Source organism: Melanostigma gelatinosum (assembly GCF_949748355.1).
Source record: "Melanostigma gelatinosum genome assembly, chromosome: 17".
NCBI classification, from domain to species: domain Eukaryota; kingdom Metazoa; phylum Chordata; class Actinopteri; order Perciformes; family Zoarcidae; genus Melanostigma; species Melanostigma gelatinosum.
In genome coordinates this window covers 12,965,171-13,036,184 of record NC_136650.1, presented here as the reverse complement: position 1 = coordinate 13,036,184, position 71,014 = coordinate 12,965,171, and the positions used below count along the sequence as shown (strand labels likewise).

General features: G+C 40.9%; 6 protein-coding genes and 1 pseudogene across 12 annotated transcripts in view; 4 read left to right on the top strand and 3 right to left on the bottom strand.

Moving 5' to 3' along the window:
• The window catches only part of LOC306791462 (zinc finger protein 385D-like), an 11,328-nt pseudogene extending 5,733 nt beyond the window's left edge, over positions 1 to 5,595 (top strand). Inside the window, exons 3-8 of the transcript XR_013773196.1 lie at positions 913 to 1,006; positions 1,467 to 1,635; positions 2,790 to 3,041; positions 3,130 to 3,311; positions 4,391 to 4,492; positions 4,852 to 5,595. The product of XR_013773196.1 is annotated as a zinc finger protein 385D-like (transcript). The remainder of the gene's footprint in view (positions 1 to 912; positions 1,007 to 1,466; positions 1,636 to 2,789; positions 3,042 to 3,129; positions 3,312 to 4,390; positions 4,493 to 4,851) is intronic.
• Positions 5,596 to 10,229: 4,634 nt separating this feature from the next.
• On the top strand, positions 10,230 to 14,372 carry sgo1 (shugoshin 1). 2 transcript variants are annotated; one of them, XM_079288178.1, is made up of 10 exons: positions 10,230 to 10,324; positions 10,514 to 10,668; positions 10,859 to 11,067; positions 11,177 to 11,229; positions 11,319 to 11,383; positions 11,700 to 12,551; positions 12,669 to 12,764; positions 13,445 to 13,612; positions 13,912 to 14,032; positions 14,132 to 14,372. In XM_079288178.1, the coding sequence occupies exons 2-10, from the start codon at positions 10,524 to 10,526 to the stop codon at positions 14,289 to 14,291; spliced, it is 1,869 nt and encodes a 622-aa protein (XP_079144304.1). In that variant the 5' UTR covers positions 10,230 to 10,324; positions 10,514 to 10,523; the 3' UTR covers positions 14,292 to 14,372. The 2 variants fall into 2 exon arrangements, with proteins under 2 accessions (XP_079144304.1, XP_079144303.1); XM_079288177.1 differs by having other exon boundaries at positions 13,843 to 14,032.
• Positions 14,373 to 22,140: 7,768 nt separating this feature from the next.
• kat2b (K(lysine) acetyltransferase 2B) lies at positions 22,141 to 30,257 on the bottom strand. The gene is made up of 18 exons (XM_079288175.1): positions 29,961 to 30,257; positions 28,747 to 28,873; positions 28,506 to 28,651; positions 28,320 to 28,406; positions 28,024 to 28,205; positions 27,736 to 27,927; positions 27,426 to 27,529; positions 27,196 to 27,321; positions 26,364 to 26,497; positions 25,727 to 25,935; positions 25,513 to 25,639; positions 25,314 to 25,424; positions 24,751 to 24,894; positions 24,542 to 24,656; positions 24,384 to 24,414; positions 24,205 to 24,268; positions 24,029 to 24,113; positions 22,141 to 23,604 (listed from the first exon to the last, which is right to left on the bottom strand). Exons 1-18 carry the CDS (start codon positions 30,159 to 30,161, stop codon positions 23,411 to 23,413), a joined length of 2,379 nt encoding a protein of 792 aa, XP_079144301.1. The 5' UTR covers positions 30,162 to 30,257; the 3' UTR covers positions 22,141 to 23,410.
• Positions 30,258 to 30,755: 498 nt separating this feature from the next.
• On the bottom strand, positions 30,756 to 39,496 carry LOC306791464 (ras-related protein Rab-5A). Of its 2 annotated transcripts, none has more exons than XM_079288187.1 (6): positions 39,355 to 39,496; positions 35,351 to 35,572; positions 34,795 to 34,946; positions 34,446 to 34,568; positions 34,090 to 34,183; positions 30,756 to 33,250 (listed from the first exon to the last, which is right to left on the bottom strand). In XM_079288187.1, exons 2-6 carry the CDS (start codon positions 35,514 to 35,516, stop codon positions 33,135 to 33,137), a joined length of 651 nt encoding a protein of 216 aa, XP_079144313.1. In that variant the 5' UTR covers positions 35,517 to 35,572; positions 39,355 to 39,496; the 3' UTR covers positions 30,756 to 33,134. The 2 variants fall into 2 exon arrangements, with proteins under 2 accessions (XP_079144313.1, XP_079144314.1); XM_079288188.1 differs by having other exon boundaries at positions 35,351 to 35,569; positions 39,355 to 39,490.
• A 932-nt stretch (positions 39,497 to 40,428) lies between these two features.
• otud6b (OTU deubiquitinase 6B) lies at positions 40,429 to 43,639 on the top strand. Its single transcript, XM_079288186.1, has 8 exons — positions 40,429 to 40,657; positions 40,886 to 41,034; positions 41,371 to 41,469; positions 41,660 to 41,860; positions 42,082 to 42,202; positions 42,325 to 42,386; positions 42,482 to 42,588; positions 42,938 to 43,639. The coding sequence occupies exons 1-8, from the start codon at positions 40,585 to 40,587 to the stop codon at positions 43,020 to 43,022; spliced, it is 897 nt and encodes a 298-aa protein (XP_079144312.1). The 5' UTR covers positions 40,429 to 40,584; the 3' UTR covers positions 43,023 to 43,639.
• A 772-nt stretch (positions 43,640 to 44,411) lies between these two features.
• Positions 44,412 to 46,262, top strand: lrrc69 (leucine rich repeat containing 69; the record flags this gene model as incomplete). The annotated part of the gene is given in 8 exon segments (XM_079287775.1): positions 44,412 to 44,465; positions 44,467 to 44,562; positions 44,693 to 44,819; positions 44,909 to 44,981; positions 45,314 to 45,494; positions 45,563 to 45,634; positions 45,871 to 46,017; positions 46,155 to 46,262. Coding segments are annotated over 8 exon segments (858 nt in total).
• A 23,680-nt stretch (positions 46,263 to 69,942) lies between these two features.
• Positions 69,943 to 71,014, bottom strand: part of runx1t1 (RUNX1 partner transcriptional co-repressor 1) — a 57,157-nt gene continuing 56,085 nt past the window's right edge. For all 4 annotated transcript variants that reach the window (XM_079288179.1, XM_079288181.1, XM_079288180.1 and 1 more), the window contains exon 11: positions 69,943 to 71,014. This exon is cut by the window's right edge and continues 2,921 nt beyond it. The gene's annotated coding sequence lies outside the window, so the exon portion shown is untranslated.

The following is a 71,014-nucleotide window of genomic DNA, read 5'->3' as shown; positions in this document are numbered from 1 at the left end:
CAACAACATCTACCTTCTTACGTCACCTCCAGCCAGATTTCCATAATGCCTCGCTGATTATATGGCTCCCTACATTTCATCACAAGTTTGTTATGCTCCACAAAGGCCTGTTGGGTTTTATTGCACTGAGTATATGGGCTCATTAAACCAGTAGGTAATGTTCAGAGGTGATGTGTGGTCAGTTACTGATATAGTTGTGCGCACACACACACACACACACACACACACACACACACACACACACACACACACACACACACACACACACACACACACACACACACACACACACACACACACAGAGAGGCTTACTGCCTGTTTCTTGTGCACTCTCAAAGAAACCTAGTCTTGGGGTGAAAGGTCAGATTTTCTCAACAGTTCGATTTTTCACAGCACATCATTTTAAAACGGTGACTCAGTCTTCTCTGAATAGTGAAAAGCATTCTTTTAAAAGTGAATGACACCTTTTCAGGAATGTTTCTAAACCCCACCCTCATGTCTAACTGTCTGGTTAAAAGACCATCCGCAGGATCTGAATCTTCCAGGAAAAGGACTGGCTGAGGCTTGGCTTTCAGCACGAAGCACTCACCCCCTGTAGGTTTGAAAGGTGGCTGTAAAATGTAGTTTATAGTTTGCTCCATCAGCCTCAGCTTAGCCTCAGTGCAGGGTATGTCATTCACACACTGTTGTGGCCATGCCAGACATATACTCGCCCATTCAGCTCCTTCTTACAACACCCACCTATTACCTGAGACGTTATGAATCTGTGTTTCTTGAAAGGAGCACATGAGTAGCTTGCAGACAGCGTGCCATTAACACTACAGGTGACCGCTTTCACTACATACTCAGTCTGGCCTTTTACAACCCTGAACCGGTCGTGACCTTAATTTTACGCCTCTCCTTTTTTTGCAGATGGATCACATCCATAAAGCTCTGATTGGCCCAGGCTTCGGGCGAACAACGCCGCTGAGGAGGAAGCTCAGTTCCACTGAGGTTCAACTCTGAGGTGGGCGCTGTGGTGTGGGAAACACACACACTTTGAATTGTTTTTCTTTCAGGTTCATTTCTCACACACGCCCTTACATGACAGTTGAACGGCTTAGGAGGACTGCCCTGAGGTTAGACCTGCTCCAATTCATAGTTGTGTGAAATGTGCACACCTCTTAATATTTGTCCTTTGTAGAGTAGGCACTATTTACTTTTCTTATTACAGAAAAATGCAATGCAAAGTCACCACACCCATGTCTATATTACAGAACACACTTTGATCAACTTGTTGGCTGGTGTTAGTCTATATATTAACACATCTGTCATCAATGTGAAGGGATATCAGCCTTTAATACTTTGCGCTGGAGCTCACATTCAAGTCATGTGTTGTTGCTTTGTATAAAAACATTTCAGGTTCACAAAACTAAATAATTGTGTGCAATTACGTCATGCCTTCTTGTTGTGTGTTGTGTGAACAGGCACATGCTTTTTCCCACTACACTGGTACCAAACACACACAAAGGCTGAAAGCGATGGACACCCCCGATTTAAAGATCAGGACCTCTGAACCGGTTGCCAGGGAAACCACATCGCAAATCCTCCCGTCACCCTGCTCACAGCCCTCCAGCGCTGGCACGACATCAGGAGGTGTGAGTCTCTGCGGGCACACATGCTTCCCCCTGTGTATGTGGGTGTGTGTGCAGACATGAAATGTATGACAGTGTTAGATGTATGAATGTACGGCTTTTCCCTTTAATTCTTTGATGTGATAAACCTCCTGCTGCTTTGGGTTTCACAGTGAAGAGCTTAAAGGTGGAGAATTACCCTCCGCTCCTTCTTCATAATCTAAATTTAGCGACCTCTTGAGTGGTCTCCTGGGATCAGAAGCCCATTATAATGCTTTGAACATGATCAGTGGGGAGCACTGTATAGTGTGTGTGTGGGTGTGTGTGAGTACACGTGTGCCTGGAGATGTGTCAATATAAGTGTGGAGGTATGTTAAAGCATTGACTGCTTTCCAGCATGTCTGTGTGTGTGTCTCTGTGTGTGTGTGTGTGTGTGTGCCAGTCCTGATGTGCTACTTTTGCATGTGTGTGGGTGTCATGAAATGAAAATAATACATTTTGCTGCAAGCTAAAAAAGCAAAGAAATTGAAGAATCGTACTGCATCGCTACTGTGAGAGTGTGTCTGAAGAGTGATCATTTCCAGTTTTAAGGGAAGTGGATGAGACGGCAGGAGAGCTCTCTGAAGATTACTTCAACAAACAGCCTCGTCGGCCTCCATGAGTAGGGAGTGTGGTGTTACCATTACAGGAGTCAATGGCAACAAATAGACAACCAGTCAGCTAAGGCAGAGCTAATCATGATTATTTGCAAAGAGTGATTCCTTAAATCAGCACACGCTCCTCCAGGGAACCTCTACAAGTCAGTCTCACAAAAGATAATACAGCCAAATCATCTCTGACTCTAAACTCTAAATTGAAGTGCTGGGAGGCCGGTCCTTGGGGAAATCATTGATTATTAGTACGATTAGAGATGTTGATAGAGCTCACAGACACCTGTAGCTTGGTGAGTTTTTATCTCTGTCTCTGTGCACATCATGAAATCAGTTCTTCTTATTATAAGCAGTAGGAGTTCAGAAATCTGCAGAAAAATATTTAAATGTGTCTCATCTTCATGGTCTCCATCTCTCTTGCTGGCTTTCTTTTCTCTTTCTGTTCCTTGCTTATCATATTTTTGTTTCTTCCACTGTTTGCACTGTCTTATTAACAGCTTTCTGTTTCTTTCCGCATTCATTTCAGAACCCTCAGCCCCTCACCCAACATCAGAGGCGTCGCCATCGAGCAGTGGCTCCACTGAAACTGTGAACGCTCCCTCTGACCCCTCCCTGTCACCCAGCCTGAGGACACCAGAGACAGAGACACAAAGAGACGGAGAGATGGAGCTGGCACCAGAGGAGGAAACGGAAGAAGAGAAAGCTTTACGTCTGCTCTACTGCTCCCTCTGCAAGGTTGCTGTGAACTCTGCCTCCCAGCTGCAGGCCCACAACAGTGGTGAGGACCTGTATGCGCTGCTGTAGTCCCGCTTAGCCTGCTGGTGCTATGTTTGACGCTCTGTTGACATGGCTTTATATCTGCTCAGGCACTAAGCACAAGACAATGCTGCAGGCTAGGAGTGGTAATGGAGCCATCAAATCCTTCCCGAGACCGGGGGTCAAAGCCAAGTTGGTCGTGCCGTCTGAGTCGCCAACTGGACTCCAGAACAAAACATTCCACTGTGAGATCTGCGATGTGCACGTCAACTCCGAGACTCAGCTCAAACAGGTCAGTTTCTGAAAATGTCTTGTTTTGGCCACAACCGGCTGTACAAATGGAACCATGAAAGAGGATAAGAGGGAGAACTCCAACAACTTCTGGAGAGCAGATCTAAAACAGGAAGAGGGGCACCGAGTATACACTGCTTTTTTGTCAGAGGTCAGAAGCCCAAAAGATTGGTTTAATTTTTAGCAATGTGTATTAAAAGCTTATCATATGACATTCAATGTCAAATCCAAACAGTAGCAGCTGTGTGTAGATCAATGGAGTGAAGTACAAAAAGTACTGAAATGTAGTGGAGTAGAAATATAAAGTAGCATAAGATGGAAGTTATCAAACAAATATTTTTTGTGTGTCTTAAAGTCCATGCAAATGTGCATGACACAACAAACAACCGTGGCTGCTACGTTGCTCAAGCAGAGTGAACACTTGGTGGGTGACATGAGAAACTGGCTCATCACTCTTCTTACTGGCCGGTTCCTCTTCTGAGTAAAAAGGTATGAAAAGGTCAGCTGTCACGCAGCCGAATCGCTCAAAGGCATCAACAGATTCAACGTCACTTCATCCAGTATGTATTACAGACAGGCAATTCAGGACCGTGCATATTTTCTGCCAAATCACAGTGCGAACATCTCACACCTGTCACTGCAGCTGAGATAACGTCACAGATCCCTGAAAAAATAATGAGCACAAAGCGACGAAGCCTTGTCTTTTTCAGCGAGCATCTGAATATGACGTTAGCGTCTCTGTTCGTGATATGAATGCTCAGTGTTGGCCTGACTGTCTAAAAGTTAACTTTGGCCAGGTGCTCATGAATATTTAGCGGTACACTGCTGATTGTGTGGCCGTAGCCATCTGTTTGTGCGTGTCAATCAAACCAAAGAGATTTCCAAACCCGCCCCCTCATGAATATTTTGAATCTCAAAGTCGGCGCCAACAAAATATCGACATGCTGTCTGAATCATCATAAGAACTTTGATGAGGCTTCCTTGAATTATCTCTTCCAAACAAAGGCGACTGATGCCGTCTTTCTCTGTACGCTCTGCATTTGATGCTGCTGCCTGAGTTTGTCTGTTGTTCTCCTCCAGCACATCAGCAGCAGGAGACACAAGGACAGAGCAGCAGGTAAACCGGCCAAGCCTAAGTTCAGCCCTTACACTCCCACCCAGCGCCACCAGAGTTTCCAAGCAGTGAGTACTCTGCTGTTGCTTGATTTACTGTCATCCCTCATTATTGTGTTTGTGTACATGAGTTGACTCTCTTGACCCTCTTCCAGGAAGCTTCACTCCCTTGTCTGCGATATGGGTTGAAAAATCTCATGTTGTAATCCTATGACCTTGTAAGAGGGGAAAAAAGGCAGCAGAGCCGATTCCAGATAAGATTGTTTGGCAGTAACTGGGAGAGTTTGTACTTCTATTGGCCAAGTAGCTGCTCAGACTTTATCTCCTATAGTCCGTCTCTGGTTTCCTGCTTAACTGGTTAATTTGCTCTTGAGAGAAAAAAACAAACCCTTGATTGCAGTTTGTTTGTCTGTGGTTTTCCTCATCAGATACGTCTCGCTCTACGGAAGGAGCAAGACCTGACCAATCCTCTGGCCTCCTGTCTCCTACAGCGTCAGCTCTCTGTTGCCGCTGCTGCTGCCATGGCAATGCTGCCCCCCTTCTCCCTCCGCCCTGCCTCGAACTTGAGCCCCGCCCTGTTTCAGAGTCAGCCCCTCCCCCAGGCGCTGCTCCATTCGGCCCCTGGACCCATCTGTTCGTCACACACATCGGTTGTGTTTTCCCCCTACTGAACCCGTCGACGTCTCAATCAGCTCTGAGCTGCAGCTAAAAGCAGACCTGAGACATGAACAACATGGTATATAAGACAGTGCTCTACTAACAACAGATGCTGTGGGCGTCATGGACCAGGACTGAAGATCATTTCCTGGGCCCAAAACCACAAAGCAGATTGCAATGGAGGAAGTACAATGCAGCGTAAACAGCAGCATTGTCTGATGTGAGCATTTGTGTGAATGTGTTTGAGTGCATGCGCAGATATAGCCATCATAGAAGTCAAACTTTACAACATGTTTTCTGCACTACTGCTTCATTCCTCCAGGAATAAACACTTTTTATAGCTGCTGATCATCTATGTGACAATCAAGAAAATCCATAATAAAATGGAAAGTTTAATTCAGAATAGATATGAAAGATGCATGATGGTGAACTTCCATGATGTCTATAGCTGTGTGTGTTTGTGTGTGCAGATATGCATATAGGTATATATATGCCAGTCCGAGCATGCTTGAGTGAAGAGGTTTATTATTTTCCAATAAACAATAGCTGTGGATACTCATGTTTGACCCCAGAAGATTGTTTATTACCAATTCAATGCTCCATAACATGCATTTTATTCAAAAATAAGTGCAACATCCTTTCAACTTAACTTGGTGTTCTTATGGTGACACGGCTTTGTTCCAACAGATGCATTAAATAAGACAAACATCTACGTTGGTCTTTTCAGCTCCTTGCGTTGGTGTTCAGCCAGACACTGCTAGAAATGTAGAAGCGCATCACCTCCGCCTATACCCATAACTCTCTGCATTCAGGCGCAGACCAAAGCCAATTTCATCTTCCTTTGCTGCTTAGCAGTACGCAAAAACCTCTCTTGGTTTGTACTCAAGTATTTTCCTTAAAAAACTAAATTGAAAACAGTGCATCCATAGCCTTTACCTGGCTACGGAGGAGTTTGAAGACTATTTATTACTGAAGAGTATAGCTTCTGAATCCCTTCTCCCTCGTTCTCTGTGATAAATCAAGGCAAGAATGTTCTGCCTGACTTTATTATCTGTCAGTCTGATGATGTTCACAACACTGCAGCCTCAATCAATGTGTGTATCATTTTTGGCAAGCTAATGTTGAGGCCTAGAGGTGTGTGTGTGTGTGTGTGTGTGTGTGTGTGTGTGTGTGTGTGTGTGTGTGTGTGTGTGTGTGTGTGTGTGTGTGTGTGTGTGTGTGTGTGTGTGTGTGTGTGTGTGTGTGTGTGTGTGTGTGTGTGTGTGTGTGTGTACACTACTGCTTTAGGACAGTGTCTTGTCTTTTTTTTTTTTTTACTTTTGTGAAAAAACTGACAGCTATTTTTACTGACCACATTTGTGTGATCGCTGATGAGACTCTATGCTGAATGATGAATGATGATTATTTTTCCCAGAGGTCGAAGTCTTCAGACTTAACCCACTCCATCAGGTTGTGTGATTGCTGTCTTTTTTCAACTTTCCCCTCAGGCTATCTTCTTGTTTTGGTCGTTCATCAGTCAACTGACACCAAACTGGATTTGTTAGTTCGATATATTTTGCTTCTTTCTCGCTCAGCAGCTCCAAAGTAAATAATTCTACAGGCCAATTCAGAGAATTCTCTTCCAATCAATCACAGCCTCATGACTCTCCAGTTGTCACAGCAGTCATTAGCATTATTATTATTAATCATCTGGGGTGATTGTGAACATCTGTGTGTGGGATTCCCAATTCTCTACAGGCTGTCAGAATCCAGACCTCCTCTGGTCTGGCCTAACCCTGGCTCATTCTCTCGCCAGCCTTCACTGCCTTCTCTTTCCACTTGTTGTCATCTTTCTTTCGTTATATCTCACAATACGTTCAAGGCTACTCTCTTCACAGACTATCTGTCTCTCACTCCTCTGGCAAATTCGTGGCAAGCACGAGCAGGTGCGCACATGCACACATAAACATGTCAGCAACACAAAAGCCCGACTTGGCATTCAGGGAATGTTTCATTCTCTACCTGGAGAGAGTACAACGGTACAAAGCAATTGTTTCCATGACATATGTGGGCAGTTCACATAAAAATAGGACTATAATAAGCTCTCGGTGCGAGGGTGCAGCATTTTGACTTCTGCACACAATAAAACAAAGGTGTTCATGGATACGTGCAACGAGACTACGACCAACAGAAATGTGGTTTGGAATTTCTTTTTTTTTCATGAAACTCAACCAGAATATAACACTCAAAATAAAAATGTAATCTACATTCTTAAACCAGTACTTTTTAAAGTCTGCATTCAAATAAGAAATCACTTGAAATATAGTTAAAATACAATTTTACCATTTTAAGATAGGATAAAAAGTTGAAGGAATAATTAAAAGAATAGTTCAATATTTTGGGAAATACACGCATTCGTTTTCTTGCCTAAGTTAGATGAGAAGATTGATACCACTCAAGCTGGAGCCAACAGACTGGACATGGGGGAAACAGGTTGGCACTCCTACACCAAAACACCTGTAAAGCTTCCATTGAGCGGTGATTCTCTGGCGCTATAGTGGCTCAGACAAAGATGAATGGGCAGAAGCTGTGGCACAAGCACGAGCAAATGGCTCAGCAGGGTATTCAAGAGCAGGCTGTAAAGCATAATGACCAAGCTGCACCACACAAAGAGTTGATTGCGTGTCTGGTGCTCAGTGCCGCTTTCAAAGGGCTGTGGTGGTAAAAAGAGTGGCGCTTCAGTTTAGTTGGTTTGCAATGCAGTCTGACATTGCCCACACCCACAGAGAGACAAATGTTCATATCAGAGTTCCTCTGCAATACTGAAATGCATTGTGGGATGTTCCAGTTATATCTGTATCCAGTGACTAGTTATTCAGATGATTCATTTTGTTTTAGTGTGGGTTTGAGAGGGCACTCTGAAAGACAGACTCTATGATCTAACACTGATCTGATTGCTTAAAATGTAGGTGGCTACCGGATTATCTTTTCTTTAGTTTTCCATCAATCTAAGATTCATAAAACAAGTCATAATCTTCCCTGAGCTTCTTCTGTCTTAAAGGGTGATTTTGGGGTTGATCACACAATCTGTGTTATGATTTCATGATCACAAATTGTGAGTATGGCACTGCAGTCATATTTTACACATTAAAAGGGCTGTGTGTTCTTGGCCCCAGCTGAGGCGGGTGCACAGATTAGAGATAATACTTTTCATGAAGCAGATGATCTTTTCATTGGCGTCTGGACAGTGATGGGTGAGCTAAAGATGTGACCAGACAGAGATGTTTGCTTTCTCTTAATGATGATACCAGTGCATCACGTCAGTCGATAAATAAACTTGCACTGGCTTCTGTTGCACTAAAAGAAAGGCAATGTATTCATCAGTATTGATGCTCATGTTCCTTAATTCCTCTGGCTGCCACAATGCTTTGTCAATTTTAATCTGTTATTCTCTCCTTTTGCAGTACCTGTGATAACACGTTTCTCTCCAGTCATCTTGACACTTGAATAGTCAGGGGTGGCATGAAAATGACTGTGTGATGGATTTGTCCATTAAAGCAAGCTGAGCTAAAACCTGGAGTCTCTCTGGCTGTCTATCCGTCTGTCTTCTCTTTCTCGTGCTCTTTCTTTTTAATACAGACTCTCAAAACACACTCTCACATACAAATTACAACACTCATTATTGCCTTGCTGTAAGGCAACAGCTGTAAAATGTATTGGCTTTCTGTAAGAATAACACACATTTTAGGAAAACAGAAGTGATGTTATAATGAAAACAGTCAGTCATTACTCAGACCCCTAAACCATACTAAAAGTGTTTCTAAAAAAAATGTTAGCTTCAGTTTAGGGATTTTCAACTGTAATACAATTGTATTTATTTAGTTAACTTAACAGCTACATAGCCTTACAAAGGCAATAGGGTAAGTTCCCACTGAGAGCAAACAAAGTGTCAAATATTTGTGAGAAAAGTCAGCTAAAGATGTCTGCTGAAAGTACAGGCCTGTTTCAGAGCTGAAGCGCGCTGTTGAAGTCATTTGCTTTCAGGTGGTGACACTGACAACAGCTAAGCTTTACCAAACTCCTCCTGTAGCCTCAATATGCCATTCAGTTGGCCGTCATGGACACTTTCTTGGATCCTCACTGACAGAAGGTCCAAATGGATGTTACATTAGCTGCACTGCCATGCAGGTGTCAGTTTCTCCTCTTTACTCTGCCAAGTAATACATGCCTGTTTGACGTTGAGTTGGGAAAGTAAATGCGATCATGGTGAGGTATTCAGTGTCATCCAATATTTACAGAACATTTATTGAACAAAACGTGAGAAGGGAAGGAATGTGTAGCCTACTTTCGGCATGGAAGCAGGGTGGCTTTAAGAAAGCTGTGGCAAGTTAAATTCAGGCAAGTGTATACTGTATGCCCTATGTTAAAAAAATGAAGCAACACAGAAGGCTGGACACTGGAGCATAGTGTCATAAGACAAACTGGCTCAACAATTTGCATTTATCTAATAATTTACTTGCTTTCTGAGCCACTGTTTAATCTACTTTTGAAAGAGCCAAATGAGTTTCTGAAAAACCTCAAGGAATATAACATTGCAGTGGGCTTCTCAGATTAACACAATTATCAGCTTTATAGGCTTACAGCAGAGCACTTTAGAGAGCTATCTTCAGCAGTCAATTATAAATACCCAATTCATTAGTGATTTCTTTGGGCCGAATGAGCCTGACCGATGATGAGTACTTATCTGAATTATTATAAATGAAATGTAAAGAAAGAAATGTACTTTAGCTGACCTCCACTTTCCAAGTGGTCAGTGTTCTCCACTTTGCTTTGTTTGCCTCCCACTGACAAACAGAAAGACAGACAGGAAAACAGGTGAAAACATGCTGATTGAACCGGCAATAAGTATAATTAGATACCTGGTGTGCTATGTGGTGGTTTACTGTTTATTCTCAAAGGATCAGAATGTGCAGACGAATAATGAATACCAAGTCAGTTACACCTCTTTAACTGAGCAAGATACTGTACATTCTTTATTGTTGTTTCTATACATTAGCGCCATCTCGCGCACGGTAGTTTCACTCAAAGGAAGTGACGCTGTCTCAAATTCCCACCAATCAACAGCCGCGGCTCAAAATTCGAAAGTCAACCTGCGACGAGCAGAGAGTCGGATGTGATGTGCAGAAATGGATTGTGTTGCTAAATAACTTTAGCCAACAACGCATTTAGCTACACACCAAATAGCCTGGTGGTTTGCACGTGTCGGTAAGTTGACTTTTAGGTTTCTTTCAAACACGACGGCAGCCTACAACTACTGTAGACATGGTTATATCGACATACGTTAACGTTAAATAGCATGCTAACCTAGTTAGCACATTAGCTTAGTCGTTTGTTTTGATGGCTACGCTGTTGATAAATTGGACAACGCCAAGCAAACATTTGAACTAATCACAGATCCTGAGCCATGGCGAGAGAGAGGATCCAGAAGAAGTCCTTCCAGCAGAGTCTGGAGGACATTAAGGAGAGGATGAAGGAAAAGAGGAACAAACGGCTGGCTCGTGCGTCAGCCCCCAGAAGAGTACGGTCCAAAATGATAAACAACAGCGGTGGTAAGGAAGTGGGCCATGCTTATCTATCGCTTTAACAATCACAGCTTAGATGACGTGTAGGACTTTCCCCACAATGATGTAGCATACTATTACTAGTACTTGACATTGCCAGATGCAGGCGAGATGTTGAAACGCAGATGACGTTTTACCCTAAACCAGCAAATACCATCCATTCCGTGTTTTCTCCCAGTGGTTAACTCCATTCACACCATCCTGAAGGGTGTCCAGCTGAACAACAAGGAGCTGGCTGTTGCCCTGCAAGTTGAGAAGGAAAAGGGGAGACAGGCTAATGCAGTGATCCTGCAGCTGAAAAGGGAGCAACAGGCACTGTTTCTTCACCTACTTCTGTTCAAGAAGAAGCTCAAGGAGCAGGAGGCTCTCGCAGTGAGTGCTACAGAGGTACACCGAGGAGACCTGTGGTCTGTTCTTTGTTGATCAACTCACTAATTATTTTCCGAAGTAATGTTACTGTGTGCATTATATTTGATTTATTTCTTTGTTGATTTAGAATAAAGCTCCAAACGTCCTTGTGGAACCCAAACACCATGTGGATTCAGCGAGGTAACTTTTTGAAAACAAAAATGAATTGCATAAACTTTGATGACATCCCTTGTTCTGAGATTCAGGATCTATTACCTCTCAATTTACAGGAGAAAGCGGTCCAGCCAGAACCTCGATAAGCCCATTGTGTGCAAATCCTCACCAATTTGTGCAGGTATATATAGACACCAACACTACTACTGCTACTACTACTCTTAATATTAATGTTACGGATTAGCCAGAATAGTTCAATCTTTGTCAGTACTTTTTTACCATTTTGCTCGTTAAGTAATCAAACTACTTGTGAAGCACTCTGCCAGGAGTCTTATTTGTAGACCGATCAACAGAACACATTTAAATATTGGCTATTCTTCAGATCACAAAATGACATGACAGCTATTGTGTACTGGTCTCACTGTTTTATTAAACTATTGCATGTATCCAAAAAAACTAAACTGTTGTAATGTTTTTGTTCTTTTTTTTTTTCACAGACCTTTCGCCTTCTGAAAAGAATAAACAATCTGACAGGCAGATGCTGCTGCCATCTACGGTGAGTGTGAGACGTCGCCATGCAGATAGAAGAACCGGGAGGAGGTCTGACCGTGTGCAAGAAAGGAAGTCGTTGCGTGAGGGTGACTCCATCACAGGCTTGGGTACTTTGATAGCAAGTCCTATTCGCAGTGACCATGAAAATACAAATCAGTCACAGCGAGGAGCAGAAACAGATTTCGTGGAGCCCGTTGGAACTCAGGATTTTCTCCATTCTACTCCTGAACCCGTCCCGCCCAAAAACAGCAACAACCAGCAACGGCCCAGCAGAAAAAAAGCCCAGCAGCAGCCCCGAACCAAACCAGAACCTGCTGCACAGAAAGCAGAGAGAGGCCGCAAACCAGGCCGGGCCCCATTGAAGAAACCTTGGGAGAATCACAAACCCAGAACTCGCTCCAAGAGTCGAGACCGCTCAGCCACACGGGCCCAAACAGCAGTTCCGTCACAGGGCAATAAGCTCAACAGCTCACTGGGTTTTAACGACACATTTGACTTTGATTGTGAGGAGGCGGTTCACCTCACACCGTTTAGGGCCAAGGCAGAGGACACTCAGTCGTCCACGCCCATCAGCGAAGAGACTCCTCAAACTGAGGCTGCAAATGTGGTTCCCAAACAGATTGAATCCAGCTCGTCATCACCAGCTTCAGAATCCGAGGACAGCCTTTATGTCCCTCAGAAGAGCAGACGGGCACAGAATTCCCCCGAGAAGACCAAAGTCATCACCACTCGTAGAGGCCGGCACTCTAAAGTCGTCAGACAGAAAGAAATCATCCCTCCAAAACAAGGGATCTCTGGTGAGCTTTTGGGTTTTGTTGTTCTTAACATGATCTTTATATTTGATTTGTGGTTTATTTGAGTAGAGATGGTTCTAGTTAATGAAACAACTTCATGAATTATTTTGTGTTTTGTAGTCTTTAGAGATGAGGAGTCAAGTCCTAAGGCTGTAGAGCCTGAAAAGACAGAAGCTCATCCCTCCCCTGACTCTAGCTTCTCTACCTATCACCACGGTGAGTAAATGGTCCGGAACACGTTGAGCATTATAATTATAGCTCTCGGGTTGTAATGCATGACCGTGAGTATACACAAAGCTGTGAAGGCGAACTAGATAGCGTAATGACGTTTTGTAGTCTCATTTGGCCACTTTATTAGTAACCGCCTTATTTAAGACTTCAAAATTCTCGAGAGGGGTATTTACTGGTGTGTTTTATATCGTAGAGCAACAAATTAAAACATCTCAAGCCTGTGCAAACCATAGAACTTTTTTTCAGGGAAGATGAGGGAACCGGAAGTGCAAAAATGCTAACTCGTGCAATATCAATCGAGACTTTATAGACATCCAGGTTGGCCAGTCGGGCAAGGAGGTTTTAGTATTCCTGCTGAATGAATGAATTTTGGTCTGCAACTAATTAACCTCATGAAAGTGACAAAATATATAGCACATTGTACATTTTTTCTTTTCCTGCATGATGTTTTTTAACTTTCCTGAGGCACAGCCTCTTAAGTGTAACCCAACAAATCTTGCTTGGTGTTATCCTCTACTCTCTTGGTGTCCTTACTGTTGGATACTGTATGATCTTTAACAAAGATGTCACGTTAAATTGTTTAGTAAATTGTTTCATGGCTCTTTTTTTCACATGAGCAAATGTTTTTGCTTGTTGTGATTTGTTTGTTCATCCTGGTTTTTCAGAGCCTCCAAGAGGGGTTAAGGAGAAGGATTGTTTGCTGGCTGTCAGCCCTCTGGTTGAAGTGGAGATGATGAGAATAGACAATGTCCTGTCTAATTTTGGCGATTCCTCTGGTGAAGCTCCTCTTTTACCTCACCAAACACCCCAGAGGATCAAGATGTGCAAGAAACGTACGTTTACTTGTCACTTATTAAATGTGCTTGTCGAAACACAATCTCACAGTACGACTGCTTCGTCACATCAGTGGGCACTTGGGGGGCGTGGCCAGATCGCATCTTCATCGCCTTGTCACTTCTCTATGCGTTCCAGTCTTCCTGGCTCACTCCTGTGCGCACATGAATACGCACCCCTGTTTTCTTTTTCTTCCTTTTGGATCACGCCTTTCATCACGTTTCCACAGGTGGGCTTGGTGTAAGGACAGCAGGGCGGGGCTTGAATCTGTGTGATGTGACCAATCTGTCCCCTGCAGCCTATCGCAAATTCTCCCATGGTAGCTCACGGCCCTCTGATGCCCGATGCGCCACCCCTGTTCCTGCTCGCAAGCGGCGCTGCACCATGGTGGTGGACTACAAGGAACCCACGCTAAATGCGTAAGTTTACACATTGATGCTGCTCTTAGTGTAAACGATTTCAGATATGTTCACATTTTACCGCTTGAATGCTCAACAATTACATTGTGGTGTTGACAGGAAACTTCGGCGTGGAGACAAGTTCACAGACGTGCAGTTCCTCCGCTCTCCTATTTACAAGCAAAAGTCTGGCAGGAGGTCTGTGCAGAAATCAAGGAATTCAATTAGCAGCCAGCAGCCATTTGATAAATACAATGAGTCATTTGTTGGATGTCGCTGAAGGCAGCTACCTTGTGGAGTGTATTGTCTGTTTTAATGTGATTTCTTAGGTTTGACAAGTGATCATTTAGTTTTTTTTAACTCTCAAGATTGTGTGTATATATATATATATATATATATATATATATATATATATATATATATATATATATATATCAATATATATATATTTTTTTTTGATGGAAAACTGTGCTTTATTGAGAGCTTTATTTATTTGTTGGCTGCAAAGCTTGAGTTTGGCTTTTCTCATGATCTCTACGTAAATGTATTAATGGTTATTTTGTGAAGATGGCTCGTTCTATTTGTCAGCATTTTAGTTCTATTTTTATTATATCCTGAATTACTTCATGTTCTTGTCATTTAATACATTTTAATGTTTCATTCATTTTAATATTCTACTGTATTATGTGACAATAAATGCTGTTTCCTAATTTTCTCTTTTGCAACAACATACAAGTTTATATTAATGGCTGTAGTAGCGTGGCAATGAAGTCAGGGTGTCCGCTGTGTCTTAAATGTATAAATGTTTATAAATCAAGTTAACTGCATTCAAGGCCCTTAATTGTATCTGTTTTTGAGATACAATACATACTCTATGACTTTTTCGACATGCTATTGCGAGGAATTAAAGTTCAATAGCACCCCCTAGTGGTGGATGTTGTGTGTTACAGTATCTTTACTGTAAAAAGCATAGTCGTTAGATGTATTGAACACTGAAGAAGATTTGCTGAAATGTATTCGGTCAGATAGGGTTTTAAGATGCGCCCATATGAATGAGTGAAGGATGGCCAAGCGAGGATGTTGGTGTGTGCTGCTTTAAGGAAGAAGGAGGCTGGACAAACGGGTCCTAGGCCAAGGAGGAGCCTATCGGACTTCAGCCAATCAATGAGCTGATCGATGGGAGAAAAATGTGAAACATGACTTTACCTGACTTTGCTTGGACAGAAGGGGTATGAATTGGGGGAGAGCTTCAGATCCTCTGCGGGCCATCGACCAGAAGCTAGTCTGCCGTGTTGCCCGGATTGGGCCTCAATTTCATGGAACATTAGATTATTTCGACTTTTTTCGACATGCTATACTATGACCTTTTTGACTTTTTTCGACATGCTATACTATGACCTTTTTGCCTTTTTTCGACATGCTATACTATGACCTTTTTTCGACATGCTATACTATGACCTTTTTGCCTTTTTTCGACATGCTATACTATGACCGTTTCTGACTTTTTTCGACATGCTATACTATGACCTTTTTTTACTTTTTCCGACATGCTATACTATGACCTTTTTTTACTTTTTCCGACATGCTATACGATGACCGTTTTTGACTTTTTTCGACATGCTATACTATGACCTTTTTTTACTTTTTTCGACATGCTATACTATAACCTTTTTTTACTTTTTCCGACATGCTATAAGATGACCGTTTTTGACTTTTTTCGACATGCTATATTATGACCGTTTTTGACTTTTTTCGACATGCTAAACTATGACCTTTTTGACTTTTTTCGACATGCTATACTATGACCTTTTTGACTTTTTTCGACATGCTATACTATGACCGTTTCTGACTTTTTTCGACATGCTATACTATAACCTTTTTTTACTTTTTCCGACATGCTATACTATGACCTTTTTGACTTTTTTCGACATGCTATACTATGACTGTTTCTGACTTTTTTCGACATGCTATACTATAACCTTTTTTTACTTTTTCCGACATGCTATACTATGACCGTTTTTGACTTTTTTCGACATGCTATACTATGACCTTTTTTGACTTTTTCCGACATGCTATACGATGACCGTTTCTGACTTTTTTCGACATGCTATACTATGACCTTTTTTTACTTTTTCCGACATGCTATACGATGACCTTTTTTTAACTTTTTCCGACATGCTATACTATGACCTTTTTTTTTACTTTTTCCGACATGCTATACGATGACCGTTTTTGACTTTTTTCGACATGCTATACTATGACCTTTTTGCCTTTTTTCGACATGCTATACTATGACCTTTTTGCCTTTTTTCGACATGCTATACTATGACCTTTTTGACTTTTTTCGACATGCTATACTATGACCGTTTCTGACTTTTTTCGACATGCTATACTATAACCTTTTTTAACTTTTTCCGACATGCTATACTATGACCGTTTCTGACTTTTTTCGACATGCTATACTATGACCGTTTTTGACTTTTTTCGACATGCTATACTATGACCTTTTTGCCTTTTTTCGACATGCTATACTATGACCGTTTCTGACTTTTTTCGACATGCTATACTATGACCTTTTTTTGCTTTTTCCGACATGCTATACTATGACCGTTTCTGACTTTTTTCGACATGCTATACTATAACCTTTTTTTACTTTTTCCGACATGCTATACTATGACCTTTTTGACTTTTTTCGACATGCTATACTATGACCTTTTTGACTTTTTTCGACATGCTATACTATGACCTTTTTGCCTTTTTTCGACATGCTATACTATGACCTTTTTGACTTTTTTCGACATGCTATACTATGACCGTTTCTGACTTTTTTCGACATGCTATACTATAACCTTTTTTTACTTTTTCCGACATGCTATACTATGACCGTTTCTGACTTTTTTCGACATGCTATACTATGACCTTTTTTTACTTTTTCCGACATGCTATACTATGACCTTTTTTTACTTTTTCCGACATGCTATACGATGACCGTTTTTGACTTTTTTCGACATGCTATACTATGACCTTTTTTTACTTTTTTCGACATGCTATACTATAACCTTTTTTTTACTTTTTCCGACATGCTATACGATGACCGTTTTTGACTTTTTTCGACATGCTATACTATGACCTTTTTTACTTTTTTCGACATGCTATATTATGACCGTTTTTGACTTTTTTCGACATGCTATACTATGACCTTTTTGACTTTTTTCGACATGCTATACTATGACCTTTTTGACTTTTTCCGACATGCTATACTATGACCTTTTTGACTTTTTTCGACATGCTATACTATGACCTTTTTGCCTTTTTTCGACATGCTATACTATGACCTTTTTGACTTTTTTCGACATGCTATACTATGACCGTTTCTGACTTTTTTCGACATGCTATACTATAACCTTTTTTTATTTTTTCCGACATGCTATACGATGACCGTTTTTGACTTTTTTCGACATGCTATACTATGACCTTTTTGACTTTTTTCGACATGCTATACTATGACCTTTTTGACTTTTTTCGACATGCTATACTATGACCTTTTTGACTTTTTTCGACATGCTATACTATGACCTTTTTGACTTTTTTCGACATGCTATACTATAACCTTTTTGACTTTTTCCGACATGCTATACGATGACCGTTTCTGACTTTTTTCGACATGCTATACTATGACCTTTTTTTACTTTTTCCGACATGCTATACGATGACCTTTTTTTACTTTTTCCGACATGCTATACTATGACCTTTTTTTTTACTTTTTCCGACATGCTATACGATGACCGTTTTTGACTTTTTTCGACATGCTATACTATGACCGTTTTTGACTTTTTTCGACATGCTATACTATGACCTTTTTGCCTTTTTTCGACATGCTATACTATGACCGTTTCTGACTTTTTTCGACATGCTATACTATGACCTTTTTTTGCTTTTTCCGACATGCTATACTATGACCGTTTCTGACTTTTTTCGACATGCTATACTATAACCTTTTTTTACTTTTTCCGACATGCTATACTATGACCTTTTTGACTTTTTTCGACATGCTATACTATGACCTTTTTGACTTTTTTCGACATGCTATACTATGACCTTTTTGCCTTTTTTCGACATGCTATACTATGACCTTTTTGACTTTTTTCGACATGCTATACTATGACCGTTTCTGACTTTTTTCGACATGCTATACTATAACCTTTTTTTACTTTTTCCGACATGCTATACTATGACCGTTTCTGACTTTTTTCGACATGCTATACTATGACCTTTTTTTACTTTTTCCGACATGCTATACTATGACCTTTTTTTACTTTTTCCGACATGCTATACGATGACCGTTTTTGACTTTTTTCGACATGCTATACTATGACCTTTTTTTACTTTTTTCGACATGCTATACTATAACCTTTTTTTTACTTTTTCCGACATGCTATACGATGACCGTTTTTGACTTTTTTCGACATGCTATACTATGACCTTTTTTACTTTTTTCGACATGCTATATTATGACCGTTTTTGACTTTTTTCGACATGCTATACTATGACCTTTTTGACTTTTTTCGACATGCTATACTATGACCTTTTTGACTTTTTTCGACATGCTATACTATGACCTTTTTGACTTTTTTCGACATGCTATACTATAACCTTTTTGACTTTTTTCGACATGCTATACTATGACCTTTTTGCCTTTTTTCGACATGCTATACTATGACCTTTTTGACTTTTTTCGACATGCTATACTATGACCGTTTCTGACTTTTTTCGACATGCTATACTATAACCTTTTTTAATTTTTTCCGACATGCTATACGATGACCGTTTTTGACTTTTTTCGACATGCTATACTATGACCTTTTTGACTTTTTTCGACATGCTATACTATGACCTTTTCTGACTTTTTTCGACATGCTATACTATAACCTTTTTTTACTTTTTCCGACATGCTATACTATGACCGTTTCTGACTTTTTTCGACATGCTATACTATGACCTTTTTTTACTTTTTCCGACATGCTATACTATGACCTTTTTTTACTTTTTCCGACATGCTATACGATGACCGTTTTTGACTTTTTTCGACATGCTATACTATGACCTTTTTTTACTTTTTTGGACATGCTATACTATAACCTTTTTTTTACTTTTTCCGACATGCTATACGATGACCGTTTTTGACTTTTTTCGACATGCTATACTATGACCTTTTTGACTTTTTTCGACATGCTATATTATGACCGTTTTTGACTTTTTTCGACATGCTATACTATGACCTTTTTGACTTTTTTCGACATGCTATACTATGACCTTTTTGACTTTTTTCGACATGCTATACTATGACCGTTTCTGACTTTTTTCGACATGCTATACTATAACCTTTTTTAACTTTTTCCGACATGCTATACTATGACCGTTTCTGCCTTTTTTCGACATGCTATACTATGACCTTTTTGCCTTTTTTCGACATGCTATACTATGACCGTTTCTGACTTTTTTCGACATGCTATACTATGACCTTTTTTTTACTTTTTCCGACATGCTATACTATAACCTTTTTTGACTTTTTCCGACATGCTATACGATGACAGTTTTTGACTTTTTTCGACATGCTATACTATGACCTTTTTTTACTTTTTTCGACATGCTATACTATAACCTTTTTTTACTTTTTCCGACATGCTATACGATGACCGTTTTTGACTGTTTTCGACATGCTATACTATGACCTTTTTGACTTTTTTCGACATGCTATATTATGACAGTTTTTTGACTTTTTTCGACATGCTATACTATGACCTTTTTGACTTTTTTCGACATGCTATACTATGACCTTTTTGACTTTTTTCGACATGCTATACTATGACCTTTTTGACTTTTTTCGACATGCTATACTATGACCTTTTTGACTTTTTTCGACATGCTATACTATGACCTTTTTGACTTTTTTCGACATGCTATACTATGACCGTTTCTGACTTTTTTCGACATGCTATACTATAACCTTTTTTTACTTTTTCCGACATGCTATACTATGACCGTTTTGCCTTTTTTCGACATGCTATACTATGACCTTTTTGACTTTTTTCGACATGCTATACTATGACCGTTTCTGACTTTTTTCGACATGCTATACTATAACCGTTTTTGACTTTTTTCGACATGCTATACTATGACCTTTTTGCCTTTTTTCGACATGCTATACTATGACCGTTTCTGACTTTTTTCGACATGCTATACTATGACCTTTTTTTACTTTTTCCGACATGCTATACTATGACCGTTTTTGACTTTTTTCGACATGCTATACTATAACCTTTTTTTACTTTTTCCGACATGCTATACGATGACCGTTTTTGACTTTTTTCGACATGCTATACTATGACCTTTTTGACTTTTTTCGACATGCTATATTATGACCGTTTTTGACTTTTTTCGACATGCTATACTATGACCTTTTTGACTTTTTTCGACATGCTATACTATGACCTTTTTGACTTTTTTCGACATGCTATACTATGACCTTTTTGACTTTTTTCGACATGCTATACTATAACCTTTTTGACTTTTTTCGACATGCTATACTATGACCTTTTTGCCTTTTTTCGACATGCTATACTATAACCTTTTTTTATTTTTTCCGACATGCTATACGATGACCGTTTTTGACTTTTTTCGACATGCTATACTATGACCTTTTTGACTTTTTTCGACATGCTATACTATGACCTTTTTGACTTTTTTCGACATGCTATACTATGACCTTTTTGACTTTTTTCGACATGCTATACTATGACCTTTTTGACTTTTTTCGACATGCTATACTATGACCTTTTTGACTTTTTTCGACATGCTATAGTATGAACATTTTGCCTTTTTTCGACATGCTATACTATGACCTTTTTGACTTTTTTCGACATGCTATACTATGACCGTTTCTGACTTTTTTCGACATGCTATACTATGACCGTTTGACTTTTTTCGACATGCTATACTATGACCGTTTCTGACTTTTTTCGACATGCTATACTATGACCTTTTTTTACTTTTTCCGACATGCTATACTATGACCTTTTTTTACTTTTTCCGACATGCTATACTATGACCGTTTCTGACTTTTTTCCGACATGCTATACTATGACCGTTTCTGACTTTTTTCGACATGCTATACTATGACCTTTTCTGACTTTTTTCGACATGCTATACTATGACCTTTTCTGACTTTTTTCGACATGCTATACTATGACCGTTTCTGACTTTTTTCGACATGCTATACTATGACCGTTTCTGACTTTTTTCGACATGCTATACTATGACCTTTTTTTACTTTTTCCGACATGCTATACTATGACCTTTTCTGACTTTTTTCGACATGCTATACTATGACCGTTTCTGACTTTTTCCGACATGCTATACTATGACCGTTTCTGACTTTTTTCGACATGCTATACTATGACCTTTTCTGATTTTTTTCGACATGCTATACTATGACCTTTTCTGACTTTTTTCGACATGCTATACTATGACCGTTTTTTTACTTTTTCCGACATGCTATACTATGACCTTTTCTGACTTTTTTCGACATGCTATACCATGACCGTTTCTGACTTTTTTCGACATGCTATACTATGACCTTTTTTTACTTTTTCCGACATGCTATACGATGACCGTTTCTGACTTTTTTCGACATGCTATACTATGACCTTTTTTTTTACTTTTTCCGACATGCTATACTATGACCTCTTCTGACTTTTTTCGACATGCTATACTATGACCGTTTCTGACTTTTTTCGACATGCTATACTATGACCTTTTTTTACTTTTTCCGACATGCTATTCTATGACCTTTTTTTTACTTTTTCCGACATGCTATACTATGACCGTTTCTGACTTTTTTTGACATGCTATACTATGACCTTTTTGACTTTTTTCGACATGCTATACTATGACCGTTTTTGACTTTCTTCGACATGCTATACGATGACCGTAAAAGTTTCCCTTACCAGACATGAAAGAATAAAGAGCTGTGTAGTGTCATGTTTGCAAGTAAAAACAATGGTTGAAAAACTACAAGACACTAAAATAGCCTCACTTCTGTTTTATTCAGTCTATAAAATAGGCTAATACTATGTCATTAAAACCAGTTGTACAAAGAGCATGAGATCATTTTCCAGACATATTACAAAAATGTATTTTTTTCCTAAACTTTGAAAAGTACAAACACTTTTTTACAAAACAGCAAAACTACATAGTATTGCACAATCTTTTCATATATCTCCAAAGTATAAAGTTATCAATCTCCATCTGCAGGACAAAAATAAGAAAGAATAAATTAAGACCTTGTCTTAAGCATAATTCTTTTAAATTACAGAACATAAATAAGAATAAACTCTAGGTAATTGAATTTAGTCCTTGGTGAACAGCGGTAATTTAAGCAAAAAACTAATTCTGAAAAGAAAAAAAATATTTGAACAAATACTTAATAAAAGTGCATTTCGATAGTCAAACTGCCCTATGTGGCTTATTGGGGAAAAAAAGATTGTTTTTTGTTCTGAAACAGAAAATATATGTTATGTACACATTTAAAATATACAGTGGGTATAAGTGCTTTAAAATAATTCAAATCTACATATTTAAAGTATGTATTCCTCTTTTGGCAGGATGAACTCATCACAGACAAGCTTTGACCTCATTAACGCCGGGCACGCTTACAGGAAAGAAGTTAAATAGACAGGAAAACCTGAACTCTTCGTCACGTTCCTCACAGGTAACACTTGTGTAATGACTTAATACAATGTAGATGTGGTTACTGCTCTTCACAACTCTACCTGAGTCAACTGAGAGGAAAAGGCAGACACTCAAAAAGGCAGGGCATGAAAATATGAAAGGAGAGAAGAGATGGAGGGAGTGAATCTCCAATCAGCTGTCAATCTTTGTTGCCTTTTAATGTCTACCACAAATATAATAACGGAAGTTTTCTGACCCGGTTAAAATATATCACGATTCCACTGCCCTGTTTTTCCATGGGACTTTGGGATATGTAATGAAATAAAAAGACACAATGCTTCTTTTGCTTAATGTCAGCAACAGTCTCGCAGGCCTTCAATGAGGCCTTCCCATATGGCCTGTCTTTCAGTGTTAATATCAGTCTAAGCTACTGATTCAGGATCTGGGTTGGCATGCGTCAAACATCAAAAGAGTGCTGATCTGAGACCCGTTCGCATCTTTTAAATTAAGATATGTGTTTCTGAAACCTCACCGCTCCAGAGTCAGTAGTCCTGTTCTTCTTCACTTCTCCATGCATATAGCTGTCTTTTGCATTACCCATAACCTAACCTTCTACATTAATAGTCTCATCTTTTGTTAAGGTGAGGAGAAACGTCGTCATCCTCTCTTCTACTTCTCGATGAGGCCTGCTTCTTTGATCTTGGTGTAGAAGAATTTCTCCAGTAAATTGGCACACTTGTAGTACTCGCTTTCTGGAGGGTTGTATTCCCGACAGTTGGTGAAGATACGCTGCATGTCAGCCATGAACAACTTGCGTGTCGTGTAGTACCTGGTCTTCAGACGCTCGCTCATTGTCTTAAGGTCTGTGAGGGGGAAAAAGTATTTTGAATTTTTGACCATTGATTGAATATGTACTCTATCAAACCAAGAGCTCTTCACAACGGACATGCGTAGTATTTATAAGTACTAATTCCAAAAGACCTGCGCTGTGATCTAAAAATTCTAATCGAAAAAAGTGCAAACGATTTTTGAACGGACTATTAATGTGCAGCATGGTACACGAATAGAAATAGAAAGGTTAAGCATTTCCTCCTGTGGAGACTAACGTTCAACCAGAGGACACAGCCTTAATCCCAGCATGCATCTGTCCTGATGTGTCCTGTGAACCTCATCTGCAATGTCTTACGCCTCAGTTTTAATTAATTATTGTAAATAATTAGGTCTGCCTATTGGTAAGTGTGTTCCACTTTAAATACGTCAGACACATCCTGTATACTGTATACATACCCATGGGGAAGCGAATGACTTGGTAATACCCGGGTGCCTCTGTTTTCTTCACTGGCTCCATGAAAGGCCAGGCATTCTGGTGACTCTAAGACATAACGATCAGTCTGGTAAGAATAAAATGTGTGTATGTGTTAAAAGAACACTGCATAATGGCTACGTGTGTGCCTAATCCTCACCTTCACATGCTGGAGGATGGTCTTCAGAGTGCTGTACAACTGATCTGGGTCCTTCAGTTCCTTCCTAAAATACAGCAAGTAACAGAAAACATTATCAAATGAAGAAGCCAAGTCATTGGGTGAAGCAATGGCGAGGCACTCTGCTCAATTCAAATCCTGTACAGTAGAGTCACACTCACCCTTTGCCCACAGGCTTCCAGCCAGTTTCACCTTTTGATATAAAGAAACTAAAATGAACCTCATATATCATACTAAAGACGTCCATAAATGTTAGATACAAACCTAAGGTAGTGTAAGAGAAAGATATACTGTGACGTCAATATTGTGAGTAACTTACGTATGCCAGGAATGCTCTCAATGGGAATCTGCCGAACTCCTTCCTTAAAACAGGAAAGCCCCGGATAGACCTTTCTGATCTGAGCCTGCTTCCTCTCGATCAGCTTCTTGATGATCTGAGGGAGACAAATGAGAATAAAAGGGTAGTGAGTGCAGGAACAAAAAAAGAGAAGGAAGGCATTTAAACAATTCAAATGCAAAAACACACACCTCCTTCTGCTTCTTGATGATGACAGAAAACTCTGTGTAGGGAATGCTGGGGTTGAGTTCACAGCCCATGAGTGTGGCTCCTTCATAGTCCTTGATGTAGCCCACGTATTTGGCCTTGGGAACCTTGATATCCTTTGAGAAACCCTGAGAGGGAAGATATTTCTGTATTGTTGAAGCTGCACATACGCTGAATCATACCATTACAAAAATGAGCCCACTTACAAAGCATCCCCCATCTCATCCTTGATTTATATTCTTTATGATACTTTAAAGACCAAACAATGAAAATAAAAGTAAGTGAAAAGCAGTACAAATTATACTTGTATGTCAGTAGTTTGAAACTAAGCAGATTACAGCAGTATCAGAAATAGCAAAGTTCAAAACAATATCCTAAAACAAGTTTTTTTTACACTGGACACAAGTGAAATTGTCTAAATTTAAACGTTTTTTTTGTTTTTGCAGATCATTTAAAGATTTTTATATCGATAGGATAGAGCATGTGACCAAAGTCACCACAGCATTACATGAATGTTACATGCACTTTAATGGACACAACATGTTACCTGTTTCTTGAAGTAGCCAATGGCGTACTCATCAGCGTAAGTGAGGAAGTTGAGGATTTCATGCTTTATGTGATATTCCTTCAGGTGGTTCATTAAATGGGTCCCATAACCCTGCAACCGCACAGCCAAAAAAAAAGGTCAAAACTGACCAATCAGACAGCATGAATTCACCACGCTAACAAACAGAACGTGCTCTCACCTTGACCTGTTCGTTGGAGGTGACAGCACAAAAGACAATCTCCGTAAAGCCCTGCGATGGAAACATTCGAAAGCAGATCCCGCCGATCACACGGCCATCTTTGATAAGTGACAACGTCTTGTGCTTGCTGTAAAAAAAAAAAAAGAAGAGATTTTAGTCTAAATGTACATCCAACACATCTCTGAATGTGATGATTCAGTGCGGTTGCACTCACGGATCAAAGACCAGCCGCGTGATGTACTCCTTGGGCATGCGAGGCAGCTGGTGAGAGAACACATTCTGGAGGCTGACGAGCCACATCAAGATCCTCCTATTGGGCTTCTGGTTCAGGGAGTTACCAATCACGTGGAATTCAATCACACCCCTGCGCTCCTCCAGACGAGCAGCTTCATCGCGTGCAGAGTGAGCTGACAGCAGGCTGGTCTGCACAGGAAGGAAGGTATTAAACAATGATGATCACCTTTCTTCCTTTCATCGCTGTCTCCATCAGAGGTATTGATATACGTTGTCTTCATTAAGTGTGAACAGATTACTATACACCACTCCGCACTACTGCACATCACTGTTTCTGAAACTATCCTGGATCTTGGACTTACAAGGAGATCATTAACGGTATCAAGCAATGCCAGGAGGGAGATACTCAAATGTAGTCAAACATAGATGTGTTTCTCTTCCTTTTATCGAATACATTTCCTGCCAAATGAATAACATTCTTTTTATTACATGCAAAATGATAATTTAAAAACAGTATCGTGTTTTATCAATATTTAGGCAAAAAAATGTGTTTGACGTCAATAAAGATAATCTTTTCGTCATCCAACTCTAACTGTAAGTCAATGGGAACTGGTTACCTCTGGAATGGCGGCAGGGTCGGTGATGGTTGCCATGACCTCATTGATGAGCTCCACGGGGATGTCACCCACTACTCTAGGTCTCTTGCTTTCCTCATGGGGGAGAGGCTCAGTGGGTTTACGCTTTTCTCCAACTGTGATAATGCATGGACACAGAGGAAGGTAGCTATCTAAGACTTTTATATTTGCAATCTATATTTTGGCACTCTTCACACTTTGTTTTGCAACTGCTGCACAGAAATGTCTTCAGGATGAATTTAGTTTGATCTGAGTTTATCTTCCTCGTTAAATGTCTCTTTTAAAACGCCTCAGTAGTCTAGTACTGTATCTCAATACAAACAAGAAGTCACCCAGCATTTGAGGATAGCTTACTGTGGGCTCATCTCCAATCGGCCCCTTTTCACAGCGGCCATTTTGACATGTCATTGCGGGGTAAACAGTTGTAATCGCTAAAGTTATTTATGGTCCCATTCTTGCTTGCTTTCAGTATGTTAGGCGCATTTCTGGGGTGTTTTTCCACTTCTGTTTCTTGGTACAGCTTTAAGGCCAAGATTCAAATAAGTATTTGAGGAAATGCGTTAGTTTAAACTTCGGGACATTCCATGATAAAAATCAGATTTCTTTGAATCAATAGATAGAATTAAAGTAGTCGGATGAGGGCGATGCATCTTTGTTAGCTAAGAAGGTGCAGGTGCAAATGCCACAATAACACATAAACAAATGTAAAACACAAGGCTAACTCTTCCCGAGTGCTCACTGTTTACTGTGAGATGCTAAGTAATGACATGGAATCACTGTAACGTATGAGTCATTTCAGGTTTGACTGTCATACCTGGGTTTGGCTCCAGTGCAGAAGCTGTTTTCCTGGCAGGACTCACACTGCCGCAGCTGGATGGGTCCACTGACACAGGGCTGGTGCTGTAGTACAAAGGCCTGGCCACAGGGGGCGCGCTGATAACTACGCAGCAACAGAGACACTTTTTTACTATCATTTTCTCAAGTGACAGTTCTTCGAGTGTCTAAAGTTAGCTTGAAGAGTGTGTCTGCGAGGGGGTCTGTTACCTGTGTGGATAGCGATCTGCCCTCCTGAAGCTCCTGCCAAGAAGTCTTGGCTCCAGATCGGAGAACTGTGGCTGTACACCTCCTCCTCCAGCATGGACAGGAACCTGAGCCAAAGATAACAAAACAACCACAATTGAACTGTTTCAAAGGTGGTTGTCAAGCATGCATCGTGCTCACTGTGTAGTCTGATACCGAGGATGGCCATGCATGTGTAGTGCACGAGCAAGCGGCTCTATATTCTAGTCTTAAATGGATCATTAAGGTTGTGGTGTATCCCTTTGTATTTAATCTCAGAGTTTATTTTTCTTACTTGGGAAAGTGTGTGAGGATGAGTGTGCGTTTTTCAGGCGGCAACTTGTCCTTTTCCTGTCTTGCCTGCTCCAGCAGTTGTTTTCTCATCACAGTGAACACTGAACGCAACAGCGTCCGGCCGAAGATCTGAGTGGTCTCGTACCGGGGTAGGCTGTCACAGAACTGAGGCACATTGCAGTAGCAGAGCCATCTATAACGAGCAACACCAGATAAATAACTATGACTGTAAACAGGTGTGATGCACGTCAACAGGATATCTGGCAGGACATCTGGTTCGTGGTGCTACCTGGTGTAGTTGGCTTTGTATCCAGCTGCATCATCATTAAGAACCCTCTGTCGTCTCTGAGAGGGCGTTTCAAGCTGCCAGTAGTTGATTTGGTTGAGAAACATCTTTGCCAGTTCCATTATGGTTTGACGTTCCTTCGAGGGCAGGTGGCTGAATTTGTACTGGACAAAATTGTTCACCCCCTTTTTGAAACAAAAATAGAAATACAAGGGAAAGCAGACACGATGAAACAATTTGTGTTGAGTAGTGTTGTTGTTTTGTATTGCCGTTGATGCACATTGTAGACGTGCGATTACCTGCTCGATGCTGGGTTTTTCAAATGGAGGACTCTCCTGTGCTTCCAACATCGGTTTACCCATCTGTAGGATGGATTTCCTCAACAGCTGAAGAATATGCAGAAAAAGGGAGAGAAGAAATTTTCATTTGCACACAATTGTAAAATCCTGCGTTTGTATATTTTGATAGAAGAACACGAGGCTTACTTTGAAGAGGGAAAAGTAGACCTGTTTAGTGTCAGCATCCTCCTCTTTGTGAACACATGTGTAGAGATACTCCACATCCAGGACAATACCTAAAAGTCTGTTCATTTCCTCCTCAGAAACATTTTCTAGATGGGTCACATGATCAACTGGGGAGGACAGAATACATTTTAAAATGGTATATCCCATACTCAGTTTGGTATTATCAGCAGCTGTAGCTTCTTTCCTAGACTTGCTGACATACCCAAGGTGTGAGAGCAGCTCCGGCAAGGCTCCTGCAGGTTGACTGTGCTGGACTGCTGGTCAGTCCGTGGGGGTGTAGGAGGGGGGTTTTGACTTTTCCAGCCGTTACACTTACAGGCTCCCTCGGCCTAGGAAAAACACAGTGTAAATGAGTACAGGCAGGAATACAGATGAGGGTAGACCCACTTCAAATGAACCACCTTTTTAAATCTGTGAAACATGATTCATATTCTATAGTGAGTGAATCATAAAAAAAACGCTGAAGTTGTATTGATATTGGAAGAAAAAAAAAGCATAGATTAATTGTTTTTCGAAATTGAAATTATTTGTTGTTTGTAAAGTTGGCGATGGTGCTTTGTGACTGTCAGGTGGAGTTGCTGTTATCAGTCACTTGCATACTTTATCTGTTTTTTAAGCAGTGCTTTTAAAGTAAACAGTAGGCTATATCTCAGGCACGAAACATTTCCCGAGTAATGTATTATTTTAACATACAGTAAATGGGCCTTAGCAGCGTTAATACATTTTAAAACTTGACAAATCCGCTCAGAATAATAGATTTGTTTCGACCAACTTTGTACAATATCAGGAGGTGGGGTGAGAAGGCCTGTCAGCGGCAGCCGGAGTTGCCACACTGCGCATGCGCCTGAAACAACAACAAACTCCGCCCCTCCAGCAGCTGTCACCCTGTCAAAACAAAGACCCCGTCCCTCTCTGCAGATGATATACTGCATAAAAACAATAAAAATCCTCTCTGTTTAACACTGTCGTTGACAGTCGGCACGGGGGCACTGTATCAGTCCAGTGGGAAGCCTGAGACCGCGCGCGCACACACACACACAGGGATGCAGCCCTTGTGCACACAGCCTGCTACTCCCAAGTACCAGCGCCAAGCCAATGTTTACGTTCACCGACCCCCCACCTAGACAGAAACATAGTAACGTTGTACATACAGTGGACAACTTACAACCGGAAGACCCCTACATTACAGTCCTGCAACAATGACGCTTGCATCGACTGGATTATTAATATCGTTCTTACAATAATTGGTTCGTGCATGCAAAATGAAAAAAAAATAAAAAATGAAGTGCGGCAATGGCTTCCTTTGCTGCGCTTGCATTTTGTAAACTATTGCAACCAAACCCGTGAAATACGATTGATTGTGAATAAACAAACCGCTGTGTTTTAAAGACAGCCAGCTGCAAAACAACAGCATACTTTGCAGGATGAATACACTCCGAGTTTTTCCAGTTTCTTTGGCCGAGGTGAAGAGCGGAGTTGCGCCTTCTTCACGGCGATACGTGCGGATCCTCCAGCGGCGCCGGAGCCTTCCGTCCCCCCGGCTCCAGGAGCGGCCGGAACCAGGCCCGCTGCCCCGATGGCCGGCGAACCTTGCTGAATCCCAGCGCTGTCGGCCATGATTCACACGGAACCCCGACGGGACCCCCGGCCCGGGAAATATTCGTTCTGCCGTCAGTTCTATTCCACCAGCGGAGGATCAGACATGGCGCTCATCCTTATTTTCAATTTCTCACTGTAGGCCCATTTTCCTCCGCTAGGGGACTCAACCGGGATCGGAACAAATCCACCACAACTCAGAGAGGAGAGGTCACAAAACGTAACCGTTCGTAGCAAAATTTCAAGGTCAAATGTAGTAGAAGAAATGTGTAATTGCCACGCGGATCCACGTCTGAGCACAGTGTCTGCGGAATAGTGGTCATTTCATGCAACATGAATCCCAATACCTAATCATTTATAGAATAGTATTACAATTATCATTAAAAATACAAAATTGTTGGAACAATTCGTCAAAAGCCCTGACTGAAATAAATCATGGGATCGAATCAGATTGTGACAATTATTGCAGAAAAATGGATAAAGGTCGGAGATGTCTAAAGAATAAAAAAAGCGTTTCTCAATTCCATGTCAAGTTGAGTGACCTATAATAACCAAACATGAAGAAGAAAACATATCACAGTATCATAGACACAGCAGCAAGATTACAATAATAAATGATCACATTTATTTCAGTGTTTATTTGGTCATTACATACCAGAACTGTCAAATGCTTTCATTTAAATGTTTTTGGCTGCAATTAAGTGTTCACGGCAAAAAGAAAACATACAATTTGCATCCTTATAATTTGTTAATTAATTTATTCATGAATCACCATCGTGCCAGCTGATAGTTGTTACACTGTTCCTACAATATCGCCACACAGTTACTGACTTGTTATGAAGGGGCAGACAGTTGGTTAATCAATCCGTATTGTATTTGTGTCCGACTCCTCGAGAGCTTTTACAACCAGTGTTTCTGGATGGTCGGGTCTAATAACAGGGAAGAGTGCTGGACACGTCTTAAACAACTAAATAATTAGTGAAATGCAAGAAAGAGATAATGTTAAAAAAATAGAAACCAAAATGTTTGGATATTTTTTTTTCTTTTGAGAAAAAGGTACAAGACAGACGACTAAATAAATGCAATTTCATTTTTTTGTTAATAACACTACATACATTTATCAGACCACCACTAATTATAATTGAACCATTTGCGTGAAAAAAGGAACAGCAACAAAACTCCAAAACCCAGATTGTAGCTGTTTTTTTTCCTGCTAACTGTACAGTATGTTTTAATGATTATCTAGACAACTCCCTAGCAAGCATTAGTCCCGTCACTGGTAAATCGAAAAAAAGTAAGACTACACTGCAACACCCTATTTACAGTATATTATTTATATATTTATTTATATATATTTATATCACACTGGCTGTAATTATGACAAGATATATTCATGAGCATCATTAGTGCAAGGCATGAGTAAGACCTGTAAAAAGAGTTATTGATCACATATATGTATGTGTGTGTGTTTGTGCATGTGTCGGGGGATCGGGACAGGAAAAAAAGTGTGCTCTCAACATAAGTGAGGGAGAGTTGTAACAGAGTGTGTGTGTGCGCGCTTATGTACAATTATGTTTAGGTCTGAGTTGAGACGAAGAAGTCAATGTAATGTGTGTTCATGTGCAAATGTGTGTTCAAACACACACACACATTAATGGGTGTGTGTGCAGAGTCTATGGATGAAATCTGTCATCAGCCAGCCAGCCCAGGCCCAGGCTGTATACACACAGACACACAACTGTGTCTAAAGCACTTCCTAAACAAGAGGAGATGGCAAACAATTATGATTCAAAGGTGATTATGAAGCAGCCTTACATATTGCAACTCCCAACTCACTACCATCACCGTCGCTTTTTACCAGGTGCAAACCCGGCAGCGGTACAGCAATATTAACACGATGGGAAAGGTAATCTGCATACACTAAATCATCCAAAGACAGAAACCAAGAGACCCCGGTAGAACCACAGGGACGGGCCGACACAAGATGTATGACGGGACACTGCATCAGAAGATGGTGACACTGATGTGTCCCTCAAAGGGCCAGGTGCCTTGTTGTGGAGAAAGTTGGGTGGAACAGGGTTTTTGCTGCGCTGCATTGGTCCTTGTAGACACTCAAGTCACAGAGTAAATACTGTGAAACATTGCACAATGCCACTCGGGACAGCTAGAAGCAGGCATGGCTCCAGAATGGAGCCTTAGATAATGTTCACTAGTGCTACTTAGGGTTTAGTGGGGGAAAGGGACGTGGACAGGCGGCAGAATCTAAAAGGACTACGGTCCACAAATGTTTTATAACTTTAAGATAAAAGGGTCCAACTGACAGAGAGGTGTGGCGCTTAGGGTTTGTGTCTCTCTCTCTCTCTCTGCCCTTCCATCTTTATTAGATTCACAAGAATACACCACCTCTTCTCTAATAGACCAATTTATGTGCTACTGCAGACAAAAGGGTTTTAGTTTTTATATTTTAGGCCATGTAAGTATATAGGTGTGTGCTACCACAGCAAACAATAAGTAACAAAATAATAAAACAACAACAACAGAAGACTGGTATTAGAAATGCAGTAGTAAAGTCTTAAAGTATCCCAAAAACAGGGAAGTAACCACTTCCTCTAAATGAAACTCATATCTACAAGTGAAGAAGGGTGACAATGGAAGGCAAGGAACACTAATGTCTCTAGTATCTGCTGTCATTAATCGATCAACAAGAATTGATAGATGTAACAAGCTGGATCGCAGAAAGCAGGAAAGAATTGTTAAGGTGCTTAACCAGGTAGCAGCAGAACCATGATGGTGGGAAAGAGGCAAAGCCATGTGGAGAAATCAGTGTAATACCATTGACTTGAAGAGGGGGGGGGGGGTGCACAGGGTATTGTTTCGCAGATCAGAGAATTGGAGATAAGAGTACAACACATTGCATTAATGCGGTGGCATTCAGGGCATCTGCCACATTAGTTACTGCTCTACAGGTTGGTTGGAAGGAAGGCGTTCTTCACGTTAGTTACTGCAGCACGGAGCCTTGGCTGGCTGGGCAGCTTCTGTCAGGTCCACTCCCCGGTTCCGCCCGCTATTGGGTCCTGGAGGCTGTGGCTCACTCTTCGGCAATCTCTTTGCTGTGGGGAGAAAAAAACAAACTACAATGAACAACAACAAAAGAAACTGCAAGTTTCATTTTGCAGGGTGCATAAGTTACAAATGGAATAACTTCATGTAAATCATGTCAAATAACAGTGGGATTCATTAATACCTGCCTATCTACGTATATACAGTGATGCAAACATATGCATGGTAGAAAAAAAAGGGGGAGGAGAGCAACCCAGAGTAGAAAAAAGGCAGGGCAATATCATAAAAACACGTGATGGAGGCCTGTGCTGTATGTCTCAATAAATAGGCAATTATATTTAATGTACTCAGATTAATTAGTGTCAGACAGATGTTAAGGAGCAAATTTCATTATATATTTTCAGAAAGAGAAAAAAAAAACATAACTAGGCTTCTTGTGTGTTTTAGTGTGTAAATAGCTATTCATATTCATACATTTATATTTCTGACTGATTAGAACTTTTGACCGTATTTATTGTTATGTAATTACACTTTCACTGAAAGGTTTATCAAGACAAGCAACAATGATGACAAACTGTTTTACTAGAAACTTAAATGCACTCTTATACAACGAAATACAACAAGATAATTGGAAGGAGGAACATGTTTTAATCCAATGTGTTATCGAGCCTATGTATTGGTTTTTAATTAAATTGTTTACAAAATAAACGCTTATCGTCGTGTTGCTGCCACCGGTGTTTTCCAAAGTAGCCCGTATACTGAGTTTGACGGGAAAAAAGGCATTCGTCGCCGTAACGCGGGTTGTTTGTATCACTATACATCTAGATATCTGTACCACTCTGGAAAAGCACTGGCAAAATCTATGAATAAAGTGTCAATAATTACCCACCAATAGCCATAAATATCTCATTCACGTTCATAGATGTCTTGGCCGATGTCTCCATGAAAAGTAAGCTGTTGTCATCTGCGTAGGACTGGGCATCCTGTCAACACAACATCAACACCAGGAGTTTTCAATACAACATGCATTCAGTGACAACAAACAACAATTAGATGGTGGTATAGAGACTGCAAGTCCTGGTAGGGAAGACAAATGCAACTAATCACTTGTTGCGTACGTTCTGGATATAATAACATTAAACCAAACAAAGACAAAACCAAGATATCCATGAGGAGAAGTAGTAGATCGGTATTCACAAGAAATGCAAAAACTATGACTTAAGACAGCTGTTTGTTTGCTCTGACCTGGAAGTCAACAGCTCTCTTGCTGGCGAGGTCAGCCTTGTTGCCTGACAGAGCGATGACAATGTTCGGGCTAGCTTGTCTTTGCAGCTCCTTCACCCAGTTCTTTGCCCGCGCAAAAGACTCCTATAGAAAAACAGTGCAATCTGTCAATACCTTCATGTGATCAGTAACTTCAAAAGAGATTTCCAGACATTTCCATATCGGCCACCAGCTGTATTTGAACTACAGCTTGTTGTTCTGAAGTAATTACTCACTCCATCTTGAGGGCATGATTATGGTAAGTATCATCTGTACAACTATAATAGTGAAAGTAAGACGTAAGAAGTTCGTCAGGGGCGAATAAACGTGCCTCGTTTGTGATGTCGTAGACCACGATGGCCGCCTGTGCTCCTCTGTAATACATGGGTGCCAAACTGTGGTAACGCTCCTGACCTGCAGTGTCCCAGATCTCAAACTTCACTGTTGTGTCATCTAAACACACTGTCTGGGTGAGAAAGGCAGCTGAAAAGACAGAATAAGGTGAGGGGTGAGTGAGTATTAGCTAATGAATATTTACACACAATATGTTTTATAATGCTGTGTAAACATTACAGGTCATAAATATATCAAAACAAAGCATTGTCTGTTTTTCCATTATGCGAAATAAACATATCAAATATAATATAACAAAAATTCAGCTTAAGTGAAAAAGATGACTTTTGTCACTCAATTCAGAGGCTACTTTACGAATGTGGTCATAATCCTGACTATAAAATAAAATGGTTTACTTCTACAAATTCTTTGTGACAACAGCAAAGCACCCAATTAGCTCTAAGGAAGGGCACCTGTCGTAAATATCACATAATTGCATCACAACCAACTGGCAGCCCATGAGCAATAGCCTGGTTTGTTGATATGAAACTCACCTCCTATCGTGCTCTCCTGGAATTCATGGAACTGACCCTTGACGAAGCGGAGCACTAAGCTGGACTTCCCAACAGCTGACTCCCCCAAGAGCACCAGCTTAAACTGACAGATCTTGTTCCCCGCATTGGGTCCATTGGGTCTCGTAGCTCCTCCCCGATTGGCCATGACCTAGTCAGATCCCCCGGTGTCCCGTGTGCCAAACCTCACTATCAGGACTTCTGCTGCAAGAAAGCAAGAGAAGAGTTTATGGACGATGGATGAGTAATGAAGATGTGTTGAACGACACACTTGTGAGAGAGATGTAGTATTACTCTGTGCAAAAAGACAAAATAATCAAAACCTACTGAGAGTTATTATTTTGTGCGAGCAGTTAGTGGTGGTTTCAAGAAATACGGTATTATTCAGCGTGAATTAGAGATATTGGCTTGATCTGCCAAAGGGTGACATGTATAAAATGCATTCAAAACGTTAACACTGGGAGAAAGTAGCGAGACCAATCTACATGGCGTAAGTGAACAAGGTGCAGACTATGTTACTCAAACTGTGCAGTATACAAGTCTAAGCCGTGGCCTTTTCACTGGCTTGCCTTACTCAACATGCGATATTGAGCATCTCTAGAAGAAGAACATTGGGAGAACAGAATGCAAACATTAAGACGTTTAGATGCAGTTCAACAAGACTATAGAATAATAAATCAGTGTAATTTGCCAAATAAGGGGAGTGACAGTTTGTGGTCTATTTAGAATAAGATCATGCAATAAAAGACACAAAATTGAAAAAAATATATAAAATAATACAAACTAGAGCTAGACTAATAACAGGGTAGTAGTACTGCACGTACTTAATATGGAGGCTCGATTTTAAGCACCTTATTACAATGGATCAGTTTAGTGATTATTGGTCCTTAATTCATATTTTTGGGATATATCTAGGGCTGGGCGATAAATCGATTTAATCGATTAATTCGAATGTGTGCTTTAAGGCGATGTGTTTTATTGAAAATCGAGAAAATCGCCCCCACTCCTCCCCCCCGTTGGGTTCCCGTAGTTGAGTGCGCGCGCATTGTTTACAAACGAAAACAATGGCGGCCAGCAGTGAAGCTCTCGTTCTTAAGAGAGGGAAGAATGTGTCTTCGGTGGTCTGGAAATGGTTCGGGTTCATGTCATCTGACACCGAACAAACAGCACCACGATGTAAGGTCTGTCTAAAAGCTATTGCTACAAAATCAAGCAGCACAACAAATTTAATGCAGCACCTCAAACAGAGGCATGCCGCCGAGTGGGAGAAGCGTTGCGCCCTGAGCAGGGAGCAGGACCGCGGGAGCACAAGCGATGCCGTCTTCCTGGCAAAAAATATTTAGAAAAAACATGCACTACTGTTTAATACTGTTGGTTATGTTGTGAATGCACTTGATTTTGTTTACATGCACTTATTTACTGTGCAAAATATGTTATGTTGATGTTAGATCAGATGTTGCACTTTTGAAAATGTGAATGTTAAAGGGTCACATACATTTTATTTCATGCTGTGTTTGTATCAGTGTATTCAGTTAGAAAAGCTTAGTGTAAAAAGTTACATTTGCACAGTTGTTTACAATGGAAGGCTACTATTTAATGCCATTTAATGTTATGTTTAATTTAATTTTATATTTAAATGATTCAGGGAAACAAAAGAGTGACCAAATACTTTTTGTATACTACAGGCACCTTTCTACAATGTTCAGGTTTTGTTTGCACTTTATTTTTATCAACCTACGAGGGAAAATCATCACAAAATAAAATAAAAAAATGTTTTCAACAGCTTCTGTCATCTGCAAAAATTTGTGGGGGAAAAAATCGATTTAAATCGTGAATCGGATTTTTTGTAAAAAAATCGGAGATTTTTTTTTTAGGCCATATCGCCCAGCCCTAGATATATCTATGTATTGTAGTAACAGCAGCATCGTTTGAGACGCTCTCTTTTCTATTATTAATACATTTGGATAGTCTCTAGCCCCACCTGTCAATAACAATCATGTGAACTGAAAACAGAGCCATTTTAGTGAAAGTGATGCATTTCACACCCCTACTTTCAAATTACAAATTGAAGCTTTAGCCCTGTAGTATCACACTTTTTTACATCTTGCATTTTACAATTTTTGCAGAGGTTTCATATATACAGAGCTGGCTTCTGCAGAACTTCTACAACAACACTGCAGTTTTTGTAGCATCCTATTAGTCATCTTTTTTCACTGCAAAAGGAGAAAATGTCGCAAATTTCACAACTGAAAGCAAAACAAAAGTTTACATTAAAATTATGCATTGATTGAATTCAAATATTATCAAAATGTGTTCACAATGTATGCTATAATTCCTTGCTTTTTGTCTTTCAGTTATGAAAAAAGTAAATACATTTGTGAAATGATATTTCAGTCATTTCAATACAGCCAATTACATGGTGAAAGCACCTCAAACATGCATTTAAATATAACTGTCATTGTTGACATTCAGTTACAAACACAAGTAAGCGTTCCTTGACTCTACATACCACATTATGAAAGAGGAAGCGCCACCAAAACAAATTCCATAAATCAAAGGAGACCATGTAAAGAATCCCAGTTTCACTCACCCACATCACTTGGAAGAAAGTCTGTATGGATACATGCCACACATTCATGCATTGCTTAGTAACTCACTTAGGATCGAACTGCTGACTAATTTGTTCAACAGATTGCTGTTGTCAAGAGGTAAATGCGTTCTATGTCCGATTTGCCAAAAAGTTTCCGGAGCATGATCTATTGAATATTATCCCTGATCATTCACAGTGTTCACCCTCCCACCAATTCCTTATCCAGGAGATAGATAATATGCGTACTAACAAAAACACAGATACCTTATCATACTCACATATGCAATACAGTACAAAAACTTTGTAAAACATAGTAGCTATATTGCTATATTGTTCTCTGTGGGGTGTTCATGGCCTCAATAGTTGAGTTTGAGGCCAGAAAAGTCAGACATTGTTTTTATGTTGCAATACCAAAGGACCTGCTGATTTATTTACAAGATATGGAGGGATTTTGATCAAAAACACCTGTCAAAGCATTGTCTTAAAACACCCCAAAAAATCAGGAATGGAAGAATAACAATTTCCTCTTGAATACACCAGACCCGAGAGATCGTTTCCGAGGTCCCTTATGTCCGACATTTATCCTTTAACCAAGAATATTTTACAATAATTATTTTAAACGCAGACAACCAAGAAGAAAACAACAATGCATTAGGAACTGCTGCGTAAAAACAGCAGCTGTGGTTACCGACACAGGACAGGGACTGTCAACAAACGCTGCGCACTGCAATGCTCACTAAATATGCGCCTGTAAACACACTTTACTCCCGTTAGCTGTAGCCATTCATCTGTTTGATCTCAGACGGGATGGCAGTTTTCAAATAGTTTTGTTGTCTCGCTAACTTAGTTGGTTTAGCGTACTAACGTTAGCTGTTAGCAAACCATAGCTTTTTAACTGGACAATAACATTGGCGTTAGCCTCCCAACCGCTCAGCTAACAACGACGCATAAAACAAATACGGTGGGTTAACAAGAAACTCGTCGTATGGCTAGAAAACGTTATCAAATTGAAATGTTGTGCTGGTTTACATAAGTTCTTTAATGGGGAGTAGACAACCCTCAAATAATAAGCACCAACATTAGCTTGCTAGCACTATTAGCATTCCACCCACTGACATGATTCCAAACATTTAGTGTTAGCTGTCACACAGTCAACTGTTGGCAACCTCCAGACTTCACTAGCACCTTGCTATTGGCACCAGGTCAACACAAAAGAGGAACAGTTGTACTCGGTAAGACGTGACAAAGGCCTGCATTTCTGCATTCCCTTAGCTATCAAACATCTCCGACATTAGCTGGAGGCAGCTAGCCACAGAGCTAGCTAACGTTAGTGCCCGATGAGCGTTAGCTCGTCAGCTGGACACCACAACTCGTAGATTCATGTCAAGTACACTACCTGAGAGCCGACGATGTTTGGGACTTTAGATACCACTGGTGTAGTATTTACACAAGGAGCCCGGGACACTGTGGTGTTGGGAAACCAAGAAAATAATTTCAACAACCCCGTCACGTCTCCTCCTTTCTTTCTTTCTCGCAACTTCCCCTTAGAACCAAAACACAAACAAGTTCTTCCGCCCCCCTCGTGCCACGTCACACAGCACGCCTGCGCTACAGAAATGACTTTCTGATGATGTTACCAATAACAATAACTGCACCTTTATTTTTAACATATATTGCACAATTATACATTTTGATAATATTGCATTGTTAAACAGTCACATTTGATATTGGTATTTGATATAAATATGCCTTTATGTCGTTTATAAAAAGGAACAAAACTGAGGTGGGAGACAAAGAACACTGTAATGTGTCCATAAATACAGATCAATATTTATGTCTAGATAAGGCAGGTTTTGTTATTAATAATAAACAAGCTACTGATGTTTAAAGCTGTAGTTCACAACCATCTTGGCTTGTGACACATTTTTTGACCCCCGTCACACAAAGTTGCGAACAGATCAATGATTTTACCTTTTCAAACTTTCATTTTTATAAAGTACAGTATCACACATGCAATATTAGAGTTACAGTATATATGGTATTATCATGCATTGTATCTACATGCATATATATACGTGAATGTATGTATACACAAGTACATTGGAGGGAAGAGTGATGTGATGTTTGAGCAAGATACAGCGAAAAGTGGAAGTGAAACAAGCCTTTTGTGATGTATTCTAAAAAAAATGTAGATTACATGAGCAACCATCTAGAATCTGTATCTAGAAACACATGTGATCAATAGATAAGCTCCTGCCTGAAATCTATCACATAGGGTGAATACATATGGGTGCAAATGGTAAGTATTTGAATGAAGGTCTGCAGCATTTCACAGCTGGCTGCTATGACAGGAGAGAACTGTAGTACAGTGACACAGCCAATAGGTGGCGGTATAGCAAAATTAATCTCAGAGTTTAACCAGGCGAAGAAAGCTCCGCCCTGATTCTTCTTCTCTTCCGGTTAAGGCCATATCAGCACATTTAATTTATTGTGGAATATATATATATATTTATCCCTCGTCAGTGTTATGGCTATTTTATGACAGGGACATAATAACACGTTGTTTATCTAACGGTCAGTTTCATATAACGTTAGCTCGCAAAGACAAACTGAGCAGCGTCCAGTCATGGATGAGACAGTGGAGACACCAGAGGAGCAGCTGGCAAAGCAGCACCGCAAGGAAAAGAAAGATATGCAAGGTAGCTAACCTCTACTGTTCACTGGCAGCTTGTTTGCATCGCGTGTGTTTTATTTCTTGGTATTTAGCTCGATCCAGCCACCAGCAAGCCAAGTAGTAGTTTGGAAAATGTCATTTTAAACTTTTCTAACCAACAGCCAGCGCCATATGAGAGCTCTATTCTGTATTTAGTATCGAGGCGTTATTTAAGTATTGTTTTGTCATGACTGCACTTGTGCTTCATTTTCAGCTAATATCCAGAGCATGAAAAATGCAATCCCCAAAAATGACAAGAAAAGGAGGAAACAGTTGACAGAGGAGATTGCAAAAATTGAGGCTGACCTCAGCCAGAAACATGAAGAAGAAGTGATGCAACTCCAGTCGACAACTGACACAGAGGTAAATATTCAAATCTCTTGGCTGTGCAATAAGAAACATGGCTGCCTTAAAAAGATGTACCCTTTTTAATGCGGTCCCTATATAAATGATTGCACAATAAGTATTTATAAAACACATGTATTGTTCTAAACTGGATACATGTATGTATTGAAAGTGCACATAGTTTCATGGGATCAGTTGGGAGGTACATTGTCAAATAAACAGATGAGCATACAGAGTATGCACAGAATGTTTTCTTTTCTTCACATTTGTATCTGATTATGCAAACATAAAGTCTGTTTATTGGACAAACGTCAATGGGCAACATAACCAAAGCTCTCATCACTCTATTAAAAGGTGGAAGAGGTGTTAAATGGAGTGGAGACCATGAAGGTGGATGATGGAGAAGAAGAGGAGGGGAAACAATCACGTGTAACCAAGGCCCAGAAAAGAAGGGTGAGATACAGGCTACATCCACACTACTCCGTTTCCATTTGGAAACGTATATGTTTTGCTGTCTTATTGTTTTTTAACTAAGCAACTTCCTGTTTACATCGACACCCACGCGCATGCCCAGTGTACGTGAAGAGTCACGTGATATTTAAGTATGAATAAAACATTATTGTGTTTACATGATGTTCTCCAGGACAAGAAGGCTGCCCAGGAGAAGGAGAGAGAGAGCCGGATAGCAGAGGCCGAGGTACAAAACCTGCAGGGTGTGAGGCACCAGGAGGGTTTAAAGCTGGCTCAGAAACTCGCACAGCAACAGCTTCAGATCAAGGAGATCTCCACTGATGGCCACTGCATGTATCGTGCCATTGAAGATCAGCTGGCACAGCGTTCAGAGGTACGTCATCTTGTTTCAGGAATATTGTAGCTGTAGTTTGAATACCTAATCTCAATGTGAAAAGCAAAAGTGCTGTCTACATTTCTTGCCTCCGTCTGTTGTTGCTTCAATTGCAAATAGCACAATATTGCTCTGACAGACTTTCAACAACTTTCAAAGTTCATACATATGTTATTAGCACAGTCCATACACTGAGTACATATTGTCTTGTTTTATTCTAGCCTGGGTCAATCACGAGTGTGAAAGACCTGCGGTCCAGCACCGCTGTGCGCATGAGAGGCCATGCTGACGACTTCCTCCCTTTCCTCACCAACACCAACACTGGTGACATGTACACAACAGGTAACACTTTGATCTTTGTTTTGGTTTTCAGAAACAATCGGTCGTAGAAATTCCATGATATGAAACGGTACGTTTTAATATGTACGCACAGTAATCTTGCTCGTGTTTGTTTTGGTTTCCAGATGAGTTTGAGAAATACTGCAGTGACGTGGAGCACACAGCAGCTTGGGGTGGACAACTGGAAGTGAGTTGTTGGAGTTTGTCACAGATGCACTGTGCGGTTACTCTGTGTGCTTTTCAATCATTTCTTTTTTCGCATGTCTTTTCCCCCTCCAACAGTTGCGAGCTTTGACCCAAGTTCTGCACTTGCCTGTGGCAGTGATCCAGGCCGACTCCGCAACTATAAAAATCGGGGAGGAATTTGATAGTGAACCCATCACCCTTGTGTACGTTGTATATATGTTATGTTTGTCAGGGACTCAGCATTAGCATAATTGTTAGAAAATATATACAGTTAAATTAGTAGGAACATGTATGTATTACAATATATGAAGCTGAAAACATGTTAACAGGACATTACCATGACAGTTTTGGACCCTCGTGTGAATATTAAGGCGTTGATGACATCATGGCGATCAGGCAGCACACTAAAGCAGCTGTAGACAGACAAACTCTATAACTTTAACATATGCATTAACTTTATTAAATGTCACATTCTGAATATGCCTTTCAGAATTTTGAAAGGTTTATCTCAGACCTCTTGACTCACAGAATATATTTTCTCATTGTTTGCAGCTACATGCGTCATGCCTATGGACTAGGAGAGCACTACAATTCTGTGGAGGTGCTGAAGGACCCAGCCAATGCAGAGGACAGCTGAGAGACAGCTCAGTCTTGGTGTGATATTAGTCAATGTGTGTAATGCAGAGTGTGTTCACACCACTAAGGGTCTCTAAATACAAACTTATTTGGAGGGAGACCCCCCCCCCCACCATTGAAGACAAGCTGAGGTTAACAGAGAATATTGCTGTTTTCAGGGTGGCTTCAACACACAATGGTCAAAAGATATCAGGGAGGAGTGTAAAAGCTAGTTCTGAAAACGCTATCATTGTGCTAATAAAATGTAGCATCAGTAACGCGTTATTGATTTTACACTGGACGGCCTTGGTCCTAATGACCCCCGGAGTTAACTTTAGTCAATTTTGGGAAGCAATGGTGTACAGCCTACCTATCGCATCAGGTGGCACGACTTTAGTTTAGTTGCTGAACAAATGTCGATCATTCATGTCACTCCAAACCCCTCAGAGTCACTGAGGGGTTGTTGAACTTCTGCAATGTTTTCGGAATGAACTGAATTGTGGAACTTGTAAATCATATTGATGTTACATAAACATATACAATACTAATCAGGTATGTCACTGCTGCATTTTGGGGGGCATGGTATAACCAGATTTTGAAAGAATACAGTTTTCAGGATTAGACTGTGAAAGCTGGCTATTCTGTTCCTTTAACTTAAGGTGATCATACGGCATGCAGGCATATGCACATCTATTCATTCATGTTTAGCAACAATTATCTGTACAAAAAGATAGACTCACCTACACACTACTGTATCAATTCTTTATTTCTACATGAATAGGACATGTTGACCACAAATGGTCTTTCTCAGGCCAATTCAAGTTGTCAGTTTAATAAAATACTCATTACCTTGCATTTCATCATTGAATACTGTTGGAACATACCAGTGGTGGAAAGTAAATACATACATTTACTTTAGTACCGTACTACAAGTATTTCTAATGTTTATTATTCATTATTATAATTATATTTAAATATAAATGATTTGTTTGACAAATATAATTGCTGGTTACTATTTAGTTTAAAGTTTCACATTCAAAACATGTTCAATTAAAAAACAATATTCTAATATATGAATAACCGATGCACCACACTTCTTACAAACAAGAGGAAAAACAAGAAAATCAATCTAATAAATACCAAACTCTCAAACAATAATTTAACAGTAAATCAAGTAGTTCAGACTACTTTCAGTGCTTGTATTTGTATATTGAGGTATTTCTACATCTACTTAAGTAAAGAGTCGAAGTAGTTCCTTGTACTGGATCATGCTGTACAGTGATAAATGTACATTAGTATTATCAACAAACTGAAGCACGTGGTAACACCCTGCTATGATCAGCGGTCACCACTAGAGGCCGCTATTTCCCCAGTATATCTTCATCGACGTGTCGAGAAGCGTCTTGTCGCCATGATGAGAGCTTTATATGGCAAAGCAACGTCTTTAACTTTGAGGTCCAAACTAAATAAAGGTCGTTCTCACGTGTGTTTCCAGAAAAACAAACCTGTTGAACAACAGCTCTATCAGCACCCTGCCTGCGGAGCTGCTCTACAACACGCGAGTCTTCCCCGTTTGTTTGCTCCGAGCTCATCTGTTTGCTGGAAATGTTCCAAAAAAAATTCTTTAAGTGTTTTACACACACACCGCGCAGACTTGTGATTAAATGCTTTTATTTTTGCAATGCCTGCAAGCTAGCTGAGCTGAATTTGGGAAATAATGCCTTGAATGAGGTTCCTGCTGTTTTGGGCCATCTGGAATCATTGAAGAAACTGTATCTGTTCAGCAACCAAATTACAGCCGTGCCACCTGATGCGATAGGTAGGTTCTATCTGTTCTGAATGATTAGCACCTCGGAAGATCTGTTTAAAAGAACAAAGCTTAAGTGTTGTCATATTTATATTTTACAGATGGTTTACGAAACCTTGCTGTGCTCAATCTGAACCACAACCAGATTCAAAGACTTCCACCAGAGATGAAAAGGTAGAGGCCACATTTATGGCACCATGCTATCCAAGAACTACATACCTGCAATAGTAGGTTCTGAAGACCGCGACCACTTTAATAACTGGAGCCTATACATACACTGCTGTGAAGATAGCCTACTTTAGAAATGTAATATGTTACAGATTACACACACACACACACACACACACACACACACACACACACACACGCGTGCACACACAGTTGACTTATAGCTGACTTGTTTTAATCTCTATCCCAAGAAATGGTCAAATGAATGCCACAAAGGGCTTCAGCATATCGTGTTTCTGGGTTAAACAGAATTAAAGCAAACCTCTCTGTATCATTAGTTTGAGTAGGCTTCGACGTCCGAGTGTGCTGGGCGATAAGCTGGAGGAGGTCCCTGTTGAGTTGGCTCATCTCACTGGGTTGACTGAGATAAACTTGATTTGCAATAATTTGTCCTGGCTCCCTCAGCAGCTGTACCAGTGTCAAGACCTAACCAAGCTGCATGTAGCCAGAGGTGGGCTGGTGTGATTTTTTACAGTACAATGTGTCACCTACACAACCAAAACACTTACCGTATACATTTCACCCAGGGAATTGGGGCATTGGCAAAACTCCAAGTCCTGGACGTGGCTGGAAACAAGTTGTCCATGTTCCCTGTTGAGGTACAGTATACAGTATGAGCTAATTCAGGTCTGTGAACTGCTGACTGTGAGCCGACGTCATCAGTGCAGGATGCGGAAGAGCTTACGTTAAAAGGTAAAGTGTCACAGAAGTACAGACAGAACACTCAGAATATGCATTACCCTTCTGTGTACGATACCTCCCGATATGTCTTTGTGTGTATTCAGTAACATTGTATTGGCGTAATTGCTTCACGTCTTGTCTTGTGGGAGGACAGGTACCGGTCCTCTCTGGTCCACATGATGCTTCGCCACGACCCAACCCTGACCGCCCAGGGTTGGTCAATGGCAGCTGTTGTGCGCTCTGTCTGGACGCCTTTCCCCTCACCTGGCTGGAGCGTGTGCATTTTATCAGCCTGAACAAGGTTTGTCCTACGATCATTGCTTTTTAGGGGATTGTGTAAAATGATGTTCATCAAAACATGATTCCCCTTGATATAGGAAGAATATAGAGGCTCATGTAATTAAATGTGCATTGTCTTTGTTTTAATGTGTGTTACAGGACATGAAAATGAGGAGTTTGCAGACTATTCCAGTGCTTGCTCGTCTTTGTTCATACAAGTGCCTAAATATGGATGGACACTCCTATTATGGTGTTGCTACAAGATAAATACAAGTTCATTAAAAAGGTACTGTTCATGATCTCAATCACTGTCCTATCTCATTTCTTTTTAAACTAAAACTGTGGACACAGATCTATTAATACACATTTAACAACAGCATATCTAACAACACCTGGCAGCAGTTCGATGTGTTCAGGTATGTTCATATGGTGCTATGATTTCCAGGATATGAGGTTTTTTCGTCTCACAGATGCCATTTGACTCTGCAGTCACTAGGTGGCATCCAATGAACATTGAAAACTGGTCGAATCCTGCTTTAATACTTCATATAGGCTTCAATTGACAGCAGGTATAATCTATATATCTTTGCTGTGTGCCAACCACACAACTTTCATACAATCCCAACAATAGAATTAACACTGCAACAGCTGGAGACCAGTTCTGTGCATGGTGACTGCGTTTACTAATGCATACTATACTTAGATTAAAACCTTTGTATGTGAATACCTGGATATACAAATATACAACACATGTGTTCAACATGCAGCCTACATGGAGGCTCAAACATTACAATTCAATTTCATGTTAAAATATTGCGTTTTACCGACAGGTGTCTGAATTATTTTGTCCACCTTATTTATATCAATGAGGCTAAATTATGGAAACACCTCTCTGTGTGAAGCAATACAGCTTTTACAGCCCCATAAAGTACATCCACCAAAATGATCATGAAGGTGAATCAACTCCTCTCTCAAACAGTTTGAACAAAAACTAAACACCATGAACTACAGACGATGTATTGCTGGACTGTTTGTATTAGACTGCATTAGTTGTAGGTGTACCTAATTAACTGGTGTGAGTTTAAAACCAGTAAAGTCATACATTGGTGACAAAATTCTAGTAATACCTGGATCAAGATTTCAGGAGCATATATCACCTATACTCATATTTTGTCTATGTAAATCTAGTGAGATCCTATTCCCTTGTCAGGGTTGATCAAGCTGTACTGAGACTCCATAGCTGTCCCATCTCTATCTCCATCTCCAGCCAGTGGCATCTGTTCCAACCTGCCAGACAAGAGAGAGATAGGGAGGGAGGGAGGGAGGGAGAGCGAGAGAGAGAGAGAAAGAGAGAGAACTTCATTTCTCGCAAATTAATTTCCCATCCACGCCTCCAGAGCTTGCTAGCTCGTTCAATCGCTGCTGCGGCCGCTGCTGCGTGTGTCTACTGAGTCGGAGCCTCATGCATAAGGCATCAGGTTTAATTGCAAACCCAGAAACTAATGACTTTGGACTGGTTAACAGCAGGGGAGCCATACATCTCGTGCAAACTGAATGAAAAATCAGCTCGGAGGAGAGAAAAAAAGAAGCCTAGCCCCTAATTGATGAATAATTGAAGCGGCGAGCTACAGGGCATAATTGTGACATTTTGTTTCAATCAATTTCCAAGTGGTGTGGGCGAAAGTGCACTTAAAGGGAAAAGTCAATGACAACGAGGAAAGAAAGAGAGCGAGATAGAGAGAGCAGTTGAGATGGAAATGGACTTCAGTCATTACAGTGACATTTTCTGGGGCAAAAGACCAGACTCATTCAAAAACAAAATCACTTTGTCTCCATCCAATCCGTCTCCATCTCACTTTGTAGGCTTTTTGTCAAACTCCTGTTATGCCACTGTTACATCACCTTTTCACTGCCAGACAATTAATCCATATCCTTTTAAAATCATCTCTTTTGTTCATTTTTCCACTTACCTTATTCATTTAAAAAAAAAAAAAGAAGTAAATTTCAACGCTAGTTTCCATTTAAGGCACAGCAAAGCTAAAGTGAGGCTGGCATCTGTTTAAGTGGAACAGATGCCAGTATTTGTGTTCTCGGAAAAGCCTGAATTGAATTTCCAGTCAGCTTAGTTCGTTTACTGTCAATAAGAGTATGAGGGCATTGGGCAAAGTCAGCCAGTGTGTTGGAGCTAAACACCACATCAGTTTGTCTGGGCCTTGATGGCGTAGAGTGGACAAAGCCTGGAGGTCAGTCGGGCAGACAAAGAGAAGCAGTCAGAGCCACTGGGGCACTGGATATCTGACCCAATGCACTTGCCCTAGATAGGATGGAATTAGGTTTACTTTTCAATAACTGACAATACTAATACATATATTTGAAATATGCAGCACATCAATGCTGCACCCAAAAACAGAAATCCTGTTCTTATTGACATTGTCATTATAACATAGATCAGAGTAAATGATCGCGATGCATCTCAAGATACTTCAGGAATAGTAAGGCATTTTGGAAAATACCTTGATTTATTTTCTTGCAGAGTTGGATGAGAAGATTGGAACCGCTCATGTATGTACAGTCAGGATTAAGCTACTGGAGAGTTGCTACTAGCGCCCTAATGCTACTGCAGCTTATGCACAGATTGCAGAAACAAGATAATGTGTCTATGAGTGAACTTTAGAGGTGCTGCTAGGTGCGTGTTATTACCTCCACCACCACCCCGGCCAGGCTAGCTGTTTCTCCGTGTATCTCTTGACAAGAAAGTGCTTAAGTGTATTTCCCAAAATGTTATTTTATTAATTTTATGAAACTTGCATTCAACATTCTTCTATTACACTTTCCCTGAATACTCACACTGGGTGCCATCATATTGCCAATTATGTCTAACTCTGGTTTGCACTTCACAGGGATATTTTGCCTGGTTACATCACTACCGACTTTGCTCCCCTGCCTCCGGCATTGGAAGAGTGCCGTTTGTTCACACACCTACATTCAAACTTTAAAAACTTAATCATCAAGGCTACGACTACACAGACACCATTTTTGTTCTGGGGAAAATTTGACAATCAATTTAATATAATTTGACTAAATATTCACTCGATTTACATAATGACCTCACAAATTCAAATTGTTTTCAGTACATGAACATGCCTGATAAATAGGTCACTCCGTTCCGCTGGAACTACACTAATGGCCGACATTACGTGCCTTCTTGAAGGCAGCAGATGTTGAAGCCTAAAGCAGTGGAGGTGGCTCGGTGGCCTCGGGACTCAGTCTGTTAAGTCGGTCTGGTGTCAAGCTTTACGCATGTATTTACACACACACACACACACACACACACACACACACACACACACACACACACACACACACACACACACACACACACACACACACACACACACACACACACACACACACACACACACACACACACACACACACACCTCTTTAACCCACTGCAGAAAAATCGAACACAAGTCACTCCACCCACTCTGCATTGATGGCACGTCATCAAGATAATTCTGCCTCCGTCGCTTTGTTTTCATCTCGTCGTTTCACAAAACACATCGCGTCCCCACATGTGCGCAGACACACTTTTTCCATACCACTGAGCTGTCCCTGATGATTGCAATATTCAGAGAATATTTCTAGAAAACCACGCACAGCTTGATTGACGTCGATGGAAATGAGGAGGTTGCATCCTCAAAGGAGACACCATACGGATGGGAGCAGCACACTGACGAGAGGCATCGACAAAAGGCGCTTGTAAATTCCTGACATGCCGAGCGTATGTTAATGAGCCATTCTCTCGCTCTGATATAATTACTGCGAGGGGATATTGCCTTTGGTGGAAATATCTGTCTCGCATGGCATGGCTACCTCATGGGGGTGAAAAAAAAGTAAAGAATGACAAAGTAGTGGGTGCATAAATTCTCATTTACCATGCTTGGAGGTAAAGAGAGTGATGTTGGCAAATTCACTCAGGATGATGTATTGGGGGAGAAGACACCATGGGTTCATTACATACCTCCTTTGTTAAAGCGCTTTCTGCAGTCTTGTATCGTTTGTTAGAGGGTATTTAGTCTGCCTTGTCAGTTAGACCACTTACTTAGGATGTCTGCAGAGGAGCCTATGGCTGTTTGAGCTCAAATTGCTTCTTCGAGCTAAAAAGGCATGTGGTATTTTAGCTCAAAGCAAAACATAGGATGCTGCAAGATCATAGGATGCTGGATGGAAGCTTTTATTGTAATGGGTATGATGGAAATGTGTGTTTGCTGCTGAAGGGCATATGCAGCCTCGGCTCTGCCTCGACTGTGACTTTGATTTTAATATTCTGCTCCGTATCATCAAGTCTCAGTACTACGTGTTAAGGCTTAATATATCATTTGCACGATTATCATGTGTGAATTACTTTTACAGTAATACACTTACACAAGTTTGTGCAACTGGTTCCAGTAACAAACACAGCCCAGCGTGACATTCCCACTCCAGCAAAGCCATGATTGCGGTCTTTCCCTCAGAAAAATAAAAAGATTTGACACCGGCTCACCCTGATTTCTCCTCTTCTGTCCTCGGGGCAATGGCAGAGGTGCTATTAAAATGAGTAGCATTGATTGCTGAATTAGGGGGATTGTGACTGAAGAGAGAGAAAAACAGCCATTCGATAGCGAGCGGTAGGCCAGTGTCATAGCCAGGAGTGCACACCACTCCAATCAGTGGACTCTATTGTCGTGCATCGCTGCCCATGACAGATCTTGGTATCGAGCCACTGGCAGAGTACCAGGGTATTGTCTGGCTGATGGCTGCACAATCAATACTGTTGTGTTACAAATGCCCGTGGGCACTAGGGGGCACTATGATTCTCTGCTTGCTCTCCTGCAGATAAGGAGAGAGATGCACTGAAGCACAGCACACTGAGGTATGCCTGATGAATCAAAGAGATAGAGCAGCTCATAAAAAGCAAGAACAATGAGCGGTTATTGGAATTGGAAAGCGTAATTGAAGTCTCAGCATCAGATCAGAGCATCGTAACTCATGTGTGACCGTTAAATCTAAAAAAAAGTGCAACCAAATGTGAGAAAAGGTGGAAATTTGCTGGCACCCATTCATGCATATCAACAGAAAAATAGATGACAAAGACACCAGATGTATAAGACAATAACTGTACCAGCATTCATCAAAATCAACACAATTGAACAAAGGAGCATCCTTGATATAGATTCAAAAAAGTGAGGAAAATAATCTACAAAAGGAGGATCTGAAGCGCGCTGGACTAAAAAAAAAGATGCTACAAAACAAAGCCCCCCAGATGTGCCAGTCTAATAACCCAGCTTCCTTCTAGTCTTGTTATTCTTTTTCACACCACGATGTAATATATAAATAACAGTTGGAACACAAGCGAGTAAACTGTCTGTCCTTTGAGGTTACAACGAAGCGATGCCATTACTGAGCCTTTCCTCATTAGGGGAGTTCTGAGACAAGAGCCCAGCCGTCGGGCCAGCAACCTCTCTCTGGCAGTTCTGGGTCAGCACCGACCACACTGCCGAAACAGCACGCCGCATTTTGGTGAAGTAATAAGGCAAAAACAGTGCTGGGAACTTCAAAGGAAACATAAATCTTTAATCCGGAACGTCTTTGAATCTCTTCGAAAAGTTTCTTCGGGTTTGACAATGACAGAGACCGTGGAGACGGATAAAGAATCCGTGTTTGTTTGTTCGGGAGAAAGTGACTGTTTACTTATCAGGGGAACAAAACTGAATGGAGAATCGGGCTGAAAGAGATAGATGCTGCATTCCATCTCTTGATATTACCTCCGATAGTTCACTCAGTAGGATGCCGTGTGGTATTTTACGATGCGTGTTTTAATGCTTTCATTTTTCCAAAATAATTCTTCATTGTGTGGTATTCATTTATATTATTCTCAGGTTGTGCTATTACTACCTACACCGTAGTTGACTTTTCAGTTCGAAAATGCAAATCCTCCGACTCACATGCAAGTTTTTTCACACTTTCTTATTGGATTCATTGTTCAAAACAACCCGGCATATGACTTCAGCCCGTCAGGCACGCAGTGGCGAACCTGCTGAGTCGACCCTACGAAGCGTTTCAGCTCCACTCTACTCTACTCTACTCTATCATCAGTTTGATTGACGGCACACAATCTCAAAACCCAGTTTGAGGTCAAGTGATGACCACTGGAGCATGGCCCAGTATAGCGGAGCAGCAGGCGGGTGGGACACCAGGTAGCAGCATCTGGTCTCCGGGTTTTTCTAGAACACACACACACACACACTGCCTGTGGCGCTGCAGGCTTGGCTGGCCCAACATCTGTCTGCGATGTGCAGGCCGGCTGGATGAGCAGACCCACAACCCAACCAACCAGCCAATTGAACGTCCTGCCCAAGTAAACGTCCTTCAGGAATATGTGGGTTAACATCTCTGTTATCTCGATCTGACTCTACTCAGCTGCTGTCAGTGTTTTTTTCTTTATTCTGGAGCCATTCCTCCAGATGAAGATCGTATCCTCTAAAGCTCCATGTTTCTCAACGCTTCATTTCTCGTGAAGCAAATGTTTTTCCTCCAACATCAAACAAATTCACAAAGCCGCCGTGGCCTCCGGTGACAAAGCTGCAACAAGAAAGATATGTTGTGCACATTTCAACAACGTATTTGTTGTAACAGTAAGAGGCTGTGTGTATTCTTAAGTTGTGACAATCAATGCCAAGAATAAGAAAGGTGCTTTTGTTGCTCAACTGCATTTTCACACCCTCTAGCCAATATGTTTGCTATTTCCAGCACACTTGCTTTTGTAAACAGAGACATGACAATGATGAATTCCCTCGCCACATTGAATGTGAATACAGGCACTCTGCCGTTATGCATACATTGTAACTTTTCTTTGTATAAAATTAAACAAGAGTCTACAGCTACGCTATCAGCTTTGCGAGGCTGTAGGCTACTCTGGCACTGCGATGAGCTCAATGCTAACATGAACAAGCCAGCTAAATGTCATGTCATGTCCTAATTAGGACTTAACACAAAGTGCAGCTGAGGCTCATCAAAATGTGGATAGTTTTGTAATCATTTCATCATATATTAAGTATTCAACCAATAAAAATGGCACCAGATGAAAAATAAAGGAGCCACCAAAGTCATTGCAATTAATCCTGAGGGAAACATGAGACAATAGCTGTGGAGATATTTGATGAAATAACAGAAGAGTTGACCTCATGGTGGCGCTGTAGTAATAGTCAGCAGGATTCCTCCTCTGGGGAACATGAACGGCTGAACACAATTTCATGCCAGTTTATCCGATATTTCAGTCTGGACCAAAGTGGCTGACTAAACGACAGACAAAACAAAGTGAGAGCTGCCCTCTGCTCACTCCACACATTTTAAATACCACTCATCATTTTAATGGTTCCAACTCCCTGTCCGTGTTTTTTTTGAAATATACAATCACAACAGACTTAAAATTCATAGGTTAGAGCGGCGTAGGCAGAGCAAAGAGTTTATTATTTCTGCGTTCAGAATGCCAAGGACCTGCTGTGAATAAAGAGGCAGCAATCGTAACCTTGCCAGGATAATTGAAGAAACTTTGCAGCCACTGTCATGTCAATCAAGCATTCGTGGGTTGTCTCCCTGTGAAGAGGGGTAAACATTTCCAAGATAATTAGGAGAGAGTTGAGTTTGACGAAAGCCAACCCTTTGCATGTGGTTTTAATGAATCCAAAACATTCTGTATGGGACGTTGCCTTTGTGTAATTAGCACATCTTGACTAAATATGTTCTTGCCCTAAAGAGAAGTTACAATTATTTCAAACACTGTAGCGCAGTCGCATCCGTAGCTGATTAAATGCAAAATTAAGTTTACATTTGTCCCGTTGTTATCGAAGCGGAGTAACACCAATCGGAGTGAAAACAACACAATCATAACAGCTCGATACTTCACACAGCTCAGACCGACAGAAAAGAGCAGCATGATGCATTGTGCCCGCTTGCCCCCTTCCAATCCAGCCTTGCCGACACCAGATGGCTGCCTCTCCCACAATGCCGTGCGGTCGCAGATGCCAACAGAAGAGGTGACAAACACTCTGCAGGTGTCTGTCCCTCTGCGTCCACAGTGTGTGTGCACGTTTGTGTGTGTGTGAGTGTGTGTGTGTGTGTGTGCCCGCGACAGGGGACAAAGTGCATCTTTCTTGCAGGGAGAGGTGCATGTAATTGATAGCAGAGGACAACCTGCAGGAAGGAAGTGCCATCATATGCTAAATGGATGGGTTGCCACGGATTGGCACAAACGGCTGGGACAGATGCAGTCAACATTTCTCATTAAGGAATCTTATACGAGTATGTTGAGAGTCTAGTTTACCAACAAATTATGTGTGAAGCATTGTTTCCAAAAGCACGAATCTGTCTGGGGAAATCAACATTTTGTGCAGTCATGTCCAACATAGTGCCTTAAAAACAGAATTTGTTGCATCAATAGCAGTGCAAGCAGCATCTATATCCTGTATGACTGCATCATTTCATTCTGCAATGTAGGAGTGCTTTTGGCTGCACTCCGCAATCTGTTCCCTTTCCCTGTGTGGTGGCCAGGCCAGGTGTGGTGGTTGGCAGGGGCTAGCAGAGCCAGGTGAGCAAGCTGCAGACCAGGTGCCCTCCAGAGGCTCACTACACTGACCAGATACCAGATGGCTGTGGAGCACAAACAGGCAGGCAAGTACACCAGCACACACACACACACACACACTTTATATACACAAGCACACACGTAGACACTGTTGTGTGCCATAAAAAGGAGAACATTCAGAAACATTGCAGCCCTCCAGTGAGTTTGGAAGTGAAATGCTTAATGGGTTTTTACTGTACCTCTTTCCCACCGGCTGAGGTAGAAGTCATGCACAACACGGCGATATACAACTCCCTCCACCTCGGCGCTCACATAAATGTCACTCATAAAGTCTAAAGCTCAACGAGATCAGGATGAAGTTTTGAGAGCTCATGGGACTTCGGTTTTGGTGCTTAAATAAATACTTTGACATGCGAGTTAATAAGCTGCTAATGAAGACTTTGGCCCACAGTTTGAAGAGATATTACAACGTTTCTTTGTGAAAATATGGTCTGTTAACAATTGAGCTGTTAAGTGTATTAACTATACGATATGTATTAACTCACTGTGTGAAATACAAGCTAATGGAGATTGAGGTTTTCTTAATTTTTGACCACTATGCAAATTGAGTCTTTCCAAGCTGCTTGAGCATTATCATCAGAGTATACTTTCACACACCTGCTTCTGAAAAGTCACTGAATGAAAAATGAGTTTAGCTACAACTTTTTCAGCAAATGAAAGCTCTCCGAGCATACTGTATATAAAGTGTCGTATTTGCATATCAGTAGTTGGGCCTTGCAGCTCCTCTGTTTCCAAACGGCCGCCCATGCTGGTAATAGACTGGTTTGGATTCGGCGGTTGCCAATCCAGAGCTGTAAGGTCTTGTGAGATATGCCGGCAAGGGTAAAGAGTAAATAGACGATATTAAAGTTCTACAACTCTGGCCTAAAATAACCCTACTTGAATCCAGAATCTCAGCCCAAACCCGATGAGCTCGACTCTGGGTTTGGCTTGATTCAGGCTCTAATTCCCTCTGACTCCAATTTGGTCATGTTTAATATCATTCATTTTAAATGAATGTATTGCAGTTATGTATGTTTTTTTTTGTTTTCATGCTATTCCTTACTGTTGTGCCATCTATTATGTTTGTATCATAATAACTTCTTTTGTTTCTGTTTTTACCATGTAAAGCGTCTTTGAGTACCTTTTAAATCGCTATACAAATAAAATGTATTATTATTATTATTGCATTCTTCATCTGATGTTAATGTTATTAATACCCAACTATTGTCTGCAATCAGCCAATTGAGGATCATCTACAGTTGGCAAATGTCTCTTACATCACGATCAAATTATATTTAGAATTTACTTTTAAGATTTAAATAGCATGTCAGGGATAAAGTGAGATCATAGTACGAAGTTCACTTTGGGGAAGGTAAAACAGAATCCAAGCTAGTTCAAGTATAGTTATTTTAGGCCAGAGTTGTAGAACTTTAATATCGTCTATTTACTCTTTACCCTTGCCGGCATATCTCACAAGACCTTACAGCTTTTATAGCTAATACCATGGTTATACCGTTAGAGTCTCAAAAACCTGTTCCAAACTAATTCCATCGAGATTCACAGTAGCAGCCAATTGCAATAACGCAGCAGTGTCTGAGAACTTAAACACCATAAAGCTGGTTGTTATGCATACATGCAGTGCATAATATCCAGCTTCCATACAGAAACAATGACAGACGTTTCCTTTGCATCAACTGACGGTTCATAAATCACACTTGTGGGCCTGACCAAGAGAAGACGGATTGGCCATCTGTAAATATTTATTCAGCATCTCTATAATTAAACAGAGCCAATGCATCATGTCAGGCATACATGTCTGATGACGGCAGCTCACACACACACACACACACACAGCGCTGAATAATACAGTGCGGAACAGCTTGGTCAAACATTTGTTGTAGATCTGAGAGAGACAGCGAGGCAGAGATAGACAGAGAGAGAGTAGATTAGTCCAACATGTTAGAATAGTAAAGGATGGACTTCTAAATGCAAGATGTCATTTGACAAAGAGTGATAGCGGAGAGGAAGTCAACAGATTAAACGATGAATACAAGGGGATGCAGGAGAGAGAACGACTGAGAAGGATGAGCAGCAAGGAAAGATGAATCCAAGACGTCAGAGGAGAGAAAGAGAGAGAGAGACAGAGCGGGAAGGTCTGATGATCCGAGGAAATAGTTTCATGATGGTCTGTTAGAGGCTATTTGACCTCATATAGCCCCGTCCTACCTCTCCATGAAGGAGAAGAGAATTGAAACCAGGACTCACTGGGATCAAATCTGCCTCATTCTCTTGATATTACCACCGATTTAACTTGACAATAACTCGTGCAATATTCAGATTTATCGAGCATTAGTATTGTATTTATATTGTATGTTTCAAGTCATATTTGTATTTACTATTCCTGCATTTCAGGCACTTAATCATAGATTATATACAGCAGTAGTATACGTATTTCTTTCCAAATTCCTTATTTTTTCAGTTATTGTTATTTATTTATTGTAATACAATGAATACAATTTCACTTACTTATTTTATATTTTTATTTTCTTATAACTATGTTTTATATATTTACATTTTAAGGTCGAACAACTCTAACATAACCTAATTTCCTGCCGGGGATCGGCATTCCTGTCTACTGATCTTAACTGATGAGAAAACCATGAGAACAGGAGGCAAAATAGAACAAAGGGTCTTTCAGTCTGATTAAAAGGAACTTGCAGGCTAATAAAGTTCAGCAATACTTAGCTGGACAAGTGATACAAAGAGTAACTGAGCGTCTGGAGAAGCTGCGGAGTTCTAGTTGTACTTAGACAAATTAGGTTCACATCAACCGGTAGCTCCCTACAGTACGTAGCTCTCTTACAAAAGAGAAAATAGATCTTCCCATTGGTCCTATCATCATGTCAGAGCGAGCCCTCTATGTACGCTAAACTAAGTCACTCAACACAACAGGACACATCAAACAAAAATGTAGGCCATTTAAACTCTATAGAAAGTGACTCGGACTCACAGGTCAATAAATGACCGACGCTTGAAAACTCTGTCGGCCGACACGCTACTTCATGAAACGAATGCTGCATTCAGCAAATTTTGACAAAACAAGACTTTATGTTTGCCGAAGACATTGAATGATTCCATTAATTTATTAGTCTCCACAGACACATTAGTTTGTTGGACCTTTAAGAGTGCTGTCATTTCATTCCACACAGTTCATATCCCCTGTAGAAATCATCTAATGAACTTAAACTGTAGCTCGCCATGAAGCCGCAGAACTCTGTATGAAAACACTTAAGCACTTACTGTCTTAAGTTGGAAACACATGGCTACCATTACTGTTTCAGAGCATCTATGCTTAGGCCTACTGAAGCACATGTAACCCCCGTTTGTTTCTGTAAGTGACCGGGCTCGACAGTAATGGTTGCCAGGTTGCCATTGGCAACCATATTTTGAGAAATTCTTCAATTATTGGCCCAATCGTTTCCATCAGTGGAAACCACTTAACACAATAAATACATAAACAATAGGGACAGCAAACAGCAAAACGTGGCAAACATGCACCCAAAATAGATTCATTCTTAATATCTGTCGCATTTAGTGACATTTAGATATTCCTGTTAGAATCAGAACCGAGCAGCGCTTCAGGTGCGTCGGTGCGTTTACTCACGTGCCTAAAATTTCTTTTATATATATATATATATATATATATATATATATATATATATATATATATATATATATATATATTCAGTTTCAGCAATCAAAAGCTGATGCCTAACTTTTAAAAGTTAGTGTTGAGCCCTGAAGTGTAAATGCGGCATGCACACATCTTCTCTCTATGTCTCTGTCAGTGTGCACTTTGCTCATTAGTATGCGGATTGTGTCTGGATTTGAATCCATAAGGGAGCAGGCATTTCTGATCCGAGACATTTCAAGCAGATATAGAACAACGTTGCAACCTCCCCCAGGTCTCCAGACAACCAGCCCCAGACAATCTTCATCCATCTTCCTTCCCCTCTCACACCAATCACGTTTGTGTGTCATGGGACAGCGAAGAAGTCCCATGTATATTTCAGCGAAATATCTCAGCCAGTCTGCATCGCAAAACTCACAAAAAAATGTGACATTTAGAATGAAAAATTAATTCCACTAACAAACCATTCACCAGTAAAATGGCTTTTAATCAAGATGATGGCTTGGCGTGCCTGTGGTGCTTCTATTCAAATTTAACATTTTTATTAATACACAGCATTGGGATAAATTAATGTCATATTGTCCACAGGGACGACCTCGTGAAGTGATAAACACTCCATTGGCCCTGTCACGCTTTCTTCAACTTTCGTCTATTCATTAATACAAAAACATTATTTCTGACAACCAGGACGAACATAACAAGTAAAACAGCGCGCTGGAGAAATATTTAGAACTCAGTAATGTGTGTGACTGTTTTAAGAAATCACAGAACTCTTTGATATATAATTTGAAATAAAGTTCTGTAGGTTTGAACAGTGCTTGTATCTTTACGTATATCTATAGGCAATAGGACTCTTGAGGGCTGAGCACATATTTTGGACTAAATCTGTACAAATATGCTCAATCTCTATGTTTTACATCAACAAACACAACATGAACATTGTGTTTTTATCAGTGGTAGCTGAGATGTTCATAGTAACAATAAGTAACAAGAATTCCATCATAAACCCGAACAATTACAGCATTACATATTGAAGATGACATGTTTCCTGACTTTTCCTAACTTTTTGGTCAAGCCTCACAGACTCTTAGGGCCTTGGACCAAACCTCACGCGACCATCTCATGGATTTTGGTAAAAACATCCCTCCGAGGTGAACACTGACTTCTTTGAAGCATTAGCATATTCGATTTTAGCACACCCTTGATAGTCATGACATCCCCAATTTTAGAATTAAAGACCACCATTACATGCAGGGCCTATGTAGCAGCACCAAACCAATGCTTTAGTTTTATACACAACTCAACCCCCCAGGTCCTTCCTGAACTCCAGCCAACCCAACGCACACACATGCACACATACCTCCCATGCCTCCTCAGAGAGATGGATGGCATGCATTCCCATCCCTCTCTTCGGCCAGCATCCAGGTGCACAACAGCTGGGGAAACCAGGGGGAGGGTGCTGGGTAAGGGGGGGGGGGGGGGGGGGAGGCAGAGGACCAGGGATGGGTGGATGGAAGTTGGGCCAGGGGTTAAAAGGATGCTCAGGAATAAGCTATAAATTTCATGGCGGCGTGTCCTTTTCTGTCTGGGGAGCAGTCATCTCTTGCTGTGGTGGCGAGCCCAGTTTCATGAGGCATTAACTTTAATCTGTGCTCTCTACTGTCCCTTGATCAACAGGAACAGATCTATATATGTAGAGAGAAAGGAGCGTGCAGTAAACTGGGCAAAGGATCCAAATGAAGAAAGAGGGGGAGGAAGTTGAGAGAATAGTGTTGAGTGAAGGAAAAAAGTATCCGCTGATTTACAACCCTGCTTTGGTGCTTCATTCAGGATTGTGAAAGATACTGTACATCACAGGACGTCCCATATGCTCTAATGTTCAATGAGGCCAACAGTCACTTTCACTCTGATATATGGCTCAAGTGTACGATTTAGCCCAACTAATGTTTAACAGTGAACTCTCTGTGCCTCCAAAATGAGTTATTTCAGGGAAACACATTACCATTTTTTCTGCATTATATTACTGTAATGGACAGCTGTATTCATAACTGCTCTGGACACAGAACGATTTAATATGATGAATAATGTCTTTAGAGTTCAAGAAAACACTGCTTGAGGTCACAGACAGAAAAAACAACCCATGACTGAAGTTTATCGTTTGTTTTTTATCATGAGTTATTGATGGTTTTCTAGCAGCCAGTAATGTAATCCATTTAAATCTATGGCTTGGACAGTTTAACTAACTGTTTTTTGTTATCCCTTGAGACAAAAATAATTTGAATCCCACAGTGATGAATCTACGAATAGTTGATGCAATGTTTGTGTATTTTGTCTTATTTCATTTGGTCATTATACCGTGTCATAATCACATGAAATAAACTACAAACATTATTTTGCAAGTTTATCACTTGTAGAGCTGAAACAATTCGTCAAATAACAGAGATTGGTCCATCGACAGAAAATCGACTAATTATTGAAATCGTCAGTTTAAAACGTGTTGATTTTCTCTACATCATCATGAACTGAATCTTTGTGTTCAGGACTGTCGATCAGACAAAATAAGACATCTGGAGATGAGAAATCTCTCACTATTTTCTGACCTTTGATAGACAAAACTGTTCAACGATGAATCGAAAAGCAACGATGAAAATAAGCGCTAGTTGCAGTCCTAATGACTTGTATGTTTTAGGTCTCTGTCTGTTTTCCTACATGCAACAACATCGCAGTCAAGGTGAGGCTCCGACGTGCCGACCAATTTATCACCGATCAAACTAACCTGGAAGATAAAATACGATTCCCCAGCTATCCGTATGTTGCGAGGTTTATACGAGGCTTCATGCAGCGTCTATAGGAGCAGTCTGCGTGGCATTTGAATGGGATGGGATGGACCCACTGAGCAGGAAACAATGGGGTTCTAGATGACTGATGGAGTGTGATGTCCTACTGTGAGGATGTGATTTAAAGTTACTTTATTGAATGTAGTGATGAATGGAAATCAGCCAATGTGGTAAGTGGTTTGCACAGTCTGAGCAAAGTGTGTTACTTAAGTGTATTATTTAACGCAATCACAGAAATACCAAAAATGTAAATAAATCTTTCCATATCTATATGCACGTCTTACTTCCACACAGACCATAGAAGCACGTCCACACGCACTCTGAGCCGTATCATGTGTACGCGTGGGGTCTGTATCTCAGCGTGCCATCCATCATGCGGTAAAGCCGCAGTCGGCAGTATACAGAGTGTTTGGCCTCAGCTCCTCATTCAGCCCTCATTAGCCATCAATCACCTCCTCTCTCCTGGCTGCCTGCATGGGAAGAGACCTCCTGACTTCACACCCAAGCAAGATGTTCACTTTGGCACTTAAACACCCCCCCCCCCCCCCCTCCTACTTGCTTGGTCCATGAAGTCAATGTCAAATATTGAGAGGTCAGTCGCTGTGAGGATGCAGTGCTGGGTATTGGTGATGTGATGCTCTGCCAGTTCTCGAAGTTAAATAGCTTGTTTGTCCTGAACAGTTTGATGAGAATTTAGGAACGTCAAAAGGAGACTTTACAGCCCGCTATCAGCACCGCAGAAGGGCAGCTTCATCTGTTTTTAAATGATTTAAAAGCCGATTTCCTTGATGAAATCTATGTATTACCATTTTACAGGTGCAAGATTGCTTCGTATAGAGGATTCTCTGAGGCTATAAAACAGGAAGTTTCCATTGAAAATGTTAGAAGTTATAAAATCATGGGTGGTGATCATAGTTTTTTCCCCCTCCAAATTGAACAAGCATGTACGTCTGTGACTGCGTATACTTGAATGTGCGTTTCCATTTGTGTGAAACAACGGTGGCTGTTTCAACTAGAACAACTGCATGACGGATTATAGGATGCTGCCATTGCTTAGGGTGAGATTGAAGGAGGGAGGGAGGGAGTGTAAAGAAAAGGAGAATGGTTTTTTTGTCCCCTGTTGAACCCTCTCGGTGAATTTTCACTATTCCCCTGAGGCATAAGGAAGCGTAGTGCATTTTTCTCTCCACTCACCTGCTGGGCAGTGTATGGAGGCCATTACTTGACATTGATAGCTGCATTGGATTTTGTCCTTGGCCTGTATATGCCACAGCTGAGTATACCGTGCTGCTGAGGAGACTTCATTTCAGGTTAGGGTGTTCCTCGCACAGCAAGCTGTGTGTTCTAGCGGTGTAATTGCAAGTTTGAGTCTGACTTTCGTCTGCTGTTGCACGGCCCTCGTCCCATTCTGTCGGACTAACCAAACTACCCAGAATGCAACTCTGACGCGTGACCTTCCTCAAAGTGGTTTAGTGGGTCACAATTCCCTACATACAAGTGTTTTGTCATATGATTTCACAGAGTCATAAATCATTTTGAACTTTGATATTTGTTTGTTGTATTTAAACAAATGCCACTGATGAAAAGAAAGCTTTTTGGCCTCATATCCTTTACCAGCGACTTCCTCGCGCTTCCCCTCATTCTCTCTGTTTCGCTCTCAGTCTGGTTCCTCCACTCCTATCGCTTCCTCCAGCTCTCCTCATCCATCTCTGCCTCTTTTGCTGTTTTTTTTTTCTTTCCCTCTCTACTGTTACCTATGTGTATCTGAGAGAGAGAGAGAGCGAGAGAGAGAGAGAGAGACAGAGACAGAGAGAGAGAGAGAGAGAGAGAGAGAGGCCTGACACATGGGCCCAGTTCCTTAATAATGTCATTCGGTGTGAACGCTATTAGCAGATTACCCGTGGCCCAGGGCAGCCTAACCATGTGCAGGAACTAGATAACCTTGTGTTCGGTAATTTAATATCAACACTTCCCCTCTTTTCTTACCACACAAATACCCTGCTTGTCCCCTCCGGTCTTATTTCCTGAGAGAGAGAGAGTGAGCGAGAGAGTGAGAGAGGATTACAAGATCGTGACTTCTTGAAGATGCCTTTCCTCCGCTGAGAAGTGTGGCAAATCGTCCCTTGTCCATGGGTGTGAGAAAACACATAAACAGGCTTAAAGTGAAACTTCCATCTGATTTAATGCAGGGAATTTAGCTCAGCGCAACATCAAAGGAGCCGCCCATCTCCTTCTAAGTTCTTCTCCTCTGGGCTATCATAGCCCTAACATTTATCACTTATCAGCCCATATATGAAAAGCACAGAGGAAATTTCCTGTCACACAGTTTGATTTTGTCAGAGTGGGTGAGAGAGGCAGGAGAAGACTGGAAGCGAGAGAGCGAGAGAGAGCAGTCAAAGGAGCAAGACGTTATGGAATCAAATCCCACGCTTTATCCCCCCCACAAGCTGAATCACAATCCTGCATTAGCTGCTCTATCACACTTTGTCCTGCTGCTGCTCTTTTTCCCGTCGCCCGTGAGCCAAACCGGGAGCGCGTGGGCCAGCCGGCACGGTCCTATCACTCACCGGCACTCTCTCATGCCAGCATTACCACGCCTTTATCTCATCTCCTGCAGCCCGGCACAGCCGGCTGCCTCTCGGTCCTCCAGGCTACTTTACGAATCACCTATTCCTTATCAGTCACCGTGCACCTCTGCCTGTGATCAAAGAGCCAATTAATGGAGCGGGGAAAGGTGAAGCATTCAAATAATGGAGACAGCTGTTTTTCTCTGTTTGAGAAAATCCATTTTGTATCGTTATCGGCTCCGAGCAGCTCCCCGCGACCGGCGCTTAATTCAAGTCACTGTCTGCTTCTGCCTGGCTTGATAAGAGAGAGTGAGAGAAGACAGGAGGGGAGATGAGCGGGAGAAGAAAGGAGTCCTGGTCACAATGAACTTTATGTGGAAGAATGTGGCAGGAATATCACAGCAGTCCAACTCATCCCTGAGCTTTATCAACTCCAAAGTGGTTCAACACAGAGATACAAATGTGGGGGGGGGTGAGGGGGATGACAAGGCAGAGCTTCCAGAGCTCACAGGCTGCTTCGTGACTTCACACTGTCATTCGTTTTGGAAGAGCGCAGCTGATTCAAGCTCTTTGAGGTCCAGCACAGTCTTGTCACGCAAAAAACCCTGAATTAGCTAAGAGGTTAATTGTAGTGGTGACAGAGCAGCATTATAAACAGCTCTATCAAAGGCTCCTATCTTAGCAGCTTAGTTGTAATGAATGTCACTCGGCTTCATTTGAAGCCCTGTCACTATGCTTAAGGCGGAGGGTAAGATTGTTGCACTGGTTGTATAATCAAGTATTTCAAGTGTCTAAGATGCAACTGGAGAAAGGGACACGCCTCTCTTGTATGAGTAAGTATCGTCGTATATCTCCAGAAAACATATCATGAAAAGAGTATAACTCCTCAAAAGGTCACACATAGGCTCTAGCTGGCTGTTACGATTTAGTCTTTCAAAGAACCTGAGCTCAGCAAGTCCCAACACCTTAGACTGCCAAGCATTTAGTTTCCCCTCGCTACCGGCACTCATTTGTCAATTATGACGGCTGATCTTTGTTCTCTCAAGAGATGATATTTTCGGACTAATACACAGAACTTAAAATTGCCAATTAAATCATTTCCAGTGAGTCAGACAGGATCATTAAAGTTTGAAGACATCCTGACATGTGACACTGTCTTATTGCATATTCAATTACTGTACCTGAGATTAGTTCACATCAACTTCCAAGTAAACAAGGAAAATCCAATTTTTCTGACAGCCCCAATAAATCCAACTGGTCACTGATGATTCAGAAATGCTGAAAAGGCATTTTCAGATTCCATATTTGCTTAAAACGCAAAAACAATGCCGCCTCACAGTTAAAGTCCAATGTTTACGGTAAATAAACCCACATTTGATGGATATAGTACGATGCTGTCAATGCACAGTGTTTTTATTCTCAATCTAAACTTATCTGCAATCACACAACAATCTTGTTTGATGACTTGAACTCTAAAATCGTAGAAGTCTTTCCTTCAACGCTGCCTTCTATCCCACATTAGGTCAAGAAAGCATTACAACTGGCTTATGTATTCATGAAAGGGAAATAGAGACACATCAGATACTAATTTAAAATGAATTCCCTCTTTTTACATAAGTTTGCCAATATTACTTACATTTTCCAAACTCAACCATATCTCCCAGATACATTATGGTGCATCACTGTAATGTCTTTGTGGTTTTCGGTTCAAACTGTATCGCAAGTACTGTGGGCGATGAAAGAGAAACAGGCAGTCAGTCACAGGACATTAAGAAGTCATGGGAAAGAGAGAGAAGAAGTACATTTCAAGACCACAATTCATCTGTTTAAAAGCTACTCAGTAAAGTCGGCATGTCTTCGGAATCAACTTTGTGAAGGCTGAACTTGGAAATAGAAATTCAGCACAATTCATATAAAGTATAGTTCCCATTTTTTAATGCTACTTTAGGTTTGAGTGGTGTCAAATCATAATTCCAACCATTAAAATAAAATATCCGGTGTGTAGATTCAAAACTTTGTCTGTGTCTCTAGAGCTGAAGGATAAACAACCCACTGGAAAATGACAGGAAATACTGCAATAGTAGAGCCCCTTAATAAAGACAGTGAGGTCAAAGGTCAGGAATCAGGAAAAATAGCCGGCAGTGTGGAAAAATGAAGAAGCTGTGTATGTACTTAGCAGGGTTTCAGCTGTACAGCCTTCATGTCGATCAACAGATTTTCCGCTCCTTATTCTCCTCAAACAGATTGACTGTATGCAGGCATGAGTCCGATACAGTGGACCGGTACGTCACATTTAGACCTGTTCATATGCTACTGATCTGAAGTGTCACCTGGCATGTGTGTGCACAGCAGCAACTTATTCACCTTATAATCCCACCCATTACCAGTTATTTTATCTAAAAACATATACAGCCTACAACCAGGGATGGAAAGAGTACTGGAGAGTATTTTACTCAAGTAAAAGTACTGTTGCAGAAATTCTACTCAACTGATTGTGTACATATCTACTTCAATAAAAGTGAGTTACTAACTATTAAGTAATTTACATTAAAGAACATCTTTAGGCTACAAAATGTATTGCTTTAAATGTCACTGTACATATTAGTGGAGCAACACCAGCAACCTGAGCCCTGATGTCCAAACCAACAATAAATCCCATTTAGACAGCATGGTCAATGGTACATGTACAAAGGGTGGTTGTTGACGTTGTCATCTGAGTTCAGTGAGTGTTGTTGTTGTACTCACCTGCAGGGGCGGACTGGGGGAAAAAAGTGGCCCGGGAGTTTACTGTCAGACCGGCCCACTCAATGCATCGCACGTATCGATGTCAGTGGCCTACTTGGAAAAATACCCATACACTTAACATTATTTTCGATGATTACAAAGAAATTACATCATATATGTTTTTTTTTATAACATTTGGATCCACCAATTTGCCTGGATGGACACATTGAATAAAATAATACTCCAAGGTAGTAGTTTGCTCGATGAATATGCTGAACTTTGGGCTAGTATCAGATGGTTATACGTATAACTACAGAGCCTTAAGGAATGAATGTCAGCAGAGAAAGACCACACAATAAAGAAACTGGAATCAGAGGGTAGAATTAGTTTGAACTATATTGAAATGAACAGAACATACGATGGGGTGTGAACATCAGTGGTATCAGTAGTGTTGCATGCTGGGTGTGTGATTGTGTGTGTGTGTGTGTGTGTGTAGGGGTGTTGAAGGTGCATAACAAAACAATAAGTTAAGTAACAGAACCTAAACTAACTCTGCCAGCCCAGGTGCATTATAGTCACATAGTAATAAAAAACAATATCAGTATACTCATGTGTTATTATTACCTCACTACACGAGTAGTTTTTGCAGCAGCTCACTCTTTTCTGCAACACCGTCTATGATTTTCTCACTGTCCAGCATCTGCAAAACATCTGTCTGAGTAGCCATCAACATAAAAGCCTCCAGGTGCTGTTGAGAGCTGGTTAACTTAAACATTATTTGACATAAATTATTAGAAATGATAAGATTGCCCTCTTTACAACTACCACCATGGATAGCTTGCTCATCGATTGTAAGCAAGTAACTACGGCTAACATGTTAAATTAGATAATCTCGATGATGCGAACAGCGCCAGCTTGCTTATTTGACCAGATCATAACGGTCTCAATTTTGGACATTTATCATTTATCTAGCTAACGTTAGCTAGGCTAGCTTGTAGCCGAACACTACCTCATCTGTGAAAAGCAAGCTAACATTGGCCAAGTCAATGCCACAACTTACCATCATAACACTGTCACCAGTCGGTGGTTTCCCAAATAAGTCAGAGATTTTTAAATATTTTGATGCACCTTCCTCCAGATATCTCTTCTTTTTCTCCCTGAGCTTTTCAGCTCCACCTTTAAAGGATTTACGTTTTGGTACCGGTGCCATGCTGCTAGCTCGCACTCAAAACGGCTTGTCTCCGAGCGAGTGACGCAAGCTGCAGATACATGAATCCGTGACAGGACGCTACGTCAATAACTGACAACGCATGGTCAAATCAACGTAATTAACACAAGGACAGCCACAAAGTCATAAGAACCAGTCACATATATTCATATGACAACAAAGCACATCAATCCAGCAGACCTGCAGCGGATCCACGCATTCCACCACACAAGAGCACGAGCCATCAAATATTATTCATAAAAACGTTACTGCACATGTAAAAAAACAAACGCAGTTTGTCACTTACCAAATTCTTTGTTGACAAAGAATTTAATCCCAGTAAATCGTTTCAGTTCCAGTAAGAAGTCCTCGATTCATGGACGCCGTGACAGTCGAGCCGCCCCTGTATTTCGCCGGTCTACGGCGGCCATTCGCACCTCCGCCGGCCCTGCCCCGACCGTCGCCCGGCACGAGCGCACGGCGCAGACCGCGGTAATGGAGAAAAGTTTTTAAAAGCACCGTAGTGTCCAGCCGTGCTATGGCGTCTCAGATCGCGAGGAGTAGTAATGTCAGTCTATACTGTTGATACAGTTTTCACTGATTATTGACTTTCGGTATTAGAGTCAATTGAACGTGTTCTGTGACGCACATAATATAGTCGGGGCCGGCGATGTCAGAGACCGGCCCAAACCCCGTCGGCCTACCGGGGATTCCCCCGGTATCCCCGATGGCCAGTCCGCCCCTGCTCACCTGTCTAAACGTCATCCCGTGAGAGTCTCGAAGTCCTCCACAGTCTGCACCAGATTAAACGTAATGAATCACAGCGTGTAACGTGTCCTCTCAGGCTGGCTGCCCCACTGCTCAAATTCAACAAGTTATGAGCCGAATGACGCGCTGCAGTCACACCGGGGATTATCGTCACAGACAGGAGAAAGTCCTCTCACAGTGAAGGTTGAAGCGCCTCAGTGAAGCAAAAGTCACCGTTGAGAATCCACCGTGAGCATATTAGCATATCGGCTATCCTACAGCCACAACGTGTACCTGTACACGTAACGTCGTGGGTGTGCTTGATTTGAGTCACACTGGCGTGCTTACCAGGTAGAGTATTACATCTGTGATTAAGTAAAACGGATGCAACTTTACCGAGGTACAATAATACAAACCACAGCGCTTAAGGACGAAATCCTTCATTAGATTTGTACTGGTGTGCATTTGATGTGCTTCTCACGCGCTAGCCCCGGCCCAGGTGAGACCGCACCTCGCGCTCTGACGCTCGGCCATGTGTTTCTTCCGGATCGTCAGCTGAGTGCAGACAGAGCTCTCCTCCGGATTTATCTCCTTTCTTTTGTCCCTTTCTCACAAAGTTTATCAAAACTTTTTCATGTTATTTCTCTTTTTAACTCTGTAGGGGAAGCGATTTCAAATGTAGTTAAGTACAATACTTCAGGTTAAGGTAGGCTATAGGCTATATTTATTTTTTATTTTTCTCTGTGTATGTAATTTATTGACCCTAGGGTCACATTGTGTTTTTTTATGCTTTTAAACCTCTGCTCTGTTCAGCACTTTGTGATGTTATGTCTGTGAAAAGCGCTCTATAAATAAATTTCATTCATTCATTCATTCATAATTGTAAAATTAATTCATTTTTTTGTAAAAAAAAAAGAAGAAAGGCCTAGTAGTCTATAACTGGAAACAAGAGTATAGTAGCCTAATTCGTTACTTCCACCCTGAGGGGACATTTCTGGTTGCAAAAACAAGTCTGATCGTATGGACGTTTATGAGAAAATTTGTGAAATGCTGGTGTTTGTCTGGATGGTGTTGTGCTAATCTTGGATACTGATGTAATGAAATAACTCAAGTCTAAGTCTCGGAGGCAGGTATTAACATATTTATTACACCGTTAAGAGAACAACAATACCAGAATTATACTGCAAAGTTTCACAGACTGACAGACCATAGTTTACAGCCCAAAAAAAAGAATAAAAAACAAAACAAGAAACCACAGTTCTGACATAGTAGACTGGAAAGCTCTCTAAGGACACTGACTCTAGGCGATGGAGAAACCGCCCAGTGTCAGCCTACCACTAACCTGTGGTTTTCATGTCTCAAATAAGTATTGCACAACAACTTCAAATCATTTGAGCTTTTTTTTCACAATAAATCTTCTCAAGAGAACCCATCCCACCCCCCCCCCCCCCCCCCCCCCCCAAATAAAAAAAACTCCCACCCTTTAAGTTCAACTCACACGCCCAGATTAATGCTACGGCCTTCACTGTTCACTGTCGGCCCCACACATTTCCTAAATGCTTCTTGATAAGTAGGAAATGTATACAATATTTCCTCCCATTGTGAAAAACAGGCATGTCTAAATGTTAGCCTTATTTTTTTCATTTTAGTTTTTTTACAAGCGTTTGCCTTTTGTAAATCCCCTCTTTTTGAATTTGACCCCCCCCCCCCCGCTGACAAGTCGACAAGCGCTTTAGCATGTCTTCACAACAGAGAAAAGGAGATGAAGGTGGAGGGGGAAACAAGAGAGAAGAAAGAGCGAGAGCCAAACAACTCGGATCATCGAAATAGGAATCGACAACACTTTTCTTTAAAATCAGCACAATTTTTAAATTCTGTTCAAACAAATCACTCTTGATGTACTCTAAAAACGCCACAGGCATAAAGGAACATAACAAAAGTTTTTTTTATTTATTTTTTTCTCATTTCTATTCATTTATGTTTCATTTACTTATGAGGTCTGCATTGTTACCAAGTAGTGATATGGTTTTGCAGCTGTATGAGCTTCGACTTTGGGTTTTTTATTTTTCCTGTTCTCTTGTGCCCATTTGGTTTAGACTAGACCAGTATCAGCGCCGCGACTGATGCTCTTATCGTGCTGTAAGAGGTAGAGTGAGACTCGTTTGCTACCGAGGAATTTGTAGCAAAACACACATAGAGGGAAGAAAGAAAGTAATAGAGATTCTCAAAGAATTATTGAGCAATCATTTTAGTCTTCGTTTTTTTTCCATTTTTTTCTTTTTTTCAAACCCAGGTTTTGCCCTGATAGTGATGAACACACACATTATTTGTTGTATACTTTCAAATACACGAGTGTCAAAACAGCTTGGCTGTTTCTTCACAGCTTCTGAGGAGTCTTGAGTAGGGTGTCAGACACCTTTTTGGATTGTTTAACCCTTTAGAGTCGATAATGCAGGTGTGTATTTTTTTTTAGACAAGAAGGGAGGGATGAGGAAGTACAGAGGGAGCAAACAGCCCAGAACCTTTGTGGGCCTCCACTTGTTTCTTGAGGTCAGAATTTGTAACGCGCTTCTGTGTA

Coding starts and splice junctions, on each gene's coding strand:
- sgo1 (XM_079288177.1), top strand. CDS start 10,524: ATGGCGAGAGAGAGGATCCAGAAGAAGTCCTTCCAGCAGAGTCTGGAG. Junction 12,552..12,668: donor TCCAAAACAAGGGATCTCTG/GTGAGCTTTTGG, acceptor TGTGTTTTGTAG/TCTTTAGAGATGAGGAGTCA. Junction 13,613..13,842: donor GATCAAGATGTGCAAGAAAC/GTACGTTTACTT, acceptor ACGTTTCCACAG/GTGGGCTTGGTGTAAGGACA.
- kat2b (XM_079288175.1), bottom strand. CDS start 30,161: ATGGCCGACAGCGCTGGGATTCAGCAAGGTTCGCCGGCCATCGGGGCA. Junction 28,206..28,319: donor AAAAACCCAGCATCGAGCAG/GTAATCGCACGT, acceptor TGTTTCAAAAAG/GGGGTGAACAATTTTGTCCA. Junction 27,530..27,735: donor ATCCTCACACACTTTCCCAA/GTAAGAAAAATA, acceptor TCTTTGGCTCAG/GTTCCTGTCCATGCTGGAGG.
- LOC306791464 (XM_079288187.1), bottom strand. CDS start 35,516: ATGGCCAATCGGGGAGGAGCTACGAGACCCAATGGACCCAATGCGGGG. Junction 34,947..35,350: donor CCAGGAGAGCACGATAGGAG/GTGAGTTTCATA, acceptor CTGTCTTTTCAG/CTGCCTTTCTCACCCAGACA. Junction 34,569..34,794: donor TCTACGACATCACAAACGAG/GCACGTTTATTC, acceptor GTTTTTCTATAG/GAGTCTTTTGCGCGGGCAAA.
- otud6b (XM_079288186.1), top strand. CDS start 40,585: ATGGATGAGACAGTGGAGACACCAGAGGAGCAGCTGGCAAAGCAGCAC. Junction 42,203..42,324: donor TGGTGACATGTACACAACAG/GTAACACTTTGA, acceptor TTTGGTTTCCAG/ATGAGTTTGAGAAATACTGC. Junction 42,589..42,937: donor AGTGAACCCATCACCCTTGT/GTACGTTGTATA, acceptor CATTGTTTGCAG/CTACATGCGTCATGCCTATG.